Source organism: Rutidosis leptorrhynchoides, chromosome 2, assembly GCF_046630445.1.
Source record: "Rutidosis leptorrhynchoides isolate AG116_Rl617_1_P2 chromosome 2, CSIRO_AGI_Rlap_v1, whole genome shotgun sequence".
In the NCBI taxonomy this organism is placed as follows: Eukaryota; Viridiplantae; Streptophyta; class Magnoliopsida; order Asterales; family Asteraceae; genus Rutidosis; species Rutidosis leptorrhynchoides.
The window spans coordinates 531,721,007-531,793,095 of NC_092334.1; the positions used below are offsets into that span (position 1 = coordinate 531,721,007).

A 72,089-nucleotide genomic window follows, 5' to 3' on the forward strand; every position below is an offset into this window, starting at 1 on the left:
TTTCGGATGAACCCGGAGACGAAATAATAGTCGATTTAATTCAAAATTACGTTAGGCAATCTTCATTTTCTCAACCACGAGCACCCCGTATAACAAACAGAGAAATATACAGTTGCACGAGAAATACACGACAAACATGTACAATATCAGTATCAACTTAAGATAATCTCGTCGAGTATACCTGGCACGTTCCTCATCCTTTCGAACCATAAATAATATTTAGTTTATGTAATTCTTATTCTAAGACTTTTAATTTATGTACTGTAATCGTTATTTATAAGACTTACAAATTTATGTAACTACTATGTTTTAAGAATAAAATTTATTATTTTCTGTGAATTTTTATAAATTTTAATTTATTTAATGTTTATGGTTTGTAGTTTATTATTTATTTTATTAATTCATTAAACAAAAATAAATAAAATTGAAAAATTATAGGACCTACATAAATTTAACACTCAAATTTGAAGCCTTTAAAACACACCCTTAAGGCCTTAATCAAATTTGAATCCTCCATAACACATCCTTAAGGCCTTAATCAAATTTGAAGCCTCCATAACACACCTTTAAAATTTAATACTGCTACATCATAATCAGGATTTTTCTTTACAACAACAACAAAATCGAATATCACATAAGTGGTGTATGGGGAGGTGAGATGTGGACAATCATTCCCCTATCCGAGAATAAAGACAAATCATTTCTCTAACCAGAGTGAAAACACTCTCAAAAGTAGAGAAAGTCATTCCTCTCTCTATTCGACGGATAGAGAGATTACGTCCGAGTGGACCACCGGCCAATAAGTAGGAAAATTTTTTTAAAAATTAAATTAAATTAAAAAATAAAATTGAGACGCCATGAAAATGGTAAATCAAATTTTCATGAGTTTTAAATCCTGCCTGAAAATTTAATTTTAGGCTCTAAGAGTCAGTCAAGTCATCAATAATCAACGTTTGTTGTCGACTCAATAACTAGAGCCGTTTTTCTTTCTCTTTCAAAAAGTGCATAATTTGATTCTACGTTGCCACCAAAAAAAACCATCAAGGACTCAAAGGTAACAAGTGGTCTTAGACAAATAAGATTACGATGCTTATGGAAGCTTTTTGTGGACGTAGTACTATTTAATATCACACATAAACATTATTTTATTTTTTTGGAATTTTGCCCTTAATAACAACAGAATCCCAGGCATACGAGAGTCCAAACCATCATCTGGATAAACTGGATCACATAACACTTGATCTGACAAAAATTTTGGTGCTCATCAAAAACATCAACTTTTATATCAATAGTTAAATGCTGAAGTGCTGAACTACAAGCTCACTAATGCCAAAATAATACAAGATCGCACTAAGTTCTTACAATACAGCTTGGAGAAATATGTAACAAAAGAAGTCTAAGATAACCATTATAAGTTACAAGATACTATATCATAAACGTACAAAATTATGTGCAAATATATAATACAAGTAGGCCATCATGGCCCACCCGAATCACAGGTTATGTGAACCACAAAGGCCACTGAACATAATGCCTAACAACGACAAATCATACAATTGTATATAGACAAATATAGACCTGCAAATTGAAGGCACAATTTGGCCGAGCGTGTAATGTTAAATAAATCACCCGCAAACGTTAAACTCTCATTGTTATTGACACATTAATAGTCACTAGCTTATTAGGGCAGTTGTGGGTTATAACTAATAAGTCATTATACGTTGTCCCATGCATTATTAGACAAAAACAAGTAAACCATGGGCCAACAAGGTCTACAAAGAAACACCCCACTAACCATACTCTCAACTAGAAATAGAAAACCCACGAGCTAGTTCCGTGCATTATCTCGAAACAGTGACAAGATAAAGACTTGACACAAAGTTTATTCGTCTTTATTGCTAGTTGATACAGCAAAACACATTACTTTTTGTAAAAAGTTGTTCATGGACAACAAGATAACATGGATCATAACCTCTAATTTACCAACACTTGATTATACTCGACTTACACGGTTATACCATATGAAATCCATAAAGACCTACCGTTATGAAGCTTCAAGAAACAAGAACCTAATTCCAGTTATATATCCTGTAAAGTGTAAGAAGAGATATTAGTGGATATGGAAATGAGTTGAAGTAATGTGCACGAAGTGAACTGAGTGGCTAAAGTTGTCATGTCTGAAAAGCAAATTAATAATTCAAAAGAAGATAAATTATTAAAACATAAAAATGTTTCCATGTGATTTAGTACAACAAGAGTGAGTTACGTGGGGCGAAGGAGGAGACCTGAAGGTCCATCACTAACATGATGGTGGAATGGTCACATATATCACAATGTTAATAAGGAGATATAAAGTGGGACATAGTACATTATAGTTCAAGGTAGAACATCATATCCTATACCCAACAAAGTCGGATCTCAGTTTACAAATCCAGTTTAAGTGTGTCACTTTAAAAACAAACAGACAAACACAGTTTATTACTGTATTGCTCATCCACAAAAAGGATAGCATACCTTACTTTCACACCAACACAATTATGTTCTGGTGGGTCTGATTACACAAAAGTTTTAGTATAAATGGGGAGCAAACAAATCCCCCAATCGATATGGGTTTTGGATTTTATGATGCTGTTCAACTCCCAACTGTTCCAAAAAGTTGACTGACTCATCAAAACTAGAATTTTCATCTACCTTTTATTCAATGTACCATATGGTACCACCATTGGGTAATGTGATTGTGAGGGGTCATAAGTCATAACATTGAATGATCACTGGGGAGAATATGTAATTTCCTAATTTCTTATCTTCATGTCATGGATTTGGATAATACTGAATTATTATCACTTAATCAAACTTGTCTAATCCAATGTACATTGGTATCTAAATCGTTGAGCAACAAATTTTTTTCAAAAGAACTGAACACACCATCCATTTAGTACTTACAGTATTAGTGCATGCTACCAAGATATCACTATGTTTCTGTCAGAGTGGAGTTCAAGGTGCAACTCAAACTGAACGCATGATTGGTCTAAACACTACGTACACAAAAGTGATAGATGAGATGACATTTAAAGATAGTAAGATACATCTAGAAAAAGGTTAATATTTTCCCTACCATTGTGCTCTTAAAGAGCAACAATCACAATTGTGGTGTATCTACTATCGTATTCGAGCCTATAATAAGATAAGTCCTACATGGACCATTATATACATTGAGTGACTAAAACCCTTGTTTAACTAATGTGAAGATATATATGTTAACATCAATAACCTCTGTAGATGTTCATCATTATTACAATCAATAAAAAAAAAAAACAACTGACATTATTCGTTTTATTACATTGTATATGGGAGATAATCATCCTCGTAGTAGACTCTCATTTCTCTCTCTCTATGTGTGTGTGTGTGTGGAGAGAGAGAGAGAGAGAGAGAGAGAGAGAGAGATCATGTAATAGAAAGTGGAACACCACCTGCAACAATACGACTTCCGCTTCTGTTGAGAATCTCACTGTGGAAGACAGATTAAGTAATTACTGTAGGCTTTTCTCTTCCAGTGAACTCCTTTAGCTTTGAAACACTTAATGCCAGATCTGGAAACATAATAAGTTTAAAAATCAACAATATCTTTACGATAGCATGCAATTATCGTCTCAGTAATAAGATTGTGAGCAAACCTATTAAGGGTTTCAGTGCAACTTGGGCATCCAAGTCATGTTTTGACACATCAGGTTCGAACTGTTCTATGTAGATTCTAACAGTTGCACCTGCTGAACCAGTCCCCTGTATATTAAGAAAATTATCTTTTTGACGAACTTATAGAGGTAGCGAAAAATAAAAGGTGAGACAGTGTAAATAAGAAATACCGATAAACGGAATATGATCCTTGACCCATCTGTGAAGACAAATCGAACACCTTGCTTTGAAGCTACACTCCCATCTACCTAGTAAACTTTCAACATACCTCAGCAAATGGTCAATAAATGTGTTTAAGAAAGTTTAATAACTTACAGGATCAGTATAATAGAAGTCATCAGCAAACCGAAGAGTATAATCTCCTGCAAAGGTAGTATACCACCACTGTAAGAATCAAACACTATTTTATTTCTATACTTAATTAAAATTAAATTTAAACAGAAAACTCACCGTATTTGTCCCCTTGTTTGCTTTTAGAAATTAAGTCTCTAAGATAATTGACCATTTCATTGGCTCCTTCAGACTCGCATTCCTGACCCACCAGTAATGTCAGAATGTAGCAAACAAAATTATAAATGATGAATTTGAAACAGATGATTACTTCATAGTCGTATCTAGAGAAATAGTTCCTTCCATAAGCAGCCCAATGTTCCTTTACGATATCAGAAACAGACACTAATTTCTCTCCAGGTTTCGTGTTTTTGTTTCTGTACGCAATTATAGACAGCCAAGCCAACACAGCCCTGTCAATCAAGACAAAAGAAGGCCTTATGTATTGATAAGTTTAAGTTATCTTGATTAGGCGTGAACATGTTTTGAGACACGTACCATATACCATCTTTCTCACGTATATGGTCAGAACCAGTCCCGAAACTTTCTTCCCCGCAAATTGATAAATTTCCAGCATCCATCAAGTTGCCAAAGAATTTCCAACCAGTAGGAACCTGGAACCAATTCATTCTTAATAACTACAAACTCAAAAATATTAATATTAATATTAATTAAAGCAAAATACCTCAAAGAAAGGAAGATTCAGTTTCTCGGCCACACGATCAAGAGCACCACTTGTAGGCATTGATCGTGCTAAACCCTACAAATACTACAACGTGAATGAATATATTTTAACATGAGAAGGTAAAAAAATATCAAAAATATTTTCACCTTTGGGCCACTCTGAAAGTATGGAATAGCTTCTTGTGCATTTGCTGCAATGATAGCAACAGAGTCTGAAGGGGTAACGAAAAATTGTCTACCAAGAATCATATTTCTATCACCATCACCTGCATAATCATGACAATAAGAATATCAGGATGTTGTGTAGACCAATAGATTAAGCTCGACCCGTATCATCGCAAAATTACCATCACTTGCAGCTCCAAAATCAGGTCCATTGTCATTAAACATAATGTTAACCAAATCCTTCGCATATCTTCAATTAAATAGATAAAGTTAAAGCTGATTTTTGAAAGATACTTGGTCGTCATGTAAAGATATTAAAAGATCGCTATTTTAATACGTGAATCTCTTACGTTAGATTAGGATCAGGGTGACCATGCCCAAAATCTTCTAGAGGCACCCCATTACATATTGAATCCTGCATGAACATCCCATTCAATAGGATTTCTAACTAAATTGGCAGTTATCCCTGTAAGATGTTAAGCGTTTGTAACATACCAGACTAGCTCCAAGCTTATCTACAAAAATTGGCTTTGCATAAGCACCAGTAACCGCATGCATTGCATCAAATGTGAGCCTGACAAAACAAATGATATCCAATGAAAGATATAACGGTGCATAAGTGATCATGAAACTCTAGAGGATAATTGATGTCGGTACCTGAAGTCTGGTCGAGAAACAAGACTTTTGATTAGTGAAAAATCAAAGACCTCCTGCAGCGAAAGCAAAATAAATTACACAAACTATAACGGGAATTGTGACATCAAGATGCGTTATTTGTCAATTTACCTCCATCAGATCCAAATAATCAGAAACTGAGTCCACTACTTCCACGCTAAAGTTGCCATATTTGGTAACTCCAACAGTAGAAAGGTCAACATCTGGAATATCGGCCAACTTTATTTCAGATATCTGCAGAGCACCTGCAGAAATCAGACTCCAGTTGCAGAAGCAAAAAGAAAGTGGATTTCTGACGAAACCAATACAGATATACCATGCAAAACATGATAAAAAGAAACAATAAACAAGGAATAACCAAGTAAGATGAGTAGAAAAGTGACAATGTTGACAATAAACATATACAAATATGACTAACAGGGCATATCTGAAATCCAACCATTAATAGCGGTGTGTGTGTGTGTATACAACGTACTAATCTCTTAATTTAAAAGTGATTATTGTTTATATAAGGTACTCTTTCAATATCTACTCCTCAATGTTCTTTTACTATATCTACTCGGAGTTTTGCTAACAACTTAAACTTAATAGCTTGGTCAAAATGGATAATGGTGGTTGCACTATTGTGGCTAGCCTTAAGAAACTAAGATTTTTTGAAGTTGGAAACACATAAGCATCCAAGCTCATAATAACTAGTATGGAGGAAAGCTCAAACAAACATCAAAGTATACAAACCTAGCTAATCAAGTTTAACATTGGCAAGTAGTGAAGGTGATAAAGAAGATGGTTTTAAATAAATTATAGCCATTTACAACTTGGAAGGTCATGGAAGTATGATCAGCGTTCTAGTGTGCTACACACTTTCAGAAGAAAATATTCTTTTGTATAAGATGACAGGCCAATGGTATCAACTCCGTATGTAATGTTTGTCATCATCTTATATAGAGGTTTCAATTTGCATTTGAGTAAAATGACTTAACTTGGTGTGAGTGATCACATCAAGTTTGCACGGTAATTTAGAAGCTAGGAATAGGTTTATCTCCATTGTATGCAATAGCTTTTTGACTAAAACTTTGTCCTGATTTACAGATTGTCAGAACAAGTTTTTTGGTATTGGTTTAACCTTAATCTTGAATGTCAGATTGGCAGGTCATACGTCATACTAAGGTTTTCCTTTCCTTACTTCTTGTGTATCTAGTCTGACTTTCCATCATGAACCTCATAAAAAATTCATTTATCGCATTGTGGAATGAATGTCAGTTCTAACACAAGTCATACTTACACAACTATGCTAGCCTTTTCAGCAGCAGAAATTATAAACGAGGACCAATCTAGAGAGTGCACAGCATAATGCATGAACGAACATATATAATTACAGAAAGAGATAACATACAGAAAGTGTGTTCCCATAAATAAGATCAGTTATGGACTCGGGAGCAGGTTGCCCACTGCTGTAATTGAACTGCAAAAGTTAAATTCGATATGTGTCACAACAAGTACAACTCAATAAAGCACCAATCATCTTCAACCAAAAACACTACATATTGATCAACCATAATCTTCAACAATGAACACAAAAATACACACGAGATAGAGATGTAAATAAACAACTATCAAGTCCGACCTAGGGTGACTAGTCTCAACTAAAAGACTAATAATGTATCTAATATGATGAAAAAGCAAGCCTATGATGCATAATTAACAATTATAGGTAAGGGAATATCACTGAAACGTTCACCTTGATGCCCCAGTCATATTCAGGCCCACCAGGATTATGGCTTGCACTCATTATAAAACCACCATTTGCCTGCAAAATGCAATGGAAAATGTGAATGGCATTTCATTAGGTTCTCTTAATACTAGAACAAATATGAACGGTCACTTGCCTTTCTCTTCCTTATGATGGCAGACACAGCAGGCGTTGACAAAATACCTTCCCTTCAACGGCATTATAATCAAGTCACGAAGCAGCAATAATAAACGTAAATTCAACAATTCTACGAGAAATTTAAATCTAACTTCACAGAACTGAATTAACACGAGAAAGGAAAATAATAGAAGTTCATACCGAACTCGGCCTTGTTTCAAATGAATCTATAATCAGGGACCAACAAGACAATACGACGACGTCTATGTTGTGACTGTTTATGGCTAACTTAAAATTTTATAATCTTGCAACAAGCCAATAACATACTATAATACATATTAAATTCTCAAGAGACTCACTGGCCAACCAATATTTTACCAACTCCATTCCCAGCTGCAATTTTGATAATCAGCTGCAATTAAAATACATTTCATAGTTTTCAAATCAAGTTAACATTCAACTCATTAATCATGTTAAACACTTTAAAATATTAAATACAGTTTACCTGTGCAGCCTCTTTGTTAAAATATCGACCATCGCCTCCTAATACTAGCAACGCATTCTTATAATCCTCAGGTGGCAACGAATTAAACAATGCCTAGTTACAAATTACAAATACATATTGATAATATTAATAATTTATTACTTCTTTTACAATTTTAGTTACTAACCACATTAAAAACAAATAAGGTCAAACCTGAATCCAGTTTGCAAGGTAATTCTCTTGCATAAACACTTTAACCTAATCAGAATTAAAACTAATACGTCACTTACGCTGTGCAATAACTAAAATGAAATTAATTATTAATTAAAACAAATAACTACAAAAACAAACAGACCTTCTTTCGGAGGCCACTAGTTCCAGTTTTCTGACCTTCTATCGGCTTGGTAGGAATTGTATTAACCTGTTTAAACACACATTACGCTAATTAAAGGATATGTACATGCAAAAGTTGTATCTAATTATCGACATACCTTTAGATCCTGAGACTCGGTGAATGTAGTAGAAGAAGAAGCTTTAATTGCGGAAGAAGCTAGTCGAGTTCGTTGAGTTAGTTTATTGGAGAAGAGTAGAGGCAACGACGATGAAGATGAGACGGAAGTTGCGGCAGCGGTGGTGGTAGTGAGACGGTGGAGTGACGGATGAGATAGAATTGAGGTTATTAATAATCCGGTGGCCATCGCCATTGATTTTGGAATTCAGTGAGTGAGAGACTGTGGTGGAGAATGAGAGTGATGAAAGAAGTGTTTGAATTTGGAAATATAATACCTGCCACATGTTCGACGAAATGCTTATCGGGGGTTTACATGGCGTTATGTGATAGGCTGGGTTGTTTTCCTTTTTTGTGGTGCGGGGCCGAGATCACGGTTTGGAAATTGGACCGCGTTCTTCACGTGAGTAGCATGCGTGTGATGAAGGCTATGTTGGAGTAGTAATATCATGCCACGAGCACGTTGAAGGATCATTTTTAGGTCCACCAACATGTACAACATATAAGCTCATGAGTTCTACATTTCTCTAAAACCAATTGGTGATAGAGAGATGTTCCCATAAGCTTATATATGCACACGTGATTCTATCACTTTTCAGTGTGGGACACAATGAATCGATTAGCTCCAACAATCACCCCTTTAATCGATTCATTCCACGCTACGTCAACGGACACATTCAATACCATCTCGACTCTTCCCGGACACCCGACCTCCTCCTTGGTCACGTCCATAGTTATCTCGGTTTGAACCTCCGCACACATCTGGGCTATAACCAAGCTCGGATACCATTTGAAGGATCGTTTTCAGGTCCACCAACATGTACAACATGTAAGCTCATGAGTTTCACATTTCTCTAAAACCGTGAACTAACCAATTAAGGGGGTGATTGTTGGATTAATTGGTTATGTTACACGTTACTAAAAGTGCATGGATGAATTTTGAATAAGTAATTAATTAGCATATGGTTGATATGTTAGTTTTGGTTTTAATTAATTATGTTAATTAGCTATTCTTGAATTAGTGTGAGTTGACCGGTATTAAGGTGAATGGGTAGTACGGAGTACATTACTATTTTGTGGTTTAAATGGTAGTAGTGTTTACTACTCCTTCCGTCCCAGATTAATTGTCTCCAGACAAAAAACACACAGTTTTAGGAAATTTCACTAACTTTATTTCTTCACCAATGAAATATCTTCTCTCTCCAGATCCACCAATGAAATATCTCCTTTCCTTTCTATTTATGGAAGTAGACAATTAATTTGGGACATCCCAAAATGGAATACTGGACAATAATTTAGGGACGGAGGGAGTACTTTTTAGCACACGTTTTGTATTACTAAGGCTATATAATTAGCTGTGATATGTGGTGAAAAATATAGAAAAGCAACAATGTAGTTCTCGGACTATTTGCTTATCAATTTTAATTTTGCAAAGCCTATTTTCCTCTTGTTATTGCATATTAATAATGTTAGTGAGTTTGAGTGTGAGTTAATAAGGGACATGTGTTCTAACAATTGGTATCAAGAGCTAGGAAGTAGTTCCAACAAGGGTCCTGTTGCTCGTGAAAAAAAGCTAGACCGGGGACAAGAAATCGTGATAGCTCGTGGCCAGAGTTTGTTTTCTTGGGTGGTGTGAAGAGTTTCTTGGAGCAGTGATCAGGATAGTTGGGTGTTGAGAAGTTGTCAAAATTTGTTCGTGAAAAGAGACTAACCAGTAGAGGTACAAGAAAACGTTATAGCGTGTTCGGCTTGTTTTTCTTGGGCGCTGTAAATGGCTCTTTGAACAAGTTTGTCAAATGGAGAAAACACACTGTGTATGCATTGCGGCTATGGAGGTTCAAACCGAGATGGTTGTGGACGTGACCGGGGAAGAGGTCGGGAGTCCGGTGAACCGAGATGGTGTTGAACAGTTCAAATCGAGATGACTGTGGATGTGATGACCCGGAAATTTCTGACCAAATTTAAACTTAATCTTTAACGTTTCCGGCACGATAAGCAAAGTCTATGAAGTTGAATCTCAAAATTTTAAACTATTCAAATACCCTTCGATTGTTCTCAACAATTCGCGAACAATTATATGTAAATAGATATATATATATATATATATATATATATATATATATATATATATATATATATATATATATATATATATATATATATATATATATATATATATATATATATATATATATATATATATATATATATATATATATATATATATATATATATATATGCTATAACTTGAAAACATAACAAAGTGTTAAGAAAATGATAATGTGCATTAAACTTATTGGTTTGATTATCTGATTGATATATTTAACTACGGAATTAAAAGATTATGCCAAACGATTGAATTAAAAGATATTTATTAAGTCCCTTAAGAATTATAATATTATTACGAGTTTCTGTTGTGAGATCCACGTTGATTTGGAAAATCATTCATGTTTAACGGTATTCGGAATAAATGGTAAAGTGTTTGTTTAAATAACGTAATTTGGACACATACAATAATAAGGAATATTAACTGTTAGAATTAGATATATGAATAAATTGCGATATGTATTTTAAGACGTGTTTATAAATATTGAAAATAGATATTAACTTGGTTATGAAACGTTTGATAAATACTATTATATTAATAAATAATGAGACAATGATTTATAGAAGTAAATGACCAAAACACTCGAAAGATTAAGATATACTTTGAGTGGTATAGTTTGTTGACAATTTAATACTATATTTTGACAAAGGTACGAGTCACGAAACGTAAAGTGATAGTTTTCTAAGCATACGAAAATGCGTTCGAGAAACTGGAACCGGGGCATAAGTCGAGTGACAACGTACGAGACCTCGGAACGAAAATTTCAAGTCAACTATGTACGAGAATATAATATAATATATAATTAATTAATATATATTATATATATTATATATTAATAAATAAATATGTCGACAAACAAGAAAACAAAAGTTGGTGAGCTGGATCAGAGGGCCATGCGTGTAACATCCCGCATTTTTCCGTTAAATTATTTTTAACGCCGTCTTTTTCTTTTTAGATAATATTCCTCGTATCTAGATTCGTAACCTCCGTTAGCTAACATTCTAAATATTCTCGTTATCGGATTTTAATACGCGTTTTAAAATATTCCGTTTAGGTATTTTCCGCACCCGACTACAAACTCGAGGGACTAAAATTGACACGGGGCAAACTAGTTGACTAGGTCACCTAGTCCACCCCAATCACCACCATTCAACCATCTCCCTCTCTCTCTCTTTCTCTCTAGCAAGAACACACACACAAACACCCAATTCAATCATTCATCATCTAAATTCGATCTAGGAGGCTTACAACAAAACAAATTACATATTTGGAATCCTCTCTTCATCCTCTACAATTTGATACCAACTTCATCTCGTTTGGGTAACATTTCTAAAACTCTAGATTTCTCTAAATTCGTGTTTTTTGATTTGAAATGGTGTTAGTTAGTGTCTATGGCTCGTGTCTAGCATGAATATATGATTTACTTGCTCGATTTGTTGTTTTGAGTAACTAGTTTGAACATTTGAAATGGGTTTGCTTAATCTTGCATTTTGGAAGATTAAATGTTGTTTGATTGTTAAAGTTCATGTTTTAATTGTGTTACTAGTATCACTAGCTTCGTTTTGATGCATAGGTTGATTAAGAAAACTTCAAAAACCCGATTAATGATTTTGTGATGTTTGACTAGGGTTTGATAGTTCTTGACATGAACTTTTGATGCTTGAATGCCATGAAATGTTAATTGTTAGTGTTTAGTAGTAATGTATGCTTCATTACCTTCGAAACGGCATATCGTATGTGTAAATTGGATTCCCGAATCATAAAATACGTTTTACGAACTTGAAACTTTGAAAATAAACCTTTCTTGATCAATTGACGAGTTTTCGGTTATTGTAATTGATGTTTTTGTTTGGTGATATGTGGTTAGTTGTATTGCTCGTCAAAATACCTTTCCAAGGATATAAGATACATGTTTTGGTTGTTTGCGGATCATAAATGGTGAATGTTTGATGTTTGGTTCGTGCATACTTTGAAAACTGACCAGAAATCTCTGCCCAGATGGTGGCGCGGCGCGCCCCATCCCCGCGCGGCGCGCGGATTGGCCTGGTCAGATTCTGCTCACTTTGTCACATTTCACGCGAAATGTTTGACTAGCTACCGACCCCCGATTCACATGAAACTTGTTTTAATATACTTGTATATGAATATTTAGCATAGAAAAATAGTTCGGGACCCGACCCAAACGCGTTGACTTTTCGTTGACTTTGACCAAGTTTGACTTTTAGTCAAACTTAACCAAACTTTTATGCAATCGTTCTAACATGCTTTTATACTTGTTTCTTGTATGAAACTTGACAACGTGATTCACATGCTATACTTAATCGATTCGTAACGAGCCATAGGACTAATTGAACACATTTCACCCGACCTTGTGTCGTAACCGGTTAATTGATACAACTTACTTGTTTAGGTCAAGGCTAAGCAACTTTCATGCATACGTTACTTTGTGAAGTACTTTATTAACTCTTGCACTCAAGGTGAGATCATAGTCCCACTTTTTCAATCACTTTTATTCTTTACATCGTGGGCTGAGAAACACATACATTTCATACTTATTTACTTTTCATGCTTTTACATTGTGAACAAATACGAATACAAAGATGCATACGAGTTTGAACAAAAGTCCTCAATCCAATTATCATTAGTTCCACTTGCAGGGTGTAAGTGTAAGCGTGTAATTATGTTGTGTGGCCATACGGGTTTAACAAACCCTCATTCAGACGGTTCGCTACCGTTAGTGAATGAAATATAATTTCAACAATGTATAGTGTAAGTTCTAACACTAAATTCAAAATTCAGAGGGAAGATTCGGTTAAGCCTTGATAATTGGGTGCTCGTGATACAAATACTATTTTGGAATGTGAATGATTCTGGTTGAGCAATTCTTAAAGAACCTTGTGGTTCAATACAATTTACTTACTAAACCTATGATTTCACCAACGTTTTTCGTTGACAGATTTCTATGTTTTTCTCAGGTCTTGCACGATATGTGATACATGCTTCCGCTCATTATTTGATACTTGCATTGGATGTCGAGTATACATGCTTTTCATGGAGCGTCTTTTGACTTTACTTTAAACCGTGTCGCCTAGATTTCAATCGTACCTATAACGTTGTAACTTAACTTTTGGTTGAACAATTCTTGTAAACTTTGAAACAATCTTTATTTTGAAATGAAGGCGACATATTTTGGTCAAACGTTATCTTAAAGACTTATAATCAGGTAATGGGACCCACGTAGCCGACGCCGTCACTTGACGATTTGTCGGGGTCGCTACAAGTGGTATCAGAGCCTTGGTTGTAGGGATTTAGAGTTCATTTGTGTCCACCCCGAGTCATAAGGTACATAGGTGAATCTAGACTACAACCGGCATATAGACTGAAGTAGGAATTACTTGACTATTTGTGCATTTATACTCGAACTCTTCTATCATATCTAACTCGTATTCGATCTTGATCTTACGTTGATAAATTTTGTTGATGCGCCACCTTGACTTTATGAAGTAATGCTAAATGCACATGAGAATCAGGGTAATATAATTTCCGGGATTATATTACGGTGATTCACATGGACGTTCCGACATTATGACATAAAGAATTTAGGGCGAGTCAAGGAAAATTTTCTCTCTATCCTTAATCCATACTCCGGTTAGTATTGTTGAAAATACTAACCAACGATATTCTTGTGTCATGAAGGAACGATGGCTCGTCGACGCGCTCCTCCCGAAACTCCCGAACAAGCCCTCCAACGTATGATAGCCACTGCCGTGGATGCGGCCATGGCCGGTCACTCCTCCAACAACAACAATAACAACAATCATCATAACAACAACAATGGAGCCGGAAATTCCAACGAAGGATGCTCCTATAAGAATTTCATAGGGTGCAAACCTCACACTTTCGATGGAACCGGGGGACCGGTTGTGCTCACCCGATGGTTTGAGCAAACGGAAGCCGTCTTTAGCATAAGCGGTTGTCGAGACCAAGACAAGGTTAGATATTCCACTCACACCTTCGCCGGTATCGCTCTCACATGGTGGAATTCGTATATACAATCGGTGGGTATCCACGAAGCCCACGCTCTCTCTTGGACCGACTTAAGAGGAAAGATGATCACCGAATATTTTCCTCGCGAAGAAACCCGAAGGCTCGAACAAGAACTAAGAGCTCTGAAAGCGGTCGGGAACGACCTTAAGGCCTATAATCAACGATTCTCCGAACTTGCTTTGATGTGCCCAAATCTTGTGAACCCCGAATCTTTAAGGGTTGAACTTTACATGGATGGTCTCCCCAAGAGCATCAAACAAGGAGTAATGTCATCCAAACCCGCTAACCACCAAGAGGCTTTGAATATGGCCCGTCAATTGATTGAAACAGTGGACGAGATTGAAGTGCCGGCACCTAAAGCCGAGGATAAGTCGGGTGACAACAAAAGAAAATGGGAAGCCCCCCAATCAAGCAATTACAACAACCCCGCCAAGAAGCCCTTCATCCCCAACGGCAAGAAAGGTTATACCGGACACCTACCGTATTGTAACGAGTGCTACAAACATCATTTAGGCGAATGTGGTAAACCATTTTGCTTGAAGTGTCAAAGAAGTGGCCATGTAGCCCACGATTGTAGGAATACCGCTCCCGTCGCTCAAAAGGAGCACAATGCACCCAAGACGGGTGTTTGTTTTGAATGTGGCCAACCGGGTCATTTTAGGAGTGCGTGCCCAAATAAGAAAATCAACCCCAACGCACGCCGTTAAACTTTCAACATCAACGCCTAGGATGCCCGAGACGACGATGGACTAGTCACGGGTATGTTTCTTCTCGAAATTCTCACGTTTCATGTTTATTCGATTCGGTTACCGTTAGACGTTTTATAAACAAGTCTTTGACTCGTGCTCTTTACATTCCACTTTTTCCCCTAGATACTACTTAGACGATTTAAGTGACCAACGGAAAATATTGTGTGCCTATAAATTTTATTGGAGGATATACGTTAAGACTTTTGACTTGACACCTATAGAACTAGGGAGCTCGAAACCTATTCGTTAAAAAAAAAAAAAAAAAAAAAAAAAAAAAAAAAATTTTGTTTCCCCATCATCTTGTATAGATTATTGTGAACTGAGTAATTTTCGGTTGGAAACCGATACCCTCTCCCTCGCATCCATGACCTCATGATTTCTTGCATGAATCCCGTGTGTATTCCAAAACGACCTCCGTTCCGGTTATCATCAATTGGGGGTTAAGTGAGACGATGTCTCCTAAGCCATTTCCGAACTCGCAACGTTAGTTGTAAATCTCTCTTAGTACCGTTTGATTTATTTAGGACTCCGTCCGTATTCATGAACCTCCTAAATCACGTATGCAACTTATCTAGACAAATCTGTTATCGTATTTATAGATGACGTCTTAACTTATTTAAGTAAAGAAGGAAAACGAACAACATCACCATCTTACGCTCGAACTTTTGAGAAAAGAGCAACTTTATACCAAATTCTCCGAGTGAGAATTTCTGTTGAACGAAGTCCAATTTTCTAGACCATAATGTTAATGGTCAAGGCATTACAATCAATCTCGAAATCAAGCCACATGTAATCAGGAAACTCTCCCCGCTCAGACTTGTATTCGTAAAATCTTAGATCTCGTCTGTTATTACCGAAGATTCATTTCTGACTTTTCTCGTGTTACACGACTTTTAAACTCGTTAACTCACTAAGGAAAAACTATAAACCTCTACGTGCCCGAATCTTGAACGTGATTATTCACACCAACCTTGCTAGCTTAATTCGTATAGCACCAGGTGGGACTCAAATATGGAAATATTTCTACTTGGACGCCGAAAGACATACTCTCTCGACTCAAAAATCAACATAACTAAAATTCGTTATTTTACACGAAGAATTCGAATACTAAATTGTGGATCCGATCAATCTTCTCGTCATCACGTACCACACTACATACCTCTGTTATTTCACCGTCACCGTCTGATATTACTGGAATTTAAGATAACACACAATCCAACGATACTTCACTCTTCTTTGACTTAACGCCCTTGTGTTTCTGATAATCGGTCAACTACTATTCAACCCCGAACTATACAACTACGTGTACTACCTCGTTTCTCTTTCAGACTTCAACTTTTGACAACTAGAGGCACGTTATGGCAACCTCGAGATGTAAGCTCATCCTATTCAAAGTCCTCATTTCACTCATATCCTCATCGCTCGCATTTCTGTTTAAGGAAACTCCTTGTAACATTTCTCCATGGATAGATAAACTCCTCATATTACATTAGTACTCGCCACGAGGGTGAATAGTCCTAACGAACATTTTTCGAACCCTAACTGACTTGTTCAAACATATCTTAAGAGATTCTATTCCAACACGGTGTATCTTCGTCATTTATCCTGTATCGAAATACTCGTTTCACTTCTAGCGTTACAAGAGACCTTGGGAACCCGCTTAGACACATGTATCGTGTATCTCCCACAAACAGACGAACCGAACAAACGAACGATTTACGTCTTCGAAAGACATGTTTCAAACTTGCATGGTCGCTTTTAGTAGATCCCTCTTACAACAGTAGTCACCACTCGTGTGTTCACACGCACTTTCTGAAACCCTATAGGACCGCTAATGTCATACCCCGATTCATTTAACCAAAGCATGTGGCAAGCAAATCACCGAATCTGAACTCCATCAAGAAACAACAATTGAGATCGTTCAAGTCCGAGAAGGGCTCGAGATGACCCGTAGTCGCCAGAAGAGTTATACCAAACTTAGATGAAAACCTCACAAATCCCAGTGTGTAATCGCGTAATATTGAGAAACCGCACCTTGGAAAGGTGTAATCCATTTTGGGAAATCGAGAAAGGCTATATCCGCAATATCGAACCTTTTGAAACCTTGGGGCGTATTGGAACCGCTTCCTACCGTTTAGAACTTCCGACTCAATTAAGTTTCCGTTTACCCTACATTTTGTGTAACAAACTTAGAAACGTGTCATGCGGAACAGGAATGTGCAATCCTTTTAGATGCACCAACTATTGATGACAAACTCCTCTTCATGGGAAAACTGGTTGAAATCATGGATCGTGAAATCGAACTTCAATACAACGTAACACCCCGACTATCCGGATTCGTGGAATGTCCAGGAAAGTACCTTCACTCATTCGTAGAGTTACTACTCTAAGTCTCGAGTAAGAGATATCGACTACTACTTCCAACTAAATTTCGGGACGAAATTTCTTTTGAGGTGTGGATAATGTAACATCCCGCATTTTTCCGTTAAATTATTTTTAACGCCGTCTTTTTCTTTTTAGATAATATTCCTCGTATCTAGATTCGTAACCTCCGTTAGCTAACATTCTAAATATTCTCGTTATCGGATTTTAATACGCGTTTTAAAATATTCCGTTTAGGTATTTTCCGCACCCGACTACAAACTCGAGGGACTAAAATTGACACGGGGCAAACTAGTTGACTAGGTCACCTAGTCCACCCCAATCACCACCATTCAACCATCTCCCTCTCTCTCTCTTTCTCTCTAGCAAGAACACACACACAAACACCCAATTCAATCATTCATCATCTAAATTCGATCTAGGAGGCTTACAACAAAACAAATTACATATTTGGAATCCTCTCTTCATCCTCTACAATTTGATACCAACTTCATCTCGTTTGGGTAACATTTCTAAAACTCTAGATTTCTCTAAATTCGTGTTTTTTGATTTGAAATGGTGTTAGTTAGTGTCTATGGCTCGTGTCTAGCATGAATATATGATTTACTTGCTCGATTTGTTGTTTTGAGTAACTAGTTTGAACATTTGAAATGGGTTTGCTTAATCTTGCATTTTGGAAGATTAAATGTTGTTTGATTGTTAAAGTTCATGTTTCAATTGTGTTACTAGTATCACTAGCTTCGTTTTGATGCATAGGTTGATTAAGAAAACTTCAAAAACCCGATTAATGATTTTGTGATGTTTGACTAGGGTTTGATAGTTCTTGACATGAACTTTTGATGCTTGAATGCCATGAAATGTTAATTGTTAGTGTTTAGTAGTAATGTATGCTTCATTACCTTCGAAACGGCATATCGTATGTGTAAATTGGATTCCCGAATCATAAAATACGTTTTACGAACTTGAAACTTTGAAAATAAACCTTTCTTGATCAATTGACGAGTTTTCGGTTATTGTAATTGATGTTTTTGTTTGGTGATATGTGGTTAGTTGTATTGCTCGTCAAAATACCTTTCCAAGGATATAAGATACATGTTTTGGTTGTTTGCGGATCATAAATGGTGAATGTTTGATGTTTGGTTCGTGCATACTTTGAAAACTGACCAGAAATCTCTGCCCAGATGGTGGCGCGGCGCGCCCCATCCCCGCGCGGCGCGCGGATTGGCCTGGCCAGATTCTGCTCACTTTGTCACATTTCACGCGAAATGTTTGACTAGCTACCGACCCCCGATTCACATGAAACTTGTTTTAATATACTTGTATATGAATATTTAGCATAGAAAAATAGTTCGGGACCCGACCCGAACGCGTTGACTTTTCGTTGACTTTGACCAAGTTTGACTTTTAGTCAAACTTAACCAAACTTTTATGCAATCGTTCTAACATGCTTTTATACTTGTTTCTTGTATGAAACTTGACAACGTGATTCACATGCTATACTTAATCGAGTCGTAACGAGCCATAGGACTAATTGAACACATTTCACCCGACCTTGTGTCGTAACCGGTTAATTGATACAACTTACTTGTTTAGGTCAAGGCTAAGCAACTTTCATGCATACGTTACTTTGTGAAGTACTTTATTAACTCTTGCACTCAAGGTGAGATCATAGTCCCACTTTTTCAATCACTTTTATTCTTTACATCGTGGGCTGAGAAACACATACATTTCATACTTATTTACTTTTCATGCTTTTACATTGTGAACAAATACGAATACAAAGATGCATACGAGTTTGAACAAAAGTCCTCAATCCAATTATCATTAGTTCCACTTGCAGGGTGTAAGTGTAAGCGTGTAATTATGTTGTGTGGCCATACGGGTTTAACAAACCCTCATTCAGACGGTTCGCTACCGTTAGTGAATGAAATATAATTTCAACAATGTATAGTGTAAGTTCTAACACTAAATTCAAAATTCAGAGGGAAGATTCGGTTAAGCCTTGATAATTGGGTGCTCGTGATACAAATACTATTTTGGAATGTGAATGATTCTGGTTGAGCAATTCTTAAAGAACCTTGTGGTTCAATACAATTTACTTACTAAACCTATGATTTCACCAACGTTTTTCGTTGACAGATTTCTATGTTTTTCTCAGGTCTTGCACGATATGTGATACATGCTTCCGCTCATTATTTGATACTTGCATTGGATGTCGAGTATACATGCTTTTCATGGAGCGTCTTTTGACTTTACTTTAAACCGTGTCGCCTAGATTTCAATCGTACCTATAACGTTGTAACTTAACTTTTGGTTGAACAATTCTTGTAAACTTTGAAACAATCTTTATTTTGAAATGAAGGCGACATATTTTGGTCAAACGTTATCTTAAAGACTTATAATCAGGTAATGGGACCCACATAGCCGACGCCGTCACTTGACGATTTGTCGGGGTCGCTACAATGCGATCGTATGGCCTTGAAGCACAAATCCCATGCGATCGCATGGGATACTTTTTCAGAAAAGGTTCTATAAATTGCTCGATTTTTGGCTTAGTTTTCACACATCATATATTACTCCGTATTTATTTATTATTATATTATTATTATTATTATTATTATTATTATTATTATTATTATTATTATTATTATTATTATTATTATTATTAAGATTATTATTATTATTAATCTTATTATTAGTAGTAGTATTAATATTATACATAAAATACTACGACGAGGTCTTGAGCATGTCACTTTCAAAATGGTTTTCAAGCGAGATAGAGCTAAGAAAATTATGGGTTATTGCCAAGGAGGTTATGGGTAATGTTCGGGGGTATATTTGTGAATCAAACCTAGTGTTTATCATCTCCGTTGCTTCTACGTACTTTCCTACAATATTGAATCTCAATATTTATACGTAAGCACTCATATTTTATCTTTTATATATTAATTGTGTATCCATGTCTAGTGCTCGAGTATATATATTTACACATGCTTGTATGCTAAATTTCGTCGTTAAACAGTTTATGATGAATCACGAATTAAATACATATATTACTGGTAAAAGGTATATGATATGCATGTTTTTGGAAAGCTGGCGAAAAATCAATGACTTTTCATTTAGATATCGAATAGTTTCGATGAACGGATTAAAAGATATGATCAACTGAATTATAATTGACGTTAATTGGAATTGCTTTTGAATATGCAATTAATATTTAAACAACTTTTCTGTAAGATTGATAAATTGGATTTTTGAATATTACCAACCGAGTAAATGAATCCTTATATAAGGTACGTCTCATTTTGTTAAACAACTGTCAAAATTGACTTTTTGAAACGACTTTGGATAACTTTTGTATGTCGATCTCGAGCATTAGGATTGTGATACACTATGACCTGACCTAGCTTGATAGACATTTATTGACCAATATATGTTCTCTAGGTTGAGATCTACGATTATTTGATATTTTGAGTTTCGGTCACATTACGATGAACATCTTTATGTGCTGCTAAGGTGAGTTTCATTGCTCCCTTTTTAATTGCTTTTGCAATATATATTTTTGGGCTGAGAATACATGTAATTTATTTTAAACGCAATGGATACAAGTACATACTTAATTCTACACTGAGTTTGAACTGAAAATCCCTTAGCTTTGGTAACTAGTAGCTGCCAGTACATAGGATATGGACTGGTGGACGCGAATAACAGTATATGGATCCATAGGGCTTGACATCCCGTCCGAGCTAGAGCGCTAGCCTTTTAACGGACGTGTGTTATTTGAGTTTAGGACACGTTGGTTTGCGTGTATTAAAACGAATGGGGTATTTATCATTATAACGTTAAAGCTTAGTTACCAGGGTGCTCTGTTATGTAGAATCTATTGATAAACGTTTCTGGATGAAACAACTGAAATCTTGTGATCCACTTTTATATACAGATTATGCGAAACACTAAAACTATGAACTCACCAACCTTTGTGTTGACACTTGTTAGCATGTTTATTCTCAGGTTCCCTAGAAGTCTTCCGCTGTTTGCTTATATGTTAGACAAGCTATGTGCATGGAGTCGTACATGGCATATTTTTCAAGAAAACGTTGCATTCACCAAATCATCACCATGTATCTTATTTTGACTGCATTGTCAACGGAAGTACTATTGTAAACTATTATTTACGGTGATTGTCTATATGTAGAAATCATCAGATGTCGAAAACCTTTGATTTAAATATTCATTTACGGTGTGCCTTTTCAAAAGAATGCAATGTTTACAAAACGTATCATATAGAGGTCAAATACCTCGCAATGAAATCAATGAATGACGTATTGTCCATATGAATTTGGAGCGATCGTCACAGTTAGTATCAGAGCGTTGGTCCTAGCGAACCAGGTCTTGCATGAGTGTGTCTAACTAATAGTGGTTAGGATGCATTAGTAAGTCTGGACTTCGACCGTGTCTGCATGTTAAAAGTTTTGCTTATCATTTCTTGTCAGAAATTACATGTTTATCATCTTAAGTCTAAACACGTCTTATTGCATTGATTGCATAGATAGTGTATAGACAAAATTCATATCTTAGCGTATCTGTTACTGTAAACTTTTCCTGACATCTTCCAAAAATTCCTCCGTGATTTATGGAATTTTTGTATTATATATACATATGTAAATTATGTATTGAAGAGTACCAATCTAAATTTTATAATCTATTTCATATCAAAAACCATCTCTCTAATTATACAAGATGGATCCCGTATCTAGTTCAAATTCCTTAAACTCCGATAGCTATTCTGATATGGATATTCACCTGAATTCCGAAGACAGTGTAACCGGAATGGATCAACCAATCAGCCATCACCTATTCTGGATGAATTGGGGATGGGTTCGTAGCCTACTTAATTATTGGAGACAAGAAGAAGGCGATCCATTCCATCCACCACATTGCCCTCTTGGCGAAGAACCTGAAGCACTTACCGGCGAACCTGTTCGAGACACCATTTTCTCTCTCATTTCCAGAGTATCTCGTCACGATAATATACTATCTCAAATTCTGGATCTTATTCATCCACTCGTCCGAACCGCCAATCATCCCGGTGTAGTAGAAGAAGTCAACGAGCTTCGCGCTCGGGTAGTGGCTTTGGAGAATATGGTGCAAAGGTTACAAGCACCAGCAGCATCACCGGCATCAAAAGCACCACCGACAACAACACCAACAGTACCATTACCACCACCAACAACATCCGCATCGCAAACCTCAACTTCACAATCTGTTTCACGAGCATCAACGTCATACGCACCGTAGTTACCAAGAAATACCAGCAACAATGACCGATGAAGTATTAACTCATTTCCCCTGAAGAAATTTTATGTATATTTAATATATATGAATTTTGAAATCAAAATAAATCTTTTCGTACTAAGCTATTACATGTGAATCTTAACTGGTAGGTACTACTCGATTAGTTCATATTACTAATATGCAATGATGTACATCCTTCTTTAACAACTTAACCATTGTTAACTACAATCTCTGTTTCAACCCAATGAATTCCATTTCATAATAAACCAAGTGTATTAATCAATTACGTAATTGATTTTACATTTTCAATTTCGATATACTCGAAACTTTCCAGAAAACATCATCTGTGCCTTGTAAGGTTTACAAAAATTCCACGAGCACCAACATCCTTCACCGAGGAATATCAATAAGAATAAATAATGAAGTGTTGATTTCATTAGTGAAAAACTCCGCAAAGATTATGTAATCTTTAATGTTTTAGAGATTAATCATTTCTAAGTCAAGCCGAAAATCAAATGAGCTTAATATGATATTAACTCATTAAATCAGTATTACATCTGAAGAAATATACATACATATATTTTCATAAAGACTGTAGTGAAAATTCTTTTGTATAAAATATTACTTGTGAAATCTTTAACGGGTAGGTAATTCCCGGGAAATATATAAGTTCACAATTAATATGTTATACTGTACATTCTTCAACTTTGAAAAAAAAATTATTAACTATGTTCACAGCGATATACAATCGTTTCCATACAAATTCAATTGCATATTCTGATATTGACGGATCAGAATCCAAGTCAAGATTTAACGGGTGACATCATTCTTAGATCTCTACATCTTTCAAAGCTATACTTTGACTTCAAAAATGTGAAAGATCCTTTAGCATTGTTATTAATGAAAATAATATTGCAATCCCTTTTCAAAGTATCCAGTTTTACCACACTTTCAACCAGTTAACTTCGACTTTTCAGATTAACCTTATTATAACCTTGACATATACGTTCTTGTTACTGGGGAACCTTTCATGTTCCACCACATTAGCAGTAAATTTACCAACAACTTTATTAATCCTTGACATTTCGAAAAATCCTTATACTCATTAAAACCCTATCATGTACTCATCCACATCTTGTAACAATAATTGCCATACCAACCACCGGGAATTAGCAATCAGTATTTTGAATCTCGTAGCATTTTCTACGACAACAGTTATATATAGATAACATCCAACTTCTAGACTTACATACTTCGAATGTGAAGTTTCTGAAAAACATCCCAAACTATGAACTAGTTCTCTGAAATTGGAAAAATGTTGATGAAGCAGCAAAAACTGTAAACGACCTTAACAGTCAAAAGTTTGATGATAAAGAATGGTATGGTGGTAAAGCTGAGAAAAAGAGAAGGTTTGGAACTGAAAAACAGATTGAGTAAAGTATGAAAGAGGCAGTAGATAAATCACAAAGACTGAACCTGCCTTCAAAGAATCCAAATGATTCAGTGACTGCTGAAACCATTAGTAAGAACCTTACTTCTTATTCTAAACCTTCACAGACAGATTTTCCGCATCATCCTCTGATATTAGAAATTCTAAGATATCATCGTATCTTTCATTATAAATATCCTCGATATTTCTGGAGATATCTTCATACCTATTCTTATCGGAAATCATTCATCTCTTCGCACTATCTGTGTTACATCATAAAAGAAACTATTTTAGTTTCTAAAATCTGAAAAATTCGAAAAAATGGATGTTTTGAAGTAATGTTGGGAACTGAAGCATGAGTTAGTATAATATAATGACACTTGATCAACATGATTATATTACAGTAAGTCATGCTGAGTTTCTAATGGAACGTGATAAAGGTTCACAGATCACACCCTCATCATGAACCATGTTACATAACTCTTTCATTCTATTTAATCTCTAAATATATCAAGAAAATACTTTTCTTGATGATTCGGTCTTTTCCAGATATTCTGGTAATTTGACAAATCAAGATCGTGTCATTACAATTTATTTCTTAGAACATTAACTATGTTCATTCCGAAATGTATAGCTACGAATTCTGGACCATTATTCGCTTGACTTAAAGTCGGGAAGAGAAATCGAAAACATGGAGCTCTGAAATATAAAGGAGAATATAAGCCCGATAACAAACCCGAAATTTACAAACCATGTATATCAATGCGTATAGCAATATAAAGACACGGGAGAATGAAAAACACTATAACCCCAAGGTAGTGGTAGAAGAAAATAACTTCCTCTAGTGGTAGATGAAAAAGAAGAATGACAGATATGAAAGTTAGGAGTATATCAAGAATCAGAACTGGATGAAGCATTTTCACAATCTTTTGAAAGTATGAAATAAGGAAGAAGATTATATGAGTGGTGAAAATAAATGAAACGGAAGAGGTCAATTTATAGCGAAATATCAGACATAGCAATCGAGGCAGATTACGCATTTAATCAAAGAAATCCTAATTTCCTTAAATTCCGAAGAATCAAATCTTATTTAAATTATGAAGATTTTCTATTCCTTAAATTCCAGAAATCAATCGTTACTACGTCAAGAGATAAGACGAATCTCTAGTCTCCATTTCACTATATTACAATAACTTCTCTCATACGCTTCGAGTAATTGGATTGTTTTATCCATATTATTCAACGTTAATAAAACTCTATTTATCAACTCATGTACGTCATGAAAACATTTTTATTGTTAGCCATGACGACCTCACTCAAATTTCGGGACGAAATTTCTTTAACGGGGAGGTACTGTGATGACCCGGAAATTTCTGAACAAATTTAAACTTAATCTTTAACGTTTCCGACACGATAAGCAAAGTCTATGAAGTTGAATCTCAAAATTTTAAACTATTCAAATACCCTTCGATTGTTCTCAACAATTCGCGAACAATTATATGTAAATAGATACATATATATATATATATATATATATATATATATATATATATATATATATATATATATATATATATATATATATACTATAACTTGAAAACATAAGAAAGTGTTAAGAAAATGATATTGTGCATTAAACTTATTGGTTTGATTATCTGATTGATATATTTAACTACGGAATTAAAAGATTATGCCAAACGATTGAATTAAAAGATATTTATTAAGTCCCTTAAGAATTATAATATTATTACGAGTTTCTGTTGTGAGGTGTAGTGTGAAAGGACCCGTCCTAATCCATCCGGACGAAGTCCATATCGATTATAAACGATTCACAACAGTTGATTACATCGCGAGGTACTTGACCTCTATATGATACATTTTACAAACATTGCATTCGATTTTAAAAGACAATCTTTCTTTACAATAAAAGTTGATGACATGCATACCATTTCATAATATATCCAACTATAATTGACTTAATAATAATCTTGATGAACTCGATGACTCGAATGCAACTTCTTTTGAAATATGCCATGAATGACTCCAAGTAATATTTCGCAAATGAGCAAATGCACAGCGGAAGATTTCGTTCGTACCTGAGAATAAACATGCTTTCAAGTGTCAACCAAAAGGTTGGTGAATTCATTAGTTTATCATAAACAATCATTTCATAAATTTTTATAGACCACAAGATTTCATATTTCCATTTCTCATAAACATACGTCCCATGCATAGAGACAAAAATATCATTCATATGGATTGAACACCTGGTAACCGACATTCACAATATGTATATAAGAATATCCCCATCATTCCGGGATCCTCCTTCAGACATGATATAAATTTCGAAGTACTAAAGCATCCGGTACTTTGGATGGGGCTTGTTGGGCCCGATAGATCTATCTTTAGAGTTCGCGTCAATTAGGGTTTCTGTTCCCTAATTCTTAGATTACCAGACTATATAAAAAGGGGCATATTCGATTTCGATAATTCAACCATATAATGTAGTTTCGATTACTTGTGTCTATTTCGTAAAACATTTATAAAAGCAGCGCATGTATTCTCAGTCCCAAAAATATATATTGCAAAAGCATTTAAAAGGGGAGTAATGAAACTCACGCATATAAATATTGTAAAACAGTTAATAAAGTATTTGCATGTATTCTCAGCCCAAAAATGTAAAGAGTAAAAGAGAGCAAATGAACTCACGCATATAATTATTGTAAAACAGTTAATAAAGCATTTGCATGTTTTCTCAGCCCAAAAATGTAATGAGTAAAAAGGGAATAATGAAACTCACGCATATAAATATTGTAACAGTTAATAAAGCATTTGCATGTATTCTCAGCCCAAAAATGTAATGAGTAAAAAGGGAGCAAATGAAACTCACTCATATAAATATTGTAAAACAGTTAATAAAGCATTTGCATGTATTCTCAGCCCAAAAATGTAATGAGTAAAAAGGGAGCAAATGAAACTCACCAGACTGTATTTTGTAGTAAAAATACATATAATGACATTGAACAACTAAACAATGCAGTGTTGGCCTTGGATTCACGAACCTATATCATTTGTATATTTATTAATACACATAATCGTAATCGAACAACATAATTTATTATATCTTAATTTATATATATTATACATTTAATTTGTGTATATATTCAAAATGATTAATATCTATATAGTTATACTAATATATATATATATATATATATATATATATATATATATATATATATATATATATATATATATATATATATATATATATATATATATATATATATATATATATATATATATATATATATATCTGTTTTGTAATATATTAAAAATACTTAATTTGTTATTTATGAATACTTATGTAAAATTATTAATATGATTAATATATACATATAACCTTAATAATATCTTTAAAACTTTAATTTTCATTATAGTTTCAATGTTAATAATATTGATATTACTAATAATAATAATAATAATGATAGCTTTAGTGATAATAACATGATGTTTGTCAATAATGACTAAAATTTTGATTAATAGCATTACTAATAGTGCTAATTATATTAATAATAATAATGTTAATATTTAATGATACTTATGTTTGTAATATAAATAATAATTCTAATAATTATGGAATGGTATTAATACTAATGAAAATAGTAATACTTTTAATATTCATAATCATAGTGGTAATGGTAATATCTATATTGATAATATTAGTGATTCTAAGGTTTTAATAAAAAAAATACTCTGATTGATTTTGATATAAATAATAATAATAACATTAACCATGTTAACGAATATATATTATTAAAAATCTTAATCATAACCATAAATAATAAGAATAATACTTATTCTATTAAAATAACTAAATTCAAAGTACTCATAATAATAATAATAACATTAATAGCCTTAACAATAGTAATTTATAATAATAATAATAATAATAATAATAATAATAATAATAATAATAATAATAATAATAATAATAATAATAATAATAATAATAATATACTTTATATATATAAAAAACACGCGTATATGATTGCTCCCAATTCAGATCGAGGAAACAAAAAAAAAATATTCAGAGGAGATGGGAAAGTGCTCACCGATTAATCCATCATCAATCCTTCTCATCATCGCCAATATATCAATCAAACTGAAATCATCGCTGAAAAGCAGGTCAGTTGAATCGTCATCACTCTTATTCAACTTTATTATCGGTGTTCATCATTCTCATCAATAAATCAACTACTCAATCTGTTAATTTGTGATTTGGATTAATTGGTTCATTAATAGTCCTCTGATTTCATCGATTCCTCTATCTTCTGTATTTTATTTGATCGAGCATAAAAAATCACCTATATAATTGGTTTTATAAATTTTTCCCAAATTTTGTTCCAATAATCAAATCGTCTATGAACTATCATCATCTTTTCTGTGCAGGTTTATCTCCTGGCTCAATTCATCTGGATTCGTTTCACTTTAAGGCTATAACAGTTCGTCTATATCTGTTCTTGTGTATACTTATAATTGTTAGGTATGATTTTTGTACAATCTGAGTTATGTATCAATTCATTAACTCCTAGTTATTTAGTATCCAATATATATTTGATATTGCAATTATTATACCTGATATGCTTTTGGTAAGACTCAAATTATTAATTCTAATATATTTTCTGTATGTATTTATTCTTTTTTTTTTATAATTAACTTGAGTTTTGGAATTATTTAATTAGAGTTTAAGTTATTAATCTTGAGTTTGTTAGAATATTCAGACTACAAATAATTTGTATAATAGATAACCTGTTTCTGGAGTGGAGATCGAATAGGAAGTGATCAACGAGTAGTTGATGGGTTTAGAAATCGACAGGTAACAGCAGGAGCAGTTTCGAGGTTCTGGTTTGAACAGTAAAAGCTAATAGATGGTTTTTGGTTTTTTTTTATTGCAGGTTGAAAAAGGATAGTATAGCAGTAGTAAGAATCATTAAATAGTGGTTCTTGGTTGTTATGGATGATTTATGGTTGAGCAGGGACAGGATACATAATCCTTATATAACAGCAGCATCAATGATGACTGTAAACCTGCAGTTGGGTGACAGGCTGTGATGACTTGCAGAAACTGATGAAGCAGCTGTAGTTTTGTTGTGTTGATGAGGGTGATCATGGTGATGATTTGAGGATGATGAAAGGAAGGTGATGTTGGTGAGTTCGATTCTTAACAGAAAAATAGTTAGTAGTAGTAGCAGCTAGTAGTTTTTGTAAGTGTTTGTGTGATGTATATGTATATGTATATGTATATGTATATATATTATATAAAGAGAATGAATGATTGTGTAGATATCGATTTCTTTCCTTTATGATTGAAATATTCAACATAAAGTGATTTTGTGATTTAGATATGGAACGGAAAAGATTCTTGTGATGTAAGTGTTTTTGGTTACTAGTAGGAAAATGAGGGAGAGATAAAGTAATTGATAGATGATTAGTGGGTTTAATTTGATTTTGTACATATATTATATTTAATAATTCTACACTTTTCAATTACATAGTCTATACATGGTTGTTTGATTGTGAAAATCGACAAGAAGGAATCTCACACAAGAAGAAGAAAATAAAAATAATAATATAGATAGTGATGGCTACCGACTTTTTATGACTTTATATTTGATTAATAATATACACATGTTATTAACAAAGTTAATAGTTTTAATATTATTAAGAAAAATAAAAATACTAGTAATAATAGAATTAATAATACTTATGTCAAATTAATACTAATAATAATAAGAGTAGTGATAAAAGTAATGATAAAAATTAATTTTCAATAATCATGTTAATAATGGTATTGATAATAACAATAACATTAGTAATAATAATATTAACATTTATATTTTAACTTGAAATTTATTAATTCAAATTAATATATATACACTTATATATATATATATATATATATATATATATATATATATATATATATATATATATATATATATATATATATATATATATATATATATTCATTTTTATTTACACACAATTGTTCGTGAATCGTCGGGAATGGTCAAAAGTTAAATGCATTCACGAAAATAGTTTAAACATTATGAGACTCAGTTTAATAGACTTTGCTTATCGTGTTGAAATCATATAAGATTAAGTTTAAATTTGGTCGGAAATTCCCGGGTCATCACATAGTGACCCGAACTTTTCCATGTTTATATATATATTAAATGAAATTGTTATTTACATGATTAAGTGTTTCCAACATGTTAAGCAATCAAACTTGTTAAGACTTGATTAATTGAAATAGGTTTCATATAGACAATTGACCACCCAAGTTGACCGGTGATTCACGAACGTTAAAACTTGTAAAAACTATATGATGACATATATATGGATATATATATATATATATATATATATATATATATATATATATATATATATATATATATATATATATATATATATATATAGTTAACATGATATTATGATAAGTAAACATATCATTAAGTATATTAACAATGAACTACATATGTAAAAACAAGACTACTAAATGATTTTGAAACGAGACATATATGTAACGATTATCGTTGTAACGACATTTAATGTATATATATATATCATATTAAGAGATATTTATACATCATAATATCATGATAATATAATAATTTAAAATCTCATTTGATATTATAAACATTGGGTTAACAACACTTAACAAGATCGTTAACCTAAAGGTTTCAAAACAACACTTACATGTAACGACTAACGATGACTTAACGACTCAGTTAAAATGTATATACATGTAGTGTTTTAATATGTATTCATACACTTTTGAAAGACTTCAAGACACTTATCAAAATACTTCTACTTAACAAAAATGCTTACAATTACATCCTCGTTCAGTTTCATCAACAATTCTACTCGTATGCACCCGTATTCGTATTCGTACAATACACAGCTTTTAGATGTATGTACTATTGGTATATACACTCCAATGATCAGCTCTTAGCAGTCCATGTGAGTCACCTAACACATGTGGGAACCATCATTTGGCAACTAGCATGAAATATCTCATAAAATTACAAAAATATGAGTAATCATTCATGACTTATTTACATGAAAACAAAATTACATATCCTTTATATCTAATCCATACACCAACGACCAAAAACACCTACAAACACTTTCATTCTTCAATTTTCTTCATCTAATTGATCTCTCTCAAGTTCTATCTTCAAGTTCTAAGTGTTCTTCATAAATTCCAAAAGTTCTAGTTTCATAAAATCAAGAATACTTCCAAGATTGCAAGTTTACTTCCAAGTTTTCTAAATCCATTCCAAGTAATCATCCAAGATCAAGAAGCCTTTGCTACTTACAGTAGGTTATATTTCTAATACAAGGTAATAATCATATTTAAACTTTAATTCAATTTCTATAACTATAACAATCTTATTTTGAGTGGAAATCTTACTTGAAATTGTTTTCGTGTCATGATTCTGCTTCAAGAACTTTCAAGCCATCCAAGGATCCTTTGAAGCTAGATCCATTTTTCTCATTTCCAGTAGGTTTATCCAAGGAACTTGAGGTAGTAATGATGTTCATAACATCATTCGATTCATACATAAAAAGCTGTCTTATTCAACATTATAAACTTGTAATCACTAGAACATAGTTTAGTTAATTCTAAACTTGTTCGCAAATAAAGTTAATCCTTCTAAATATACTTTTAAAATCAACTAAACACATGTTCTATATCTATATGATATGCTAACTTAATGATTTAAAACCCGAAAACACGATAAACACCATAAAACTGGATATACGCCGTCGTAGTAAAACCGGGGGCTGTTTTGGTTGGGATAATTAAAAGCTAAGAAAAACTTTGATTTAAAAGCTATACTTCTGGAAAAATGATTTTTCTTATGAACATGAAACTATATCCAAAAACCATGGTTAAACTCAAAGTGAAAGTATGTTTTTCAAAATGGTCATCAAGATGTCGTTCTTTCGACGGAAATGACTACCTCTTTCAAAAATGACTTGTAACTTGTATTTACGACTATAAACTTATACTTTTTGTATTTATATTCATAAAGTTAAGTTCAATACGAAACCGTGGCCACTGGAATCACTCAAAACGGATTAGAAACGAAGAAATGGCGAGTAAAACAAGATTGATAAAAACTACTCATTTTACCTACGTGAAAGTTAGTAATAAATCTATTCCAACCATAACCTAATCAACTTATATTGTATATTATGTAATCTTGAGATACCATAGACACGTATACAATGTTTCGACCTATCATGTCGACCCATCTCTCTCTCTCTATATATATATATATATATATATATATATATATATATATATATATATATATATATATATATATATATATATATATTGCGGAACAACCATAGACACTCTATATGTGAATGTTGGAGTTAGCTATACAGGGTTGAGGTTGATTCCAAAATATATATATAGTTTGAGTTGTGATCAATACTGAGATACGTATACACTGGGTCGTGGATTGATTCAAGATAATATTTATCAATTTATTTCTGTACATCTAACTGTGGACAACTAGTTGTAGGTTACTAACGAGGACATCTAACTTAATAAACTTAAAACATCAAAATGTATTAAAAGTATTGTAAATATATTTTGAACATACTTTGATATATATGTATATATTGTTATAGGTTCGTGAATCAACCAGTGGCCAAGTCTTACTTCCCGACGAAGTAAAAATCTGTGAAAGTGAGTTATAGTCCTACTTTTAAAATCTAATATTTTTGGGATGAGAATACATGCAGGTTTTATAAATGATTTACAAAATAGACACAAGTACGTGAAACTACATTCTATGGTTGAATTATCGAAATCGAATATGCCCCTTTTTATTAAGTCTGGTAATCTAAGAATTAGGAAACAGACACCCTAATTGACGAGAATCCTAAAGATAGATCTATTGGGCCTAACAAACCCCATCCAAAGTACTGGATGCTTTAGTACTTCGAAATTTATATCATATCCGAAGGGTGTCCCGGAATGATGGGGATATTCTTATATATGCATCTTGTTAATGTCGGTTACCAGGTGTTCACCATATGAATGATTTTTATCTCTATGTATGGGATGTGTATTGAAATATGAAATCTTGTGGTCTATTGTTACGATTTGATATATATAGGTTAAACCTATAACTCACCAACATTTTTGTTGACGTTTAAAGCATGTTTATTCTCAGGTGAATACTAAGAGCTTCCGCTGTTGCATACTAAAATAAGGACAAGATTTGGAGTCCATGTTTGTATGATATTGTGTAAAAACTGCATTCAAGAAACTGATTTCGATGTAACATATTTGTATTGTAAACCATTATGTAATGGTCGTGTGTAAACAGGATATTTTAGATTATCATTATTTGATAATCTACGTAAAGCTTTTTAAACCTTTATTTATGAAATAAAGGTTATAGTTTGTTTTAAAATGAATGCAGTCTTTGAAAAACGTCTCATATAGAGGTCAAAACCTCGTAACGAAATCAATTAATATGAAACGTTTTTAATCAATAAGAACGGGACATTTCAGTTGGTATCCGAGCGTTGGTCTTAGAGAACCCAAAAATTTGCATTAGTGTGTCTTATCGAGTTTGTTAGGATGCATTAGTGAGTCTGGACTTCGACCGTATTTTCTTTAAAAATGATTGCTTAACATTTTTGTTGGAAACTATATATTATTAACATATATATATTATGTGATATATTAATCTCTTAACATGTTTGATATTGTGTGATAGATGTCTACCTCTAGCACAAATCCCATTGACTCCCCTAATAATAACGAAGAGTCGAATATATATTGGACTGATTCACAAGTTCCCGAAGAGGAACCGGAAGAAGAATCAGAACCGGAAGAAGAATCAGAACCAAAAGAGGAGGAACCGGAGGAGGAAATAGAACCGGTGGGGGAAATAATAAAACGGTTAAGTAAAAGAAAATCCTCAACCAACCGACCAAGGTTAATTATGGTCAATGGTGTTTCCGCCAAGGAAGCAAAATATTGGGAGGATTACCAATTCTCTGATGAATCGGATTCCGACGAGAATTCCGATGATGTTATAGAAATTACCCCAACTGAATTTAAAAAGGCAAAAGAAAATAATAAGGGAAAGGGCATAAAAATAGAGAAATCTAAATCCAACCCCGATAAACTTTATATGTATCGTCAACCCCCGAAGTCCTTAAGTTGTAACAATGACCCGGGAACCTCTAAACCACCAGGTTTTTCTAAACCGTTGTGGAAAACGACAGCTAGTATTAGGGGAACATCATATATCCCTAGAAACTTGGCAAAACGAAGCAAAACCGAAGAAGAAGAAACGAGCGAATCGGAATAAGATAGTTGTATTCGTATGGTGTAATATATGTAATATATTGTGCTTATGATTTATGATATATGTAAAAATTGCTTGTATTAATAAGTATTTTTTTTTATGAATCTAACTCTTGTCTATTTTATAGTATAAAAACACAAAATGGGTAGACAACCCAATATTTTAAGAGACCTACCCGGAGACATGAATGATGAAATCTTGTCTAGAGTCGGTCATAATTCTTCGGCACAACTATTTACGGCGAAATCAATTTGTAAGACATTCGAAGAACGTTCCAAGAATGCCTTGGTTTATAAGAGACTTTCGTTTGAAAGATGGGGGATATCACATTGGGAAACCCATAAGTTACGATGTGTTTACTTTGACGCATATATTGCAGGGAACCCAAGTGCTATTTTACGCAACGGGTTAAGAAATTATTTTGACTCAATGTATCCGAACATAGGACTTCATGATTTAGAAAAAGCGGCTAACATGCAACATAAAGAAGCATGTTATGCTTACGGGTTAGTAATGTTCGCTTCTCACCAAAGTGAGAACAAGAACATCGGACTACAACTATTAAACAAAACATTTCCACAAGTAACGGACTCAGTAGTTGGGGTGAGAAACAAGGTTTTTAGATTGTTACGGGACTGTTGGACATTACGTAACCCTCGTCCCTTTGACGACGTTACAACACGCTGTCTTATCAACGGCCATAACGGTTATGTTCCACAAGACCAAGGATGGGAAGTAGTCCTAGTAAAACCAGAATGCATGACTTGTTTCTGGACGTATGAATTACGTGTCTTTATTGCCTTTGCTGAACGACTTGTGTACTAACTAGAATTATCTTCACAACTATCTTGTATCAAAGTTATTGTGTGCTATATTTCATGCTTTATGTAAAATAAGCGATATTGTAAGTTTGTAAAATATTGTATAAAAGTTTGAACGCGAAATATTATTATAATCAGTTTTTCATATAGAATTGTAGTAGTTGAATTGTATATTAGCTACTAAGTATGAACTTAACGGGTAGGTACTACCCGAATTTAAACTTATAAAACGCTAATATGAAGAAAAAGCTTTTATAAATGAGTTCATATTATGCTACGAAATACTATTAACTACTCTTAATATTCTGTATGATTAACTTGTTCCATTTGACTATTTTGAAGGAAATGGCACCGACTACTCGACACACCATGAATATGAATGAAGAGGAATTCCGTACTTTTCTAGCTTCAAACATAGCCGCAGTACAGGATGCGCTACATACCAATAATAACCTTGGATCTAGTAGTACAGGAAATCGTGTAGGATGCACCTACAAAGAATTCACTGCCTGCAAACCTTTGGAATTTGATGGAACCGAAGGACTGATCGGATTGAAACGGTGGACCGAGAAGGTCGAATCGGTGTTTGCCATAAGTAAGTGTACTGAAGAGGACAAAGTGAAGTACGCTACGTATACCTTCACAGGTTCTGCGTTAACATGGTGGAATACCTATCTAGAGCAAGTGGGACAAGATGATGCTTACGCACTACCGTGGTCAGCATTCAAGCACTTGATGAACGAGAAGTACCGTCCCAGAACCAAGGTCAATAGCTCAAGACCGAACTTAGAGGGTTACGAACCCAAGGATTTGATATTACCACGTACGAAAGACGATTCACAGAATTATGCCTATTGTGTCCGGGAGCGTTCGAAGATGAGGAAGAGAAGATCGACGCGTTTGTGAAAGGATTACCGGAAAGAATCCAAGAAGATATAAGTTCACATGAGCTCGCCTCCATACAACAGGCATGTAGAATGGCTCACAAACTAGTGAACCAGATTGAAGAAAGAATTAAAGAATAGACTGCTGAAGAGGCCAATGTGAAGCAAGTCAAAAGAAAGTGGGAGGAAAACGGTGATAAGAATCACCAATACAACAACAACAGCAATTACAACAATAATCGCAACAATTATCCCAACAATCGCAACATCAATCGCAACTACAATAAACGGCCCAACAACAACAACAACAACAACAACAACAACAGTAACTACAACAATCATCCCAACAACAATAACAACCGCAACAACAACAACAATCAGAAGCAGCTATGCCAAAGGTGTGAAAAGTATCACTCGGGGTTCTGCACCAAATTTTGCAACAAGTGTAAAATAAATGGTCATAGCGCGGCGAAGTATGAGGTCTACGGACCAGGGGTTAACAGAACGAAAGGAACAAATGGTGTCGGAACGAGTAATGGCGGAGCAAGTAGTGTCGGAGCAAGTTATGCCAATGTAGTTTGTTATAAATGTGGAAAACCGGGCCACATTATTAGAAATTGCCCGAACCAGGAGAACACGAATGGACAAGGCCGCGGAAGAGTTTTCAATATTAATGCGGCAGAGGCACAGGAAGACCCGGAGCTTGTTACGGGTACGTTTCTTATTGACAATAAACCTGCTTACGTTTTATTTGATTCGGGTGCGGATAGAAGCTATATGAGTAGAGATTTTTGTGCTAAATTAAGTTGTCCATTGACGCCGTTGGATAGTAAATTTTTACTCGAATTAGCAAATGGTAAATTAATTTTAGCAGATAATATATGCCGAAATCGAGAAATTAAACTGGGTAGCGAAATATTTAAGATTGACTTGATACCAGTAGAGTTAAGAAGTGAAAGCAGAGATCGTTTGTTACAAAAATGCAATTCGCATTATACGAGAAAAAGGAAAGCCCTTAATGGTGTACGGAGAAAAGGGCACCACGAAGCTACATCCTATTAGTAATTTGAACGCACAAAAACTAATAAGAAAAGGTTGCTATGCTGTTCTAGCACACGTCGAGAAAGTACAAACTGAAGAAAAGAGCATCAATGATGTTCCCGTCGCAAAAGAATTTTCCGATGTATTTCCGAAAGAATTACCGGGATTACCCCCACATCGATCCGTTGAATTTCAAATAGATCTTGTCCCAGGAGCTGCACCAATAGCTCATGCTCCTTACAGACTCGCACCCAGCGAGATGAAAGAACTGCAAAGCCAATTACAAGAACTTTTAGAGCGTGGTTTCATTCGACCAAGCACATCACCGTGGGGAGCTCCTGTTTTGTTTGTCAAGAAGAAAGATGGTACATTCAGGTTGTGTATCGACTACCGAGAGTTGAACAAACTTACCATCAAGAACCGCTACCCACTACCGAGAATTGACGATTTATTTGATCAACTACAAGGCTCGTCTGTTTATTCAAAGATTGACTTACGTTCCTAGTATCATCAAATGCGGGTGAAAGAAGATGATATTCCAAAGACTTCTTTCAGAACACGTTACGGTCATTACGAGTTTATGGTCATGCCGTTTGGTTTAACTAATGCACCAGCTGTCTTCATGGACCTTATGAACCGAGTGTGTGGACCATACCTTGACAAGTTTGTCATTGTTTTCATTGATGACGTACTTATTTACTCAAAGAATGACCAAGAACACGGTGAACATTTGAGAAAGGTGTTAGAAGTATTGAGGAAGGAAGAATTGTACGCTAAATTTTCAAAGTATGCATTTTGGTTGGAAGAAGTTCAATTCCTCGGTCACATAGTGAACAAAGAAGGTATTAAGGTGGATCCGGCAAAGATAAAAACTGTTGAAAAGTGGAAAACCTCGAAAACTCCGAAACACATACGCCAGTTTTTAGGACTAGCTGGTTACTACAGAAGGTTCATCCAAGACTTTTCCAGAATAGCAAAACCCTTGACTGCATTAACGCATAAAGGGAAGAAATTTGAATGGAAGGATGAACAAGAGAAAGCGTTTCAGTTATTGAAGAAAAAGCTAACTACGGCACCTATATTGTCATTGCCTGAAGGGAATGATGATTTTGTGATTTATTGTGACGCATCAAAGCAAGGTCTCGGTTGTGTATTAATGCAACGAACGAAGGTGATTGCTTATGCGTCTAGACAATTGAAGATTCACGAACAAAATTATACGACACATGATTTGGAATTAGGCGCGGTTGTTTTTGCATTAAAGACTTGGAGGCACTACTTATATGGGGTCAAAAGTATTATATATACCGACCACAAAAGTATTCAGCATATATTTAATCAGAAACAACTGAATATGAGGCAGCGTAGGTGGATTGAATTGTTGAATGATTACGACTTTGAGATTCGTTACCACCCGGGGAAGGCAAATGTGGTAGCCGACGCCTTGAGCAGGAAGGACAGAGAACCCATTCGAGTAAAATCTATGAATATAATGATTCACAATAACCTTACTACTCAAATAAAGGAGGCGCAACAAGGAGTTTTAAAAGAGGAAAATTTAAAGGATGAAATACCCAAAGGATCGGAGAAACATCTTAATATTCTGGAAGACGGAACCCGGTATAGGGCTGAAAGGATTTGGGTACCAAAATTTGGAGATATGAGAGAAATGGTACTTAGAGAAGCTCATAAAACCAGATACTCAATACATCCTGGAACGGGGAAGATGTACAAGGATCTCAAGAAATATTTTTGGTGGCCGGGTATGAAAGCCGATGTTTCTAAATACGTAGGAGAATGTTTGACGCGTTCTAAGGTCAAAGCTGAGCATCAGAAACCATCAGGTCTACTTCAACAACCCGAAATCTCTGAATGGAAATGGGAAAACATTACCATAGATTTCATCACTAAATTGCCAAGGACTGCAAGTGGTTTTGATACTATTTGGGTAATAGTTGATCGTCTCACCAAATCAGCACACTTCCTGCCAATAAGAGAAGATGACAAGATGGAGAAGTTAGCACGACTGTATTTGAAGGAAGTCATCTCCAGACATGGAATACCAATCTCTATTATCTCTGATAGGGATGGCATATTTATTTCAAGATTCTGGCAGACATTATAGCAAGCATTAGGAACTCGTCTAGACATGAGTACTGCCTATCATCCACAAACTGATGGGCAGAGCGAAAGGATGATACAAACGCTTGAAGACATGCTACGAGCATGTGTTATTGATTTTGGAAACAGTTGGGATCGACATCTACCGTTAGCAGAATTTTTCTACAACAACAGCTACTATTCAAGCATTGAGATGGCGCCGTTTGAAGCACTTTATGGTAGAAAGTGCAGGTCTCCTGTTTGTTGGAGTGAAGTGGGGGATAGACAGATTACGGGTCCGGAGATAATACAAGAAACTACCGAGAAGATCATCAAAATTCAACAACGGTTGAAAACTGCCCAAAGTCGATAAAAGAGCTACGCGGATATTAAAAGAAAAGATATAGAATTGGAAATTAGAGAGATGGTCATGCTTAAAGTTGCACCTTGGAAAGGCGTTGTTCGATTTGGTAAACGAGGGAAAATAAATCCAAGGTATATTGGACCATTCAAGATTATTGATCGTGTCGGACCAGTAGCTTACCGACTTGAATTACCTCAACAACTCGCGGCTGTACATAACACTTTTCACGTCTCGAATTTGAAGAAATGTTTTGCTAAAGAAGATCTCACTATTCCATTAGATGAAATCCAAATCAACGAAAAACTTCAATTCATCGAAGAACCCGTCGAAATAATGGATCGTGAGGTTAAAAGACTTAAGCAAAATAAGATACCAATTGTTAAGGTTCGATGGAATGCTCGTAGAGGACCTGAGTTCACCTGGGAATGAGAAGATCAGATGAAGAAGAAATACCCGCATTTATTTCCAGAAGATACGTCAACACCTCCAACTGCTTAAAATTTCGGGACGAAATTTATTTAACGGGTAGGTACTATAGTGACCCGAACTTTTCCATGTTTATATATATATTAAATAAAATTGTTATTTACATGATTAAGTGTTTTCAACATGTTAAGCAATCAAACTTGTTAAGACTTGATTAATTGAAATAGGTTTCATATAGACAATTGACCACCCAAGTTGACCGGTGATTCACGAACGTTAAAACTTGTAAAAACTATATGATGACATATATATGGATATATATATAGTTAACATGATATTATGATAAGTAAACATATCATTAAGTATATTAACAATGAACTACATATGTAAAAACAAGACTACTAACTTAATGATTTTGAAACGAGACATATATGTAACGATTATCGTTGTAACGACATTTAATGTATATATATCATATTAAGAGATATTTATACATCATAATATCATGATAATATAATAATTTAAAATCTCATTTGATATTATAAACATTGGGTTAACAACACTTAACAAGATCGTTAACCTAAAGGTTTCAAAACAACACTTACATGTAACGACTAACGATGACTTAACGACTCAGTTAAAATGTATATACATGTAGTGTTTTAATATGTATTCATACACTTTTGAAAGACTTCAAGACACTTATCAAAATACTTCTACTTAACAAAAATGCTTACAATTACATCCTCGTTCAGTTTCATCAACAATTCTACTCGTATGCACCCGTATTCGTACTCGTACAATACACAGCTTTTAGATGTATGTACTATTGGTATATACACTCCAATGATCAGCTCTTAGCAGCCCATGTGAGTCACCTAACACATGTGGGAACCATCATTTGGCAACTAGCATGAAATATCTCATAAAATTACAAAAATATGAGTAATCATTCATGACTTATTTACATGAAAACAAAATTACATATCCTTTATATCTAATCCATACACCAACGACCAAAAACACCTACAAACACTTTCATTCTTCAATTTTCTTCATCTAATTGATCTCTCTCAAGTTCTATCTTCAAGTTCTAAGTGTTCTTCATAAATTCTAAAAGTTCTAGTTTCATAAAATCAATAATACTTCCAAGGTTGCAAGTTTACTTCCAAGTTTTCTAAATTCATTCCAAGTAATCATCCAAGATCAAGAAACCTTTGCTAATTACAGTAGGTTATCTTTGTAATACAAGGTAATAATCATATTCAAACTTTAATTCAATTTCTATAACTATAACAATCTTATTTCGAGTGGAAATCTTACTTGAAATTGTTTTCGTGTCATGATTCTGCTTCAAGAACTTTCAAGCCATCCAAGGATCCTTTGAAGCTAGATACATTTTTCTCATTTCCAGTAGGTTTATCCAAGAAACTTGAGGTAGTAATGATGTTCATAACATCATTCGATTCATACATAAAAAGCTGTCTTATTCAACGTTATAAACTTGTAATCACTAGAATATAGTTTAGTTAATTCTAAACTTGTTCGCAAATAAAGTTAATCCTTCTAACTAGACTTTTAAAATCAACTAAACACATGTTCTATATCTATATGATATGCTAACTTAATGATTTAAAAACCGGAAACACGATAAACACCATAAAACTGGATATACGCCGTCGTAGTAAAACCGGGGGCTGTTTTGGTTGGGATAATTAAAAGCTAAGAAGAACTTTGATTTAAAAACTATACTTCTGGAAAAATGATTTTTCTTATGAACATGAAACTATATCCAAAAATCATGGTTAAACTCAAAGTGAAAGTATGTTTTTCAAAATGGTCATCAAGATGTCGTTCTTTCGACGGAAATGACTACCTCTTTCAAAAACGACCTGTAACTTGTATTTCTGACTATAAACTTATACTTTTTCTACTTAGATTCATAAATTTAAGTTCAATACGAAACCGTGGCCACTGGAATCACTCAAAACGGATTAGAAACGAAGAAATGGCGAGTAAAACAAGATTGATAAAAACTACTCATTTTACCTACGTGAACGTTAGTAATAAATCTATTCCAACCATAACCTAATCAACTTATATTGTATATTATGTAATCTTGAGATACCATAGACACGTATACAATGTTTTGACCTATCATGTCGACCCATCTATATATATTTTGCGGAACAACCATAGACACTCTATATGTGAATGTTGGAGTTAGCTATACAGGGTTAAGGTTGATTCCAAAATATATATATAGTTTGAGTTGTGATCAATACTGAGATACGTATATACTGGGTCGTGGATTGATTCAAGATAATATTTATCGATTTATTTTTGTACATCTAACTGTGGACAACTAGTTATAGGTTACTAACGAGGACAGCTGACTTAATAAACTTAAAACATCAACATGTATTAAAAGTATTGTAAATATTTTTTGAAGATACTTTGATATATATGTATATATTGTTATAGGTTCGTGAATCAACCAGTGGCCAAGTCTTACTTCCCGACGAAGTAAAAATCTGTGAAAGTGAGTTATAGTCCCACTTTTAAAATCTAATATTTTTGGAATGAGAATACATGCAGGTTTTATAAATGATTTACAAAATAGACACAAGTACGTGAAACTACATTCTATGGTTGAATTATCGAAATCAAATATGCCCCTTTTTATTAAGTCTGGTAATCTAAGAATTAGGGAACAGACACCCTAATTGACGCGAATCCTAAAGATAGATCTATTGGGCCTAACAAACCCCATCCAAAGTACCGGATGCTTTAGTACTTCAAAATTTATATCATATCCGAAGGGTGTCCCGGAATGATGGGGATATTCTTATATATGCATCTTGTTAATGTCGGTTACCAGGTATTCACCGTATGAATGATTTTTATCTCTATGTATGGGATGTGTATTGAAATATGAAATCTTGTGGTCTATTGTTACGATTTGATATATAGGTTAAACCTATAACTCACCAACATTTTTATTGACGTTTAAAGCATGTTTATTCTCAGGTGAATACTAAGAGCTTCCGCTGTTGCATACTAAAATAAGGACAAGATTTGGAGTCCATGTTTGTATGATATTGTGTAAAAACTGCATTCAAGAAACTGATTTCGATGTAACATATTTGTATTGTAAACCATTATGTAATGGTCGTGTGTAAACAGGATATTTTAGATTATCATTATTTGATAATCTACGTAAAGCTTTTTAAACCTTTATTTATGAAATAAAGGTTATGGTTTGTTTTAAAATGAATGCAGTCTTTGAAAAACGTCTCATATAGAGGTCAAAACCTCGCAACGAAATCAATTAATATGAAACGTTTTTAATCAATAAGAACGGGACATTTCATGAGGTCCACATTGATTTGGGAAATCATTCATGTTTAACGGTATTCGGAATAAATGGTAAAGTGTTTGTTTAAATAACGTAATTTGGACACATACAATAATAAGGAATATTAACTGTTAGAATTAGATATATGAATAAATTGCGATATGTATTTTAAGACGTGTTTATAAATATTGAAAATAGATATTAACTTGGTTATGAAATGTTTGATAAATACTATTATATTAATAAATAATGAGACAATGATTTATAGAAGTAAATGACCAAAACACTCGAAAGATTAAGATATACTTTGAGTGGTATAGTTTATTGATAATTTAAGACTATATTTTGACAAAGGTACGAGTCACGAAACATAAAGTGATAGTTTTCTAAGCATACGGAAATGCGTTCGAGAAACCGGAACCGGGGCATAAGTCGAGTGACAACGTACGAGACCTCGGAACGAAAATTTCAAGTCAACTATGTACGAGAATATAATATAATATATAATTAATTAATATAAATTATATATATTATATATTAATAAATAAATATGTCGACAAACAAGAAAACAAAAGTTGGTGAGCTGGATCAGAGGGCCATGCGATCGCATGGCCTTGAAGCACAAATCCCATGCGATCGCATAGGGTACTTTTTCAGAAAAGGTTCTATAAATTGCTCGATTTTTGGCTTAGTTTTCACACATCATATATTACTCCGTATTTATTTATTATTATTATTATTATTATTATTATTATTATTATTATTATTATTATTATTATTATTATTATTATTATTATTATAATTATTATTATTATTAAGATTAATATTATTATTAATCTTATTATTAGTAGTAGTATTAATATTATACATAAAATACTACGACGAGGTCTTGAGCATGTCACTTTCAAAATGGTTTTCAAGCGAGATAGAGCTAAGAAAATTATGGGTCATTGCCAAGGAGGTTATGGGTAATGTTCAGGGGTATATTTGTGAATCAAACCTAGTGTTTATCATCTCCGTTGCGTCTACGTACTTTCCTACAATATTGAATCTCAATATTGATACGTAAGCACTCATATTTTATCTTTTATATATTAATTGTGTATCCATGTCTAGTGCTCGAGTATATATATTTATACATGCTTGTATGCTAAATTTCGTCGTTAAACAGTTTATGATGAATCACGAATTAAATACATATATTACTGGTAAAAGGTATATGATATGCATGTTTTTGGAAAGCTGGCGAAAAATCAATGACTTTTCATTTAGATATCGAATAGTTTCGATGAACGGATTAAAAGATATGATCAACTGAATTATAATTGACGTTAATTGGAATTGCTTTTGAATATGCAATTAATATTTAAACAACTTGTCTGTAAGATTGATAAATTGGATTTTTGAATATTACCAACCGAGTAAATGAATCCTTATATATGGTACGTCTCATTTTGTTAAACAACTGTCAAAATTGACTTTTTGAAACGACTTTGGATAACTTTTGTATGTCGATCTCGAGCATTAGGATTGTGATACACTATGACCTGACCTAGCTTGATAGACATTTATTGACCAACATATGTTCTCTAGGTTGAGATCTACGATTATTTGATATTTCGAGTTTCGGTCACATTACGATGAACATCTTTATGTGCTGCTAAGATGAGTTTCATTGCTCCCTTTTTAATTGCTTTTATAATATATATTTTTGGGCTGAGAATACATGCAATTTATTTTAAACGCAATGGATACAAGTACATACTTAATTCTACACTGAGTTTGAACTGAAAATCCCTTAGCTTTGGTAACTAGTAGCTGCCAGTACATAGGATATGGACTGGTGGGCGCGAATAACAGTATATGGATCCATAGGGCTTGACATCCCCGTCCGAGCTAGAGTGCTAGCCTTTTAACGGACGTGTGTTATTTGAGTTTAGGACACGTTGGTTTGCGTGTATTAAAACGAATGGGGTATTTATCATTATAACGTTAAAGCTTAGTTACCAGGGTGCTCTGTTACGTAGAATCTATTGATAAATGTTTCTGGATGAAACAACTGAAATCTTGTGATCCACTTTTATATACAGATTACGCGAAACACTAAAACTATGAACTCACCAACCTTTGTATTTACACTTGTTAGCATGTTTATTCTCAGGTTCGCTAGAAGTCTTCCGCTGTTTGCTTATATGTTAGACAAGCTATGTGCATGGAGTCGTACATGGCATATTTTTCAAGGAAACGTTGCATTCACCAAATCATCACCATGCATCTTATTTTGACTGCATTGTCAACGGAAGTACTATTGTAAACTATTATTTACGGTGATTGTCTATATGTAGAAATCAGCAGATGTCGAAAACCTTTGATTTAAATATTCATTTATGGTGTGCCTTTTCAAAAGAATGCAATGTTTACAAAACGTATCATATAGAGGTCAAATACCTCGCAATGAAATCAATGAATGACGTATTGTCCATATGGATTTGGAGCGATCGTCACAGTGGACGTGACCGAGGAAGAGGTCGGGGGTCCGGGTGAGTCGAGATGGTGTTAAACGTTTCCGGGAGAGTCGCGTGATATGTTACAAGTGTAGTGAAAGGGTAGCATGGAAAAACCAATTAAGGGGGTGTTTGTTTGTTTTTTTTTGAACGGCAAAGATATTATAAACAAACTGACCCTCTAGAAAGACTCTAGAGAGGCCGAACCAACCATTACAACGAATTAACTAACCAAGAAGTCCAAGATATATTACATTTTCTTCTATATCTAATCCAAAAAAATGAAAAAGAAATGATACAGTCAAAAAGCTCTGACTTCTTCACCATGATATTATTAGGGGGTGTTTGTTGGTTAATTGGTTTATGGTTGGTTTAATATTTTTGTGTCAAGTTTACTTATGTTGCATGTGTTAACGTGTGGGACGTTTTACACATAACTTGGTTGTTATTTACTTAGTTTTAATTAATTATATTAGTACTCAGTTGGTACTCCGTTGGAATGGGTAGTAAATTGACCGGGTCTTATGCATGTACAAGTGTGGAATTTAAAGTGGGGTGTTCATGGTGTACTCATATAATAGGGTAGAAGTGACTAGTGGGTAGTTACTAGCTTATTATACTCTTGCCTATTTATACCGTTCAGTAAAATGAATAAAGAAAATAGTAGTCACAATGTAGTTCTTATGCTCCATTTCCTCTTTATTTTATTTTTGCATATCAACTACCATAACTTAGTATTTCTTCTGTTAATACATTTTGGATTTTTAGGGGCTTGTGTCCCAACACACGTGACCTCCTTTATTTTATTTTTGTAACAAAAGGAGGAAATTATATTATATTTACATAATTTTTTAAATAACGACTGCTATTAAAAAAAAGGAACTCCGTCAAAACACGAATGAACCTTAACCGATACAAACATAGGTGACCCGTGAGAAAGCTCGAGAAGAGAAAACATCACAAATGATAACTAACTCAGCCTGAACCTAACGAATCACAAATAAAACAATAACATGATGAAATTATATAAAAAATAAATATAATTTATCATATCTTTCAATAAAGTGGTTTTCTTGCACTCTAGACTTGATCTTCATCCATCGCCTTACGTTTTACACATTATAATAAAGATTTATCTAAATCTAAATATAGTCTGAAAAGCTATACTTAAAAAATCTGAACACGCAACAAGTGATTACACATTAATTATAACTGTCCACTCTTTACATATATAAAAAAAAAAAACTACTACTTTAATGTACAATATATTTATGCAAAAAGTTAGCTCGTATGCTACAATAACAACAAAAACAACAAAACTCAATCCTACAAAAGTAAGGTATGGGAAGATAAGATATAGACAATCTTTCTTCTATCCTAAAATAAAGAAAAATGATTTTTTCAACAAAAGTGAAACACCTCAAAAATAGAGAAAGTCATCCCTTTCAATGTTTTATGGATAGAGAGATTGTTTCTAAATGGATTCCGACTAATAATTAGGTTAAAAAAAGTGTGAGACCGCCATAAAAATTGTACAACTAAATTTTAATGGGTTTTAAATTTGTATGAAAGTCAATTAAGCGACTGTTAAGTCGTCAATAAATCAATGTTTGTTGTTAACTCAATTAATATAGCCAAATATTTCATTTGAGTAATTAATACTCTGTAATTATGGTAATTATTCTGTTTTAATAATTCTCAAAATAATTTTTCTTACAAAACCATTAAGAAATAAGAAAAAGTAATTATATAAGAAAACAATATAGCCTATTAGCCACGTCTCTTATTACCATGTGCTCGTAGATCACAACTGAAATCTAGCGGAGAAAATTTAGAATCGTAATAGAGGTCCCAACAGTGACATACTTCCTTCTCATGACTAGTCGTCACATCAGCGCCACATCATAACTTTTTTTCCAGGACTAACTCATGACTAAACACTATCAACAATGAAATACTTCATCATAAAAATTAAGACTCACTATATTATTTAATTAATTAAGTATACAAGTATACAAACAAAAAGTATCGCACATTTTACCATACTCCTTTGTCCACGAATATGTTTGAAATAAACATAGAAAAGGACGGAAGACTGAACTAAAGGCTGGACTATTTGCTGTCAATGGCCTTAGTCCTAAAGGACTAAGAGTAGGACGGCCACGAAGGATAACGAAGGTTGCAAAATTTGTTATTCAGGGACTAATCGGTTGGGACTTTGAAAGGATTAATCGGAAATTTAGGGATTAATCGGAGATTAATCGGATTGTACTGTATACATTTAAATATTAAATTTAGAAATTTTATGCGTAAATATATAAAAATGTAAGACATGGATTCTGATTCTGCCCAGTAGCACGCCGCGCCATATGTCGCTGGTAGACCCCTTTTGTTATTTTAGAGTTTTTAAAAGGGCATTTTGGTCTTTTCGCGTTTGAGCCAGATTTGTGGACTTAACCTCATCCACCCATTTCATTTATTCATTTCTTTTTCCTTTTCTTTTCATATTTCTCTCAAGAACTCAAACACCCATTTGATTCAAAGGAATTTTTTGGAAAGGAAGAAGCGGGTTTTGATCTTTGGCGTAGTAGACAAGTTTGTTCTCCTCGTTCTTAGCTACGCGGTGATACTAGTGGTAAGCTCTAACTCCGAATTTCATTTTTGTGTTCATCATTCAAATTTGAGGCTTTTGATTGTATGATTCATAGATGGAACCCATTTAGTTGTTAATTGAAGATTAACACCAAGATTCGGGTTTATAAGTGTTAAAGGCGGGTTTTGGGTTGGTTAATGATTTAACCATGTTTAAGACTTGATAATGGTGTATAATCACTAGTATTAGTGATTATTGATGATTTGGAGACCTTTAGGGTTCTTGTGGTTGACTAATTTTGACTAGAGTCAAAGTTAGGGTTTGTTGATGATTATGACCCGAATGTCGATTCGATGAGGTTTATAAACTTAAAATGGATTAAGTTGAAGTATAAAACAGAGTTAAATATGTTTTGGTGTCAAAACTTGTAATTGGTGAGATTTTGACTTTATGGGTCAAAATTAGGGTTTATGGGCGATTTTGAGAACGATAAGTGTTTAACACTTGTGTTCGGGTTTAAGTGGCATATTAGGACCATTATCACTTGTGTTAGTGATTATTGGTTAGTTTGGGCACGGTTTGTGCTTGGAAGTGCAATTGGGTCGAAATTGCACTAAGTGTCGAATTGGGTTGGTTTGTAAATCCATCCTAATTGTGTTGTGGTATTTATGATAATGGAATAGGTACATTCCTTCGGCGAGTTGCGGATTATTTGGAAGTATTCATCAAGACTTCAAGGTGAGTGTTAATATCCTATGTGCATATGTATGTGTAGGATGGGTGCGGGTCGGGTGAAGTGATTCTTGACTATAGAGCTCACTTCACATATAGGTGGATTTGATGGACTTGTGTATGGGTCCAATTGGCACGGTTGTGCATTTTGGTTGACCACCTTTGGCGAAGTACAAACTTTGGGTGTACGTTATCACACGTGGTTGTGAGTGGAATAAGTATACATGTATGTATATAATGTATTTATTTGTAGGAACGGATATGTGATGTCCAAGTTAGTGATATATGTCGTTGTACACTAACGGCCTTTATGAACGGATGTATGTAGTCCGAGTTAGCGATATATGTGTTGTATGCTAACGGTTTTATGAATGGATATATGTTGTCCAATTTAGTGTTATATGTGTTGTACACTAATGATTTATGAATGGATATATGTTGTCCAATTTAGTGTTATATGTGTTGTACACTAATGATTTATGAATGGATATGTGTTGTCCAATTTAGTGTTATATGTGTTGTACACTAACAATTTTATAAACGGATATGTGTTGTCCAAGGGTTAGTGATATATGTGTTGTACACTAACGGTTGTTACGAACACAGATGGGAAATTCGAGTACCATTCCTTTGTACGATTGGTTAACCTTGGGTGGTTTTACGCTCTGTTATATATATGTTAATGTATTGTTGTGATGTAGCTAACCCTCCGGGTGTAGCTTATTGGCGTTGTTCGCATCGTCGTTGGTGACTTACTTTATGGTTGTTGTTACTAGCTTGTTGCTTAGCGATTATTCGGTATGCTTAGCTTAGCTTGCCTTTATGCTTGGATGCTCCGGTATGCGGTATTTGATTATTTGTGTGGCGTGTCCATTTTATGCATATATATGTATGTAGTATATTCTCACTCACTAAGCGTTAGCTTACCCTCTCGTTGTTTACATTTTTTTTTATAGATTTGCTTGGATGATGTGGCTCGGGTAAGCGTGAGAACTAGTGGCTCGCGTAGTTGCTTTAGAAGGCTTGCTTTTGGACTAATTAGGATTGGGTAGCGTATCCCCAATCGCCATGCTCGGCTCTTATTTTGTGTTTAAAATTGTGTGGTTGAAAACTTGTATTTTGTACGAAAGTCGTAAAACGGCCGATGTGGGCCCGGTCTCGTAAAACTTATTTTATGAATGGAACGTGTTAGTTTTTCATATATGAATAGGTTGTGAAAAGCGTTTTGTCTAAATACATCGGGAAGTGGTCAAACATTTTCACGTTTTAAGACTTTTGGGACAGGCCAGTTTGGCGCGCCGCGCGGGGTTCTGGCGCGCCGCGCCAGTAGCTGAACAAACAATATTTTTTTTTTGTGATACTTTAAGCGAGTTCGAACGTGGTTCGGTTTGGGTTGTAACAAGTGGTATCAGAGCATGGTCTAAGGGATTTAGGTGACTTGAGATAGGTGCCTAGACTTAGACTTTTGTGTGTGCTTAATTTGTTGCGGAACTTGTAGGATTACGGGTCGAAATGGGTTTAGTTAGTGCCTTGTTTATAGGTTGACTAACATTTATATTAGTAATGCGGATATTATTAATATATGATTGTGTTGTGATGATAATTCTCGCGTGTGTTTATATCGAGTAGAATTTTGTTTGTGTTTGTTTATAGCATCGAGCGAGACGGTCATTGTACTAACAAGTCGATACGGCGTGTGTGCGTAATAAGGACTTGCAAACCTTATTACGGGTGCAAATCGTGTATAACAAGCGATGTACGATGAGCGTTTAGCAAGATGGGACGGTGTTGCGTGTGTGGTTTTATACGTTCGTGATCTAATCGCTTTGCATTCCTTAGAATGGCGATGGGAAGTGGGATCGAGACGAACAACGCTGAGATTAACGCTAGAGTTGCGGCCTCCGTTGCGGAGCAAATGAGTGCGTTTCGAGAAGAAATGGATAGGAACTATTCCGAACTTCAAAGTAGTGGTGAAATGGAGCGTTGTCTTAAGAGCTTCATGAGGACTAAACCCCCGATGTATGACGGGAAACCGGATCCTTTGATAAGCACAACTTGGATCTCGAATGTCGAAGGGTGTTTTCATACTATTGATTACCCTCCCGAGAAAAAGACGAGACTCGCTACGAGTTTGTTGCGGGGTAGGGCGAAGGATTGGTTGGATGGTAAGATTGACCTTGTCGGTGGTGAAACGTTTATGGTGTTATCGTGGGACGAGTTTAAGAAGAAATTCTTCGAGGAGTTTCGAACTTCAACCGATTCGTCGAAAATGTGTAATGAGTTGCGAAATTTGCAACAAGGTTCTATGGACTTGAATACTCTCAAGACGACCTTTATGGCGAAGGCTCGTTTTTGCCCGGAGTATTTGGGGAATGATCATTTGTTGATGCAAGATTTCTATCGGACCTTGAATGATGACTTGAAGAATAAAATTAGTTGGGGTCAAGCGAAATCGTTTGCGGAGTTATTCGCCTTGGCTAGAGGTTTCGAGTCGTATTCACGATCTAAGAAGAGTGAACCTGCAAGTGAGCAAAGGGTTGTTTCGTATGGTGCTCCGAGTAAGAGGACTAAGGGTCCGAGTGTGAGCACGGGTGGTACACAGACGGGTATATCGGATTCTAGTGCGTCTAGATGTTATAATTGTGGCATGAGGGGGTCACAAGTCTTGGGAATGTGCGGTACCAGAAGGTGATGGCATGGTGTGTTTCAATTGTCAAGAGGAAGGACATCGTAAGTCGGAATGTCCCAAGTTAGCGGGGACGGGTGCGGCAAGGAGACGTCAAGGTACGTTTCATTTTAATAAATATGTCCTTTGATTAGTTATTATGCGCCGTTGAGTTTGAGTTTATTAAATGCATTTTGTTGTGCATGTTGTTGTTATGGGTGACGTTCCTAATGGAAGTACCCTATGGTGACGTTTGATTAACGGGCGAACGGCGTAAGACTTGGTGCAACCAAACATTCCTTAGTATTTAAGAAATGTTTCTACCAAGCCATGGAAATGGGTTTTGGTGTTCAATTGTTAAGCGCGTGTTCGCTTGTGTGTGGAAGTTTATGAAATATGAGGTTCGACGGGTGGGATGAAACCCTTGAAATCGAGTGTTTTGGATCTCGATGTATGTTGGTAAAGGAGTCTACGTGACGTGACATTAGGTGCCTCCTTTATACCTACTAGCGTGGTGTTCGACTCCGACTATGTTGTGGTTACATTGTACTTAGGGTACCGAAGTGAAACCCTTAGGTACATGAGTGACTAGGTGGAAGTTGACAAACTATAGCAACTGGATGATTGCGAGAGTAGAGTTTGTGTAATTTGCGGGACACTTTTCGTTCAAAGTGTTTAAGGATTGGTTAAAATCCTTCGTGTGCTCAAGATTGGAGCAAGAGGTGGTGATGGGTCGTGCGAGCCCAATTGATGGTAAAGTCTACCTTTGGTAGCATTGTACGGTTGTACGAGATGCGGTTATGGGACGTAGTTCCAAGTGGGGGAGTTACACTCCCGCACGAGAAAGTTCTAGTGTGAGATTTCGGATGACGTTTTTAGTAGATCCGAAAATTGTGTTGGGGCCTAGTTTTGGTCGATTAGTGGTAGAGTACAATTTCGGTTAGATTGTACTTATGGTTTGGATTTAAATTATCACCGAGGTGGTAATGTGGTAAATCTCGTTGAGAGATAACGGACGTGCTTGACGAGCAAGGTGAAATCCCTCGGTTAAGGGATGTGCATATCGGATTCTCTTCTAGAGAATTATTGTTTTGTGCCTATGTTCGATATAGGTGGTTTGTAACGACCCGTCAAAGTACACTTGACGACCATTGTTATCTTGGTCCCACAGCTTGATCGAAACTCTATATGAATTTAATAAAACAACCTTGCATTCTTTATTTAAAAATGATTTCCTATAAAGGAAATCTACTAAAATGTATAAGTTTAGAAAAACTATACATAAATACTTTAACCAAAAGTTGACCAAAACAAAGTCAACAAACACCCACTATTCAATGTAACAAAATAGAATACAAGTTAATGTTTAACAAATGCTGCCATCAGAAATATGCAGACTCTCTAAGCACAGCGGAAGCAATCAATCATGAACCTGAGAATAAAACATGCGAATAACTGTCAACACAAAGGTTGAGTGAATTATAGGTTCAATATTGCAAACAATATTTAATGTAAACCATAAAAATTTATGTTTGAAAACATAAAAACTCCTTTTTGGACCACAAAATTATATGCTAGAAAACATATAAAAACATTATTCCATTTACCGTGAGCCACCTGGTAACCACTTAACCATTTATTTACCCTTGCCAAACACAATAAATAATATACACCGAACAAGTGTATCTACAACAAAATACGAAGTACTAAACATTCCGATTATAAATTGCTAGCGCGACTAGCTCGAAATGGGGTTGTCAAACCCGATAGATCTATCCATAGGATTCGCGTTCACCAGTAGAAACCAGTGATTACAGTTACCAGACTAGGGAATATTTTTGTTCAACTCACAATGAATAATTTAAACCAACTTCCACATGTGTCCAAGAATATAAAATAAATTGCATGTATTCTCATCCCAAAAGATTTAAATAGATAAATGGGACTATAACTCGCCTTAATAGTAACGAAGTAACCAACACAATTAAGCGAACAGCAAATGTAGTACAGTGATCAGGAATGATCACAACGCCGACCTATAAATAAAGCAGGTCGATATAAATAACTAACTTAGGTCAAGTCTTAGTATGATATCTATTGTACATGTTGCAAGTAGTCATAGAACAATACTCAATATGCATCGGTTTGATCGGAACAGCTTACGGACACATTTTCTATTTTTAGAAAGTTTCTATTTTTAGCAGGTTTCCATTTTTGGAAAGTTTCTATTTTTGGAAAGTTTCTATTTTTGGAAAGTTTCTATTTTTGGAAAGTTTCCAAATTTAGAAAGTTGCTATTTTAGGAAAGTTTATAAGTTAGGAAAGTTTCCTTAATTAGAAAGTCAACAAAAGTCAACTGAAAGTCAAAGTCAACCGAAAGTCAACTCAAAAGTCAACCTTGGTCAAACATGGTCAATGTAAATTTTTAAAAGTGTAATTTATAATAATAATATAAGTTATAACGTTTATTAAAGTTAAATATGTCTAATTATGTCATAACATAAGTTTAATTAAATTAAAATGAATTATTACAGTTAATATAAGTTTAAATCATATAATTAATATAACATAAGTATTTAATTAATTAATTAAATATTAGTCATAATATAAGTATTATTAATTAATAATAAATTTTAAATTATATCATAAGTATTATTAATTAATAATGAATTATTAATCATATCATAAGTTTCTAATTATAATCATTAAATCATAAGTATTTAATAATTAAATTATAATTAAATAATAACTAAGCCTTATAATAATTAAATAACTAATTAATCCTTATTATAAGTCTTATTATAATAATCTCATAATATAAGTTTAATACTTATCATAAGTATTTTCCATTAATAATGAAAGTATTATTAATCACAAGTTTAATTAAAATGTTAATTAAATCATAAGTATTAATTAAATGATATAATAAATATATATCATAAGTCTTAAATAATAATAATAATTACTTTTTATATCATATAAGTAATTAAATGATAATGAAATCCATTATTTATATCATAAGTTTAATAATAAATCCCAAGTTTTAAATCAAAAGTTCATCGGGTCGTATCCTGAGCCCCGGGTGTCGGTTTTCGGCGAGCCTTACATATATCTCCGCCTAAGCAAACCACCCGACACTTTGGTACACTCAAGAACACACCATGAACAGCCCAAAAGTCATGATATACAGCCAATACACTACTTGGAACTTCAATTCAATCAAAAATGTGTTTTAGACGTAACGGGTGATTCGTGGCTCGGATTGAGATGACCCGAACATGAAAGTTCACCCCACCATCAGTCCTAAAACACTAACACACTAACACACCCTAAAGTCACCAAATATGGTCACAAAGTCGGACCAAACCTGGTTCATACCAAAATCACATTTCAATCTTAACAAAATACCACTTTGATCGTTTCTAGGGCTCTGGGAATCGAAACGACATGAATCCGGAGTCTAAAATTAATATCTTGATGAGAGGAACTCATTTATATACTTTATTTTATGATCAACATCAGTTACAATATCAGAAACACACGAAAAAGCTGCTGTCCCAATTTTATCAAACCGAAAAGTATGCAATCGAGCAATTCTACGCATACAATCAACATTACAACAACTAATAATCATCATACTAATAATATAAACATAAAATACAGAAAAATAAATAAAAATTAAAAGTTCTAGGGTTAGGGTTTATACCCTAATCAAGAAACAATTGGTATGATCGCGTAGAGAACGGAATGAGGAATCCGATTGTATAAACGATTTAATGATCCAAGTAATATTTTCAATTGATGATGATGATATTGTTGTTGCTAGTTCATGGCCAAGAAGAAAGAAAAGAGGGAGATAAAAGCTTGCTAGGTTAAGAAATAAAATAAAGGAATGAATTAATTTGAGATTAAAAGGGAACTAGTCATAAAAATTGCAAAAACACCCCTCCCTTAAAGGTTTCAGCCGAAATATGCATGGGGGTGGGCCCCATTAGCCCAAAATGCTATAAAGTCAAGAAGCTTGTGGCCCGAACACCCGACCGAAGCCCGAAACGCGAAAACACGCTTACGCAATTAAAAATTCGGAGAGATAACAAACGCGCGACGAAAAATAAATATAAATACTCTATATAATAATATGACCTTAAAATATCATATTTAAAATAATTAGGATTTAAATATCCTAAAAACTCGACCTTTGGTTTGAAAATCGAAAAGATTCGCCGGATGGAAATCCGCGACACGTAGAAACGTACAACTTAAAATATGAATACAAATATTCATTTAACACATAATAATTAATATATTATTACAAAAATAATAATATGGGTCATAGACATGACGTGGCACGAATAACAGTTAACGGTCGTTAAATAATTAACGGTAAAAGATAACGGAAAAAGTAGGGTCGTTACAGTACCTTCCCGTTACGGAAATTTCGTCCCGAAATTTAAGCAGGTGCAGGAGTTGACTCAGCATCTGGGAACAGATGTGGGTACTTCTGCTTCATCTGATCTTCATGCTCCCAAGTGAACTCGGGACCGCGTCTGGCGTTCCATCTAACCCGGACAATAGAAATTCTACTCTGTTTAAGAGTCTTAACTCCTCGATCCATAATTTCGACAGGTTCCTCAATAAAATGAAGTTGCTTATTGACATGAAGCTTCTCCAGAGAAATAGTCATATCGGCCTCGGCCAAACGCTTCTTTAAATTCGACACATGAAAAACATCGTGAACAACACTGAGTTCTGGTGGCAATTTCAAACGATAAGCCACGGGTCCAACTCTGTCAATAATCTCGAACGGTCCAACAAAATGAGGATTCACCTTTCCCCCTTTACCAAAATGTACCGCACCTTTCTAAGGTGATACCTTTAACATAACATGGTCACCGACCTGAAATTCAATATCTTTCCTTCTCTTATTGGCATATCTCTTTTGCCGACTTCTGGCGGTTCTCAAACTTTCCTTAATCTGTACGATCTTCTCGGTAGTCTCATGAATTATTCCTGGACCTGTGAGTTGAGCATCCCCAACCTCATTCCAGCAGACAGGTGACCTACACTTTCTACCATACAGCGCTTCAAATGGTGCGGCTTTAATACATGCATGATAACTGTTGTTATAAGCAAATTCAGCTAGCGGCAAATATTTATCCCACCCATTACCCAAGTCAATAACACACGCTCGTAACATGTCTTTCAACGTTTGAATGGTCCTTTTACTCTGACCATCTGACTGTGTATGATAAGCAGTGTTCATAACCAATTTAGTTCTTAAAGCATCTTGTAAGGACTGCCAAAACCTCGATGTAAATCGACTGTCTCGGTCCAAATAACAGATACGGGAACACCATGCCTCGAAACAATTTCCTTCAAATATAAACGGGTAAACTTCTCCATCGAATCAGTTTCTTTAATCGACAAGAAATGAGCTGACTTTGTGATTCGATCTACAATCACCCAAATGGTATCATAGCCACCCGCAACTCTCGATAATTTCGTAATAAAGTCCAGCGTAATACCTTCCCACTTCCACTCGGAAATTTCAGGTCACACCAAAAGTCCTGACGGTTCTGATGTTCAGCTTTAACCTTAGCACAGGTCAACACTTAGCCACATACGTAGTCACATCAGCCTTTAAATGAGGCCACCAATACAGCTCCTTAAGATCATGATACATCTTTCCTGAACCAGGATGAATAGAGTACCTAGACTTATGAGCTTCATCTAAAACAAGTTGTCGCAGATTACCAAACTTCGGAACCCAAAGGCGTCCCGAAAAATACCAAGTACCATCGGTTCGTATCTCTAATTATTTACTCAAGCCTCGGACCTTCTCGTTAAGAAATTCTCCTCCTTCAAGGTTTCTTGTTGAGCTGCAAGAATCTGCCTTGCGAGGTTTGTTCGAATGGTCATATTCAAGGCCCTAAACCTACGAGGTTCAACCATTTCTTTACGACTCAACGCATCCGCCACAACATTGGCCTTACCCGGATGATATAAAAGTTCACAATCGTAATCATTCAACATCTCAATCCATCTTCGTTGTCTCATGTTCAACTGTTTCTGATCGAGAATATGTTGAAGACTTTTGTGATCTGTGTACACAGTACTCTTGAACCCATACAAATAATGTCTTCAAATCTTAAGCGCAAAAACAATGGCCCCCAACTCTAAATCATGAGTTGTATAGTTCTGCTCGTGAATCTTCAATTGACGTGACGCGTACGCAATAACTTTCTTTCGTTGCATCAAAACACAACCAAAGCATTGATGCGAAGCATCACAATAAATGATAAAATCGTCATTACCCTCAGGTAGTGACAATATCGGAGCGGTAGTCAACTTCTTCTTTAAAATCTAAAAAGCAGTCTCTTGTTCATCCTTCCACTCATATTTCCTCCCCTTGTGCGTTAAAGCAGTCAGAGGTTTCGCTATACGAGACAAATCTTGAATGAACCTTCTATAGTAACCTGCTAATCCTAGGAACTGACGAATCTGAGTAGGAGTTTTCGGAGTTTCCCACTTTTCAATCGCCTCAATCTTAGCAGGATCAACTTGTATCCGTTGTTTACTAACAATATGTCCAAGGAATTGAACTTCTCGTAACCGGAATGCACACTTAGAGAACTTAGCGTACAACTCTTCTTTTCTTAACAGATCGAGCACCAACTTCAAATGTTCTTCATGCTCTTCATCACTCTTCGAATAAATAAGAATGTCGTCGATGAACACAATAACGAACTTGTCCAGATAGGGTCTACACACACGGTTCATGAGGTCCATGAACACAGCAGGTGCATTTGTCAATCCGAACGTCATAACAAGAAATTCGCAGGGTCCATAACGGGTACAGAAAGCAGTTTTCGGAATATTAGTTTCTCTAGCGCGTAATTGGTGATAACCAGAACGAAGATCAATCTTAGAATAAATGGATGAACCTTGAAGTTGATCAAACAGATCATCAATTCTCAGAAAAGGGTAACGATTCTTAATAGTACGCTTGTTTAACTCACGATAATCAATGCTCATCCGGAACGAACCATATTTCTTCTTAATAAACAAAACAGGAGCTCCCCAAGGGGACTAACTGGGACGAATGAAATATAGTTGCAACAATGAAGGAAGCAATATATGGAGTAGTCACATCGGTGGCATAGATATTTAAGGCAATTCTCTCAAAGGAGATAACGAGGATCATGGATTTCAAAGTAAATTTTCATTACATTTCCGAAAGGAAGACGTATGAAAGGTGTGCTTTTTCAACGAGAGTGAACTTCTTTGTGCAATGAGCGAGGAAATCTAGGATTCATCTATATTCTTAAATTTATGTGCGGATGAAAAGAACGCGAATCATGGGTTATAAAGAATGGCCGACTCCAGGTGGGATGAATCTCCAAAAATAATTTCGTGCACCTCAAAGTGTTGAATCCTAGAATTGATGTTTACGAGGGTGTTGCGGTTATCAGCGAGTATTGAGGGTAGAAACTCCTTAAACGATTAAGTGTAATATATATCCATGATACCCACTATAACAACAGTTGAGGGTAGAAATCCACCTAGCACCTTTTCTACAATAGGGTGAACACCGAGTGTACCCCAGAAATTGGTTTATCGGTCCGCGTTTTGGCTATGTCTAACCATAAGAGGGAAAATTTTATGAGCGCAAAGACTTTCCAACAAATTTTATAAAACCGGAATCCAAAGTGGTGTAAGAGTTTCTATCAACGAACTTAATGATAAGTTTCATCGTTAAACCGAGGATGAGAAGAACTGTGATCCAGACACTCTGTAGGGTAATGCGAAAAGTTGATAAAATTAATCAACGGAGTTTTGAAAAAGCTTTAAACGTTTGATGTGACAACATAAACGGAACGAAGTTCTTAGTAAATTTAGAAGTATGTACAACGTGTACCCTTTTTTTTTATAAAACAAATTGACTTAATCAAACAGCTCAATAAATGAGTGGTTTTAAAATAATTTTGAAGGTATGATTTAGTATACACTAGCCAAAATAGGTAAAGGTAAATTTATTCATTTGAATCCATACGTACATATACGATTTTATAAATTGTATACATGATAAAATATTTCATTACTTCTATTCACCCATAAATCCGTAAGAACCACCCAATTAAACGAATGTGTAAAACTCCCGATGATAAATAGAGTATCTGTATTTCAGAGGTTACAAGTTGAAGTAAGATCGTGAAAGATCGAGTAAAGGACTTGAATTGCCGTACGACATTTGACCAACATATATTACGAGGTCATAAAAACCAATAAGTTAAATGTTATTTTGACTATTATCAAGACATAAATCCTTGAGCCAAAACTGTTCCCGAGCGAAGCTGTTGCTAACCAGCGAGTTATGGAGGATAGGGCATGAGATAGCTAATCTGGTTAAAACGAGCTTTTCGTATATCAACAAATAAGATAATGAATATCTTCCCTACCCATGTAATACATCGGAATTTCTGAATGAGTAGTGTAAATTTTTTTTTTTTTGACTCGTTTTCTATTCCTCATGTCACAATATTGGGACTTCTTTATGAATTAACGTAATATAATCACGTTGGCCTGACGCCATTATATTTCACCAATTCATAGTTTCATTCCAATAGCACTACATGAGGTCAGGACACGCGATCAACCTCGGATTTCCACACAATTTCCCTAAAATGATTTCTTAAACAATGTACTAAGAATAGCACAAGAGCCATAAACATCAAAAGTAACGAATATGAGTAACGATGACATAAAAATGTCTTCGAAGTACCAAGAATCTCTAAAAGTCAAGAATGATGTCTTCCGATTCAAAAACCAAAGCACATAGGCACAACAGCACAAAGGCACGTAGTATAACAAGAATGTTATACACCTAAACATAATAGCTGACATTCAAATGCCGAGCATTTAGAAGTCAAGAATGACATCTCGCGTAACATAACTCAAACATCAAACACATAACCATAATAGATGACATAGGAATGTCGAGAATTTCAGAAGTCAAGAATGACATCCCTCGGTTTCACTATCTGAGGTGTTCTTATAAAAGATAAACTCGCATGAGTCGGAGAATACGTTTAAATTGGAATGGGAGTTTCTCCCGGATTCAAAACATAATAGAGATGTATGTATGATAACAATATACATACCAATACGATACAAATAATCACATATAATAATATATAATAGGTCGGGCTGTAGACTAGACTCACTAATGCACCCTATTGACTCGGGTAACGACATCAATGCAGCCTAATTTCCTACAACCTGGCTCTGATACCAACTGTAACGACCCGTCAAAGTACACTTGACGACCATCGTTATCTTGGTCCCACAGCTTGATCGAAACTCTATATGAATTTAATAAAACAACCTTGCATTCTTTATTTAAAAATGATTTCCTGTAAAGGAAATCTACTAAAATGTATAAGTTTAGAAAAACTATACATAAATACTTTAACCAAAAGTTGACCAAAACAAAGTCAACAAACACCCACTATTCAATGTAACAAAATAGAATACAAGTTAATGTTTAACAAATGCTGCCATCATAAATATGTAGACTCTCTAAGCACAGCGGAAGCAATCAATCATGAACCTGAGAATAAAACATGCGAATAACTGTCAACACAAAGGTTGAGTGAATTATAGGTTTAATATTGCAAACAATATTTAATGTAAACCATAAAAATTTATGTTTGAAAACATAAAAACTCCTTTTTGGACCACAAAATTATATGCTAGAAAACATATAAAAACATTATTCCATTTATCGTGAGCCACCTGGTAACCACTTAACCATTTATTTACCCTTTCCAAACACAATAAATAATATACACCGAACAAGTGTATCTACAACAAAATACGAAGTACTAAACATTCCGATTATAAATTGCTAGCGCGACTAGCTCGAAATGGGATTGTCAAACCCGATAGATCTATCCATAGGATTCGCGTTCACCAGTAGAAACCGGTGATTACAGTTACCAGACTAGGGAATATTTTTGTTCAACTCACAATGAATAATTTAAACCAACTTCCATATGTGTCCAAGAATATAAAATAAATTGCATGTATTCTCATCCCAAAAGATTTAAATAGAAAAATGGGACTATAACTCACCTTAATAGTAACGAAGTAACCAACACAATTAAGCGAACAGCAAATGTAGTACAGTGATCAGGAATGATCATAACGCCGACCTATAAATAAAGCAGGTCGATATAAATAACTAACTTAGGTCAAGTCTTAGTATGATATCTATTGTACATGTTGCAAGTAGTCATAGAACAATACTCAATATGCATCGGTTTAATCGGAACAGCTTACGGACACACTTTCTATTTTTAGAAAGTTTCTATTTTTAGCAGGTTTCCATTTTTGGAAAGTTTCTATTTTTGAAAAGTTTCTATTTTTGGAAAGTTTCTATTTTTGGAAAGTTTCTATTTTTGGAAAGTTTCCAAATTTAGAAAGTTGCTATTTCAGGAAAGTTTATAAGTTAGGAAAGTTTCCTTAATTAGAAAGTCAACAAAAGTCAACTGAAAGTCAAAGTCAACCGAAAGTCAACTCAAAAGTCAACCTTGGTCAAACATGGTCAATGTAAATTTTTAAAAGTGTAATTTATAATAATAATATAAGTTATAACGTTTATTAAAGTTAAATATGTCTAATTATGTCATAACATAAGTTTAATTAAATTAAAATGAATTATTACAGTTAATATAAGTTTAAATCATATAATTAATATAACATAAGTATTTAATTAATTAATTAAATATTAGTCATAATATAAGTATTATTAATTAATAATAAATTTTAAATTATATCATAAGTATTATTAATTAATAATGAATTATTAATCATATCATAAGTTTCTAATTATAATCATTAAATTATAAGTATTTAATAATTAAATTATAATTAAATAATAACTAAGCCTTATAATAATTAAATAATTAATTAATCCTTATTATAAGTCTAATTATAATAATCTCATAATATAAGTTTAATACTTATCATAAGTATTTTCCATTAATAATGAAAGTATTATTAATCACAAGTTTAATTAAAATGTTAATTAAATCATAAGTATTAATTAAATGATATAATAAATATATATCATAAGTCTTAAATAATAATAATAATTACTTTTTATATCATAAGTAATTAAATGATAATGAAATCCATTATTTATATCATAAGTTTAATAATAAATCCCAAGTTTTAAATCAAAAGTTCATCGGGTCGTATCCTGAGCCCCGGGTGTCGGTTTTCGGCGAGCCTTACATATATCTCCGCCTAAGCAAACCACCTGACACTTTGGTACACTCAAGAACACACCATGAACAGCCCACAAGTCATGATATACAGCCAATACACTACTTGGAACTTCAATTCAATCAAAAACGTGTTTTAGACGTAACGGGTGATTCGTGGTTCGGATTGAGATGACCCGAACATGAAAGTTCGCCCCACCATCAGTCCTAACACACTAACACACCTTAAAGTCACCAAATATGGTCACAAAGTCGGACCAAACCTGGTTCATACCAAAATCACATTTCAATCTTAACAAAATACCACTTTGATCGTTTCTAGGGCTCCGGGAATCGAAACGACATGAATCCGGAGTCTAAAATTAATATCTTGATGAGAGGAACTCATTTATATACTTTATTTTATGATCAACATCAGTTACAATATCAGAAACACACGAAAAAGCTGCTGTCCCAATTTTATCAAACCGAAAAGTATGCAATCGAGCAATTCTACGCATACAATCAACATTACAACAATTAATAATCATCATACTAATAATATAAACATAAAATACAGAAAAATAAATAAAAATTAAAAGTTCTAGGGTTAGGGTTTATACCCTAATCAAGAAACAATTGGTATGATCGCGTAGAGAACGGAATGAGGAATCCGATTGTATAAACGATTTGATGATCCAAGTAATATTTTTAATTGATGATGATGATATTGTTGTTGCTAGTTCACGGCTAAGAAGAAAGAAAAGAGGGAGAGAAAAGCTTGCTAGGTTAAGAAATAAAATAAAGGAATGAATTAATTTGAGATTAAAAGGGAACTAGTCATAAAAATTGCAAAAACACCCCTCCCTTAAAGGGTTCAGCCGAAATATGCATGGGGGTGGGCCCCATTAGCCCAAAATGCTATAAAGTCAAGAATCTTATGGCCCGAACACCCGACCGAAGCCCGAAACGCGAAAACACGTTTACGCGATTAAAAATTCGGAGAGATAACAAACGCGCGACGAAAAATAAATATAAATACTCTATATAATAATATGACCTTAAAATATCATATTTAAAATAATTAGGATTTAAATATCCCAAAAACTCGACCGTTGGTTTGAAAATCGAAAAGATTCGCCGGATGGAAATCCACGACACGTAGAAACGTACAACTTAAAATATGAATACAAATATTCATTTAACACATAATAATTAATATATTATTACAAAAATAATAATACGGGTCATAGAAATGACGTGGCACGAATAATAGTGAACGGTCGTTAAATAATTAACGGTAAAAGATAACGAAAAAAGTAGGGTCGTTACATGGTTCTTGCTCGATTGTGTGAATGGTTAGTGGTATCCGTTAGGATTCACTATGGCGTAGTAGAGCGTGATGTTACGCTACTCATTGTTCAAGGCCAAAAGGGCGTTGATTGGTGAAGCATGACCTTCGGGGTCCGTTGACTTCATCATGGGAATATGTGATTGGTGAAGCATGACCGTTCGGGGTCCGCTGACTTCATCATGGGAGTAGTGATATATCGGTGAAGCATGACCGTTGACGGGGTCCGCTGACTTCATCCGGTGTTGAGTGATGAGATTGCTGTGTTTCGCTCACATGTTGTTACGGGTGTGACGATAGTCGATTTTGTATACCTTGGGACCAGCGTTTCCATAGTCGTTTTGGGCGCTATCGGTTTTAGCCGTTTGTTTACGATGTTACGGTAGTTGCGTATTGGTCGTATTGCGCACTACAAGGGATGTTTAGTGGTAAGTGTTATCCGTAAGGGTTTGTTTGGTTCGGTCTTCATCGTTTCAGGTTGTTGACATTAGGTTGAGACTTGGTTGCTTTTAGCGTTGTACTCGGTAAGGGTACGCTAAGGGATTGATATCTCGGTACGAGATTGGTTGAGTTTTCCCGAAGTTATGGAATGAGCATGGTTTTAGTGCTCGGGTTGTGGATTTGATAAATCGCGGGTGATGATTTAGTTGCTAAAGGCAATTCATTGGGAAGAATTGCTTAGGAAAGTCGGTTGGGACTTATGTTTGAGGACCGTGGAGTGTGGTCCGTTTGGTTAAGTGGTGAAGATCACGAGGACGTGATCGATTTTAAGTGGGGGAGAGTTGTAAGACCTGGATTCTGATTCTGCCCAGTCGCGCGCGCCGCCCGGGGTCATGGCGCGCCGCGCCATATGTCGCTGGTAGACCCCTTTTGTTATTTTAGAGTTTTTAAAAGGGCATTTCGGTCTTTTCGCGTTTGAGCCAGATTTGTGGACTTAACCTCATCCACCCATTTCATTTATTCATTTCTTTTTCCTTTTCTTTTCATATTTCTCTCAAGAAAAACACCCATTTGATTCAAAGGGATTTTTGGAAAGGAAGAAGCGGGTTTTGATCTTTGGCGTAGTAGACAAGTTTGTTCTCCTCGTTCTTAGCTATGCGGTGATACTAGTGGTAAGCTATAACTCCGAATTTCGTTTTTGTGTTCATCATTCAAATTTGGGGCTTTTGATTGTATGATTCATAGATGGAACCCATTTAGTTGTTAATTGAAGATTAACACCAAGATTTGGGTTTATAAGTGTTAAAGGCGGGTTTTGGGTTGGTTAATGATTTAACCATGTTTAAGACTTGAGAATGGTGTATAATCACTAGTATTAGTGATTATTGATGATTTGGAGACCTTTAGGGTTCTTGTGGTTGACTAATTTTGACTAGAGTCAAAGTTAGGGTTTGTTGATGATTATGACCCGAATGTCGATTCGATGAGGTTTATAAACTTAAAATGGATTAAGTTGAAGTATAAAACCGAGTTAAATATGTTTTGGTGTCAAAACTTGTAATTGGTGAGATTCTGACTTTATGGGTCAAAATTAGGGTTTATGGGCGATTTTGAGAACGATAAGTGTTTAACACTTGTGTTCGGGTTTAAGTGGCATATTAGGACCATTATCACTTGTGTTAGTGATTATTGGTTAGTTTGGGCACGGTTTGTGCTTGGAAGTGCAATTGGGTTGAAATTGCACTAAGTGTCGAATTGGGTTGGTTTGTAAATCCATCCTAATTGTGTTGTGGTATTTATGATAATGGAATAGGTACATTCCTTCGGCGAGTTGCGGATTATTCGGAAGCATTCATCAAGACTTCAAGGTGAGTGTTAATATCCTATGTGCATATGTATGTGTAGGATGGGTGCGGGTCGGGTGAAGTGATTCTCGGCTATAGAGCTCACTTCACATATAGGTGGATTTGATGGACTTGTGTATGGGTCCAATTGGCACGTTTGTGTGTTTTGGTTGACCACCTTTGGCGAAGTACACACTTTGGGTGTACGTTATCACACGTGGTTGTGAGTGGAATAAGTATACATGTATGTATATAATGTATTTATTTGTAGGAACGGATATGTGATGTCCAAGTTAGTGATATATGTCGTTGTACACTAACGACCTTTATGAACGAATGTATGTAGTCCGAGTTAGCGATATATGTGTTGTATGCTAACGGTTTTATGAATGGATATATGTTGTCCAATTTAGTGTTATATGTGTTGTACACTAATGATTTATGAATGGATATATGTTGTCCAATTTAGTGTTATATGTGTTGTACACTAATGATTTATGAATGGATATGTTGTAACATCCCGTGTTTTTCCGTTAAATTTAATTTTAACACCGTCTTTTTTTTTTTTAAACAAAATCTTTCGTATTTAAATTAATAGTTTCCGTGAGTAACGTTCATTATATTCCCGCTATTTAATTTTGACATCACCCGTTTACTCGAGCGTTTTAAAAATATTCGTTTGGTTAATTCCCGCACCCGCTTTGAAACTTGAGGGACTAAACTTGCCAAGAGGGCAAAGAGATGACTAGGTCAACTAGTCAACCTTCACCCTCCTCCATTCAATCACCTCCACCTCTCTCTCTTTCTCTCTATCAAGAACACACACACAAACACCCAATTCAATCATTCATCATCTAAATTCAATCTTGGAAGCTCACAACAAATCCGATTACATTTTCGTGATCCTCTCTTCATCCTCTACATTTTGATACAAACTTCATCTCGTTTGGGTAACATTTCTAAAACTCTAGATTTCTATAAATTCGTGTTTTTGACTTGAAATTGTGTTAGTTAGTGTCTATGGCTCGTAGGGATGTCGTGTATGTAATTTGTATGCTCGTTCTTCGTGTTTTGAAAATATGACATGAACACCCAAATGGGTCTAGCTTAATCTTGAGTTTTGGTTGCTCAAATGATGTTATAAGATAAAGTGTATGTGTTAAAAGTGTTAGTTACTTCCTTAGCTTCGTTTTGATATGTTGGATGATGAAAAACTAGCTCAATAACATGAAATGTGTTTTTGGTGAATCGATTATCGTTTTGGTAGGAACTTGATGCGGTTGAATGCTAGTTGAGACACTTGTTTGAATGTATGCTAGTTAACTAGTTAAATTGTATGCGTAAATAGCTTCGAAATGGTGTGATGTATGCTAGCGTTTGATTAGTGAATCATAAGTCTCATTTGTGTCGAAATTGATTTTGAAACGATAACGTGGCTAGTGATTTTGATGTAGTAAATGTTTATTGAAACTTGGAATATGCGTCTAGTTGCAATGTATGCGTTATTACCTTCAAAACGGCATATCATTTGTATGTTAAAAGTTCCCGAATCATAAAATACGTTTTACGAACTTGAAACTTTGAAAATAAACCTTCCTTGATCAATTGACGAGTTTTCGGTTATTGTAAATGATGTTTTTGATTGATGATATGTGGTTAGTTGTATTCCTTGTCGAAATAGCTTTCCGATGATATAAAATACATGTTCTAATTGTTTGCGGATCATAAAATGTGATTGTTTGTGTTTTGGTTCGTGCATACTTTGAAAACTGACCAGAATTCTCTGCACAGAGGGTGGCGCGGCGCGCCCCTTCCCCGCGCGGCGCGCAATCTGGCCTGGCCAGATTCTGCTCAATTTGTCACATTTCACGCGAAATGTTTGACTAGCTACCGACCTCCGATTCACATGAAACTTGTTCTAATATGCTTATATATGAATAAAAACCTCAGAAAAATAGTTCGGGACCGAACCCGAACGTGTTGACTTTTTCGTTGACTTTGACCAAGTTTGACTTTTAGTCAAACTTAACCAAACTTTTATACAATCATTCTAACATGCTTTTATACTTGTTTCTTGTATGAAACTTGACAACGTGATTCACATGCTATACTTAATCGAGTCGTAACGAGCCATAGGACTAATTGAACACATTTCACCCGACCTTGTATCGTAACCGGTTAATTGATACAACTTACTTGTTTAGGTCAAGGCTAAGCAACTTTCATGCATACGTTACTTTGTGAAGTACTTTTATACTCGTGCACTTGAGGTGAGATCATAGTCCCATCTTTCAACAACTTTTATACTTTTAAATTATGGGATGAGAAACATATATAGTTTTATACTACATACTTTTATACTTTGAACACAAGTACAAGGAAAACAAACATTCCACAGCGAGTTAGAACAAAAATCCTCAATTCGATTATCATTAGTTACACTTGCAGGGTGTAAGCGAGAACTTATATTGTGTGGCCATACGGGTTTGACAAACCCTCATTACGGACGGTTCGCTACCGTCTACGGATGAAATATATTTTCGGGAAACAGTGTATGTTCTAACACTATTGTGATGGGGTTCTATGGAAGGAAACGTTAAGTCTTGATAATTGGGTGCTCGCGAACCAACTTTTGGAATGCAACTTTTGGATGATCAATTTATGGAAATACTAAATCTTGTGGTTCAAAATATAACACTTACTAATACACCTATGATTTCACCAACGTTTTTCGTTGACAGTTTTCTATATGTTTCTCAGGTTCATACATGGCTATTTGATACATGCTTCCGCGTACATTCATACTTGCTTGGGGTCAAGCATACATGCATACACTCTGATTTCTTGCTTGGAGTCAAGCATACATACATGCATACGCTAGTGATAGCACCTTTGGATTCAAACATATTGTTTACATACTTACGCTATTTATAGCAACTGTGATTTTAAACTAATTATGTCGCAAGATATTTCATTTGTACTTTACTACTTTTGTAAACTTGAACTTGTTGTCGATCCGTTTGGTGAACTAAACTTTGCAAGTCATGCACGTTTCAAATGAATGCGACATAATTTTGGTCAAACGCGTCTCATATAGAGACTATGACCACGCAACGGGACCTAAGTAGCGGCGCCGTCAATGACGATTTGGTTGGGTCGTTACAGATGGTATCAGAGCGTTGGTTGTAGGGAACTAGGATGTGCATTAGTGTGTCTAACAGAGTCGTTAGGACGCATTAGTGAATTTAGACTACAACCGGATAGTTAGCCATTGCATTCTGACATACATTTGCTATAGATAGCACTTACTTCAATACTTGTGCATTATACTTGAATCATTCTTAGGCAAACTTTTTAATGGTACCCAACCTTCATCATACGAATTCGTATTCCGCCACTTTTTGGTAACACACGTAAATTCATGATTCATACACGTATGGATGACGACGACTTCGTTAGTCACACTCGTTCGGGAACTCTGTCTCCCGGATTGTTATTTGCCACCGTTTCAACTTACTATCGGTTTCCCACTGGTGTTTCTTACTATCTACTTTTTGATGTTACTACCATCACTACTCTAGGTGAGTATCGTCATCAACATTTATCACTACGGTTGCGTGCTACTCGTTATCATGACTCGTTACTCTTTTCATACCTAAATACATTATTGTTTGAATCGAACCGATTTGACGTTAACAATCATTTATACTCTTCCCGCGGGGAAACGCTTCTTTAGAGTTGTAGAAACTATTTCGATTTAATACGAGTCACGTTTGAGACGTCGTTACATTTTGTTCATTTTAGATTTTCGCGATGACACGAACTTGAGTCTATGGAGTGATGTGGGAATGGAGGTATGAGTTAGCATAATATAACTACACTCGATCAACGTAGTTATATTACGGTAAGACATACCAAAGTTCTAGTGACGCGTGATGGTGGTTAGACTCGATCAACCTAAACACCACCATGTGCCATGTACATGACTTCATCCTTTCATGTTTGGACATCCGAAAACTCCGAGAATATTGATAACAACCATACCGGGGACACCCCTTCGACTTTTGTCGAACTATACTTATGCTTCCGAATGAATTACCGATTCCTCTCGACTTCAACTGTATGTTACACGTGTATACTATATCGTCCTCGCACAGTCTTATTGACTAATTACGATTTACTCGTTATGCTCGCACCGAGGCGGAAACTTCTTTTGCATCACCCTCGTACTTCCGGTTCAGGAGGTCCTTATTCTAAATTCCCAATGGAGAGAGACTCTCCACGTTATACTAGTATTCACCTCGAGGGTGAATAGTTCCGACGAACGTTTTTCTTTCAGAAACCGATGAGGACTTGCCCCGACGAACGTTTTTGGAAACTGATAAATCTTTCGCTACGCGAATTTTCTTGAGAAACTTGTCCTAACAAACTTGTCTAAATATACCTTACGGAATGTACTCCGTAGACTTCGGAGTGCCTCACAAAAAGCCTCGGGACCACGTTTAGACATGGGTACCGCGTACCATCCACAACCCGACGGACCGAACAAACATACGATTTAAGTCTTGAAAACCATAATACGAATTTGTATTACCAACTTCAAATTTACTTGAGAAAAGTATTTTCCTTAACCGAATCCTCATACTACAATGATTTTCATTCGAGTTTTAACGTCACTCCTTTTGAAACCACATGTGACCGGAAACGTCATTCTCCTTTGTCGAACCAAGTAAACGATGACCAATTCACCGGGGCCGAGGTTATTCATGAGCAACCGAGAAAATTTATTCATATTCAGGCAAAACCCTACGCGACTCGTAATCACCAAGAGCTACGCCGATGTTAGACGTAAACATTTCAAATTCCGCGTGGGAAACCGCGTCACGTTAAGAGTCGCACCTTGGAAAGGTACAATCCATTTCGGGAAACGTAGGAAGCTAAATCCGCGATACTTTGATCCTTTAAATTCTTGGGGTGTTTTGGACCCGTCGCTAACCGTTTAGACTTTTCCGACTCATTTTGGGTCTCCGTTTATCCTACATTCGATGTATCAACTCAAAGACGTGTTTTGCGAAACGAGAACTTGTTATCTCCTTTGATGAACTCACTATCGACGATAACCCTCACTTCCTAGGAGGACCGGTTGAAACCATAAATCGTGAAGCCAAACCTTAAAACAACACATGATCCCGACCGTCAAAATTCGTTGAAATACCTTAGAACGTACTTCTCCCTCATTCGTAGAATTGGCAACACAAGATCTCGAGGAAGATTCAACGACTACTACTTCCAACTAAATTTCGGGACGAAATTTCTTTTGAGGTGTGGATAATGTAACATCCCGTGTTTTTCCGTTAAATTTAATTTTAA

At 34.8% G+C, this 72,089-nt stretch overlaps 1 protein-coding gene across 1 annotated transcript; it reads right to left on the minus strand.

Annotated features, from left to right (window-relative positions):
* Positions 1-3,180: 3,180 nt before the first annotated feature.
* On the minus strand, positions 3,181-8,659 carry LOC139892968 (phosphoglucomutase, chloroplastic-like). The gene is made up of 22 exons (XM_071876099.1): positions 8,390-8,659; positions 8,254-8,319; positions 8,112-8,156; positions 7,920-8,012; positions 7,774-7,826; positions 7,434-7,485; positions 7,286-7,354; positions 6,941-7,009; positions 5,659-5,781; positions 5,530-5,582; positions 5,368-5,446; positions 5,223-5,287; positions 5,055-5,122; positions 4,855-4,973; positions 4,709-4,783; positions 4,522-4,637; positions 4,295-4,436; positions 4,144-4,225; positions 4,009-4,055; positions 3,864-3,941; positions 3,675-3,780; positions 3,181-3,590 (listed from the first exon to the last, which is right to left on the minus strand). Exons 1-22 carry the CDS (start codon positions 8,600-8,602, stop codon positions 3,523-3,525), a joined length of 1,881 nt encoding a protein of 626 aa, XP_071732200.1. The 5' UTR covers positions 8,603-8,659; the 3' UTR covers positions 3,181-3,522.
* Positions 8,660-72,089: the final 63,430 nt, after the last annotated feature.

Excerpts from the sequence above, each read along its gene's own strand:
- LOC139892968 (XM_071876099.1), bottom strand. The coding sequence starts at position 8,602 with ATGGCGATGGCCACCGGATTATTAATAACCTCAATTCTATCTCATCCG. Across the intron at positions 7,010-7,285 it reads AATATGACTGGGGCATCAAG|TTCAATTACAGCAGTGGGCA; the intron begins GTGAACGTTTCA and ends TAACTTTTGCAG. Across the intron at positions 4,226-4,294 it reads TCTCTAGATACGACTATGAA|GAATGCGAGTCTGAAGGAGC; the intron begins GTAATCATCTGT and ends CTGGTGGGTCAG.